At 30.2% G+C, this 71,657-nt stretch overlaps 6 protein-coding genes and 1 non-coding gene across 14 annotated transcripts in view; 4 read left to right on the forward strand and 3 right to left on the reverse strand.

The window, feature by feature from the left end:
* Window positions 1-7,339: 7,339 nt before the first annotated feature.
* On the reverse strand, window positions 7,340-11,963 carry LOC116775284 (facilitated trehalose transporter Tret1-2 homolog). 3 transcript variants are annotated; one of them, XM_061524604.1, is made up of 11 exons: window positions 10,912-11,052; window positions 9,957-10,186; window positions 9,550-9,870; window positions 9,361-9,472; window positions 9,196-9,273; window positions 9,034-9,102; window positions 8,885-8,934; window positions 8,615-8,797; window positions 8,426-8,519; window positions 7,726-8,195; window positions 7,340-7,551 (listed from the first exon to the last, which is right to left on the reverse strand). In XM_061524604.1, the coding sequence occupies exons 1-10, from the start codon at window positions 10,946-10,948 to the stop codon at window positions 8,065-8,067; spliced, it is 1,305 nt and encodes a 434-aa protein (XP_061380588.1). In that variant the 5' UTR covers window positions 10,949-11,052; the 3' UTR covers window positions 7,340-7,551; window positions 7,726-8,064. The 3 variants fall into 3 exon arrangements, with proteins under 3 accessions (XP_061380588.1, XP_061380587.1, XP_061380586.1); XM_061524603.1 differs by lacking the exon at window positions 10,912-11,052 and adding an exon at window positions 11,744-11,963 and having other exon boundaries at window positions 8,885-9,102; XM_061524602.1 differs by having other exon boundaries at window positions 8,885-9,102.
* Window positions 11,964-13,870: 1,907 nt separating this feature from the next.
* LOC116775175 (facilitated trehalose transporter Tret1-like) lies at window positions 13,871-21,483 on the forward strand. Of its 2 annotated transcripts, XM_061524732.1 has the most exons (9): window positions 13,871-13,995; window positions 16,838-17,067; window positions 17,155-17,475; window positions 17,579-17,687; window positions 18,257-18,331; window positions 19,666-19,883; window positions 19,995-20,177; window positions 21,020-21,113; window positions 21,190-21,483. In XM_061524732.1, the coding sequence occupies exons 1-9, from the start codon at window positions 13,959-13,961 to the stop codon at window positions 21,321-21,323; spliced, it is 1,401 nt and encodes a 466-aa protein (XP_061380716.1). In that variant the 5' UTR covers window positions 13,871-13,958; the 3' UTR covers window positions 21,324-21,483. The 2 variants fall into 2 exon arrangements, with proteins under 2 accessions (XP_061380716.1, XP_061380717.1); XM_061524733.1 differs by lacking the exon at window positions 19,995-20,177 and having other exon boundaries at window positions 21,025-21,113; window positions 21,190-21,408.
* A 2,628-nt stretch (window positions 21,484-24,111) lies between these two features.
* LOC116775368 (facilitated trehalose transporter Tret1-like) lies at window positions 24,112-32,348 on the reverse strand. Of its 2 annotated transcripts, none has more exons than XM_061524743.1 (9): window positions 32,173-32,348; window positions 29,423-29,652; window positions 28,872-29,192; window positions 28,405-28,513; window positions 28,256-28,333; window positions 27,966-28,183; window positions 27,710-27,892; window positions 26,174-26,267; window positions 24,112-24,735 (listed from the first exon to the last, which is right to left on the reverse strand). In XM_061524743.1, the coding sequence occupies exons 2-9, from the start codon at window positions 29,630-29,632 to the stop codon at window positions 24,605-24,607; spliced, it is 1,344 nt and encodes a 447-aa protein (XP_061380727.1). In that variant the 5' UTR covers window positions 29,633-29,652; window positions 32,173-32,348; the 3' UTR covers window positions 24,112-24,604. The 2 variants fall into 2 exon arrangements, with proteins under 2 accessions (XP_061380727.1, XP_032524152.2); XM_032668261.2 differs by lacking the exon at window positions 32,173-32,348 and adding an exon at window positions 31,150-31,240.
* A 5,077-nt stretch (window positions 32,349-37,425) lies between these two features.
* Window positions 37,426-44,158, reverse strand: LOC116775356 (facilitated trehalose transporter Tret1-like). 2 transcript variants are annotated; one of them, XM_061524665.1, is made up of 9 exons: window positions 44,053-44,158; window positions 42,489-42,718; window positions 41,789-42,109; window positions 41,551-41,659; window positions 41,200-41,277; window positions 40,385-40,602; window positions 40,132-40,314; window positions 39,842-39,935; window positions 37,426-39,611 (listed from the first exon to the last, which is right to left on the reverse strand). In XM_061524665.1, exons 1-9 carry the CDS (start codon window positions 44,087-44,089, stop codon window positions 39,481-39,483), a joined length of 1,401 nt encoding a protein of 466 aa, XP_061380649.1. In that variant the 5' UTR covers window positions 44,090-44,158; the 3' UTR covers window positions 37,426-39,480. The 2 variants fall into 2 exon arrangements, with proteins under 2 accessions (XP_061380649.1, XP_061380650.1); XM_061524666.1 differs by lacking the exon at window positions 44,053-44,158 and adding an exon at window positions 43,391-43,606.
* An 11,745-nt stretch (window positions 44,159-55,903) lies between these two features.
* Window positions 55,904-60,986, forward strand: LOC116775327 (facilitated trehalose transporter Tret1-like). Of its 2 annotated transcripts, XM_032668208.2 has the most exons (8): window positions 55,904-56,155; window positions 56,390-56,619; window positions 56,869-57,189; window positions 57,415-57,520; window positions 58,277-58,351; window positions 58,670-58,887; window positions 59,009-59,191; window positions 59,705-60,986. In XM_032668208.2, exons 1-8 carry the CDS (start codon window positions 56,119-56,121, stop codon window positions 59,924-59,926), a joined length of 1,392 nt encoding a protein of 463 aa, XP_032524099.2. In that variant the 5' UTR covers window positions 55,904-56,118; the 3' UTR covers window positions 59,927-60,986. The 2 variants fall into 2 exon arrangements, with proteins under 2 accessions (XP_032524099.2, XP_032524100.2); XM_032668209.2 differs by lacking the exon at window positions 55,904-56,155 and having other exon boundaries at window positions 56,444-56,624.
* A 641-nt stretch (window positions 60,987-61,627) lies between these two features.
* Trnak-cuu (transfer RNA lysine (anticodon CUU)) lies at window positions 61,628-61,700 on the forward strand. Its single transcript has one exon. It is a non-coding gene; the product is annotated as a tRNA-Lys (tRNA).
* Window positions 61,701-62,498: 798 nt separating this feature from the next.
* The window catches only part of LOC116775132 (long-chain fatty acid transport protein 1-like), a 9,369-nt gene continuing 210 nt past the window's right edge, over window positions 62,499-71,657 (forward strand). The window contains exons 1-12 of one of the 2 annotated variants that reach the window (XM_061524599.1): window positions 62,499-62,619; window positions 63,554-63,796; window positions 66,438-66,588; window positions 67,064-67,301; window positions 67,508-67,742; window positions 67,885-68,086; window positions 68,422-68,614; window positions 69,575-69,653; window positions 69,726-69,799; window positions 69,871-70,066; window positions 70,541-70,631; window positions 70,723-71,657. The exon at window positions 70,723-71,657 is cut by the window's right edge and continues 210 nt beyond it. In XM_061524599.1, the coding sequence (XP_061380583.1) occupies window positions 63,582-63,796; window positions 66,438-66,588; window positions 67,064-67,301; window positions 67,508-67,742; window positions 67,885-68,086; window positions 68,422-68,614; window positions 69,575-69,653; window positions 69,726-69,799; window positions 69,871-70,066; window positions 70,541-70,631; window positions 70,723-71,034 (1,986 nt within the window). In that variant the 5' untranslated portion in view covers window positions 62,499-62,619; window positions 63,554-63,581 and the 3' untranslated portion in view covers window positions 71,035-71,657. Of the gene's footprint in view, window positions 62,620-63,175; window positions 63,322-63,553; window positions 63,797-66,437; window positions 66,589-67,063; window positions 67,302-67,507; window positions 67,743-67,884; window positions 68,087-68,421; window positions 68,615-69,574; window positions 69,654-69,725; window positions 69,800-69,870; window positions 70,067-70,540; window positions 70,632-70,722 lie in introns of those variants that run through there. The other variant, XM_061524598.1, reaches the window with a different exon arrangement.

Genomic DNA, 71,657 nt, shown 5'->3' on the forward strand with positions numbered 1-71,657 from the left:
CATACATATACTACAAAGTCCTAAAGAAACTCAACGTCCATAACACAGAAATGGTACCTCGGCTATCGTCGGTGTATGATAGGCTACAGTGATCACTTATAATCTATCGACACCCATGCGTATAGAAAAAACCTAATTAGAATTCTTTCAACATTGTAAAAAACTCATTATTTATACACTTATATTTTAATATCAGAAAAAAAGTTACATTCTTCTTATTCCAGACTCAATTCTAAGGATTCTTTAGTCAAACCAATATAGACGGCTGGCTTTTCAGCTACTATTCTTGACCTTATTAATCTTTATTCACTGTTCACATTTGACTAAATTGCAATCTGATATTTTTATATAACAGAGACTTTATTTTGATATAGTTTGTTGACTTCACTGAATCATTAAGATGCGAAAATGTATTTTGGTGAAGTCTCAAGATCCAATCTTGATTGACAGTGGACAACCAAACTGAGAATTTGCTGACCAAATTTGACAAATCGTAGATTGTTAATTTAATTAGATAGTTGTTGTGTCACTACTATCTTAATAAATATCATCCTTTAAGGAAGACTTTGTTAGGTTAGTTATTTTTTCGGCAAAACTTCACTTTGTTTCTGAGCCGAGCTATCAGTATTGACCTATAAGTATACATTATGGCACCTTAGGTAAATGTACTCACAAAAGTCTATTAATTACTGCAAACACGAGGTTCTAGCTGACCCCAACCGTTGTCTCCATGAAACAATAATTTTGCGAACATCACAAAATTGGGTATATTTTCAAATATTTTTCTCACCTTTTCAAAGGTGAATTAGAAATAAACCAACGGGAAAAAAATAAGAAAAGATAGTTAGAATGAAATTTTAAACACAATTCAACCATGAAACCAAAGTTTTTCAGTGTTCTTTTAGTATTTTAAAACTTCGTTTAGTGCAACAATAAATTAAGGTTTAAATGTGTCAATGTAATATTTAAGGAAATGTTTCTTGTGGCTTAAGAGTAAGTTATAAAATAATTTATGTATATCCAGTAACAGTAAAATTATCAAAAAGATTTTTTGTTGTTGCAAGATTTGATTTCTGCAAATGTTTAACTGAATTTGATTCTCCAACATTTAACAACTCAACAATATATTTCAAGCCGTTTCCCCAAGCTATCTTAATATAAATTTTAAACAGCTGAATAACTTCGTAACTTGTCAACTGAAACGACGCTGTTGGTATTTGTTGTACTATTTGCAGTATAATTTATGTTTATGAATCGAAGATAAACATAGACTTGTGTCTTATAAAGAAGAACGTAATTTAAAACAAAATTATAGGTGCATTTCCAATATATATAGATTCTAACATACATATTATACAGGATGTATGATTGCAATCGCTTGTTTGATCAGATGACACAAATTAAACATAAAAATGACATTTTAACTTAAAATTAATAACATATCACACTTACAAACGATACCAGTGATACTAATAATATAATCATAAATAATTTAATTAATTCAAATTACAGGGAAATATTTAAGGGAAACCACATTTCTAACTGTTCATTTATCAGTTGAGTTTGAAATGTCCCTGATTTCATATTACAAACAACTTGTATGACAGACTGCTAGAGGTTATGTTTTTTCATTTCCTGGACATAGTAAGCCAGCTGAATCATATTATTTAAAGAGTTGAATAAATTTCTGAAGGATAGAAAGGGTGCTAAATATTTAAATGGTGATGGTACATTAGTACATTTTAGAAGCGATGATTTTTTCTTATTTATCGTATTTATTTTATAGATTTGCGAGTAAAACTATTTGGCTTCTTGCAGTAATGTTCGGGTGATTTAGAAAAGGTAATTCAAATAAAAGACCATTTAAGACTTAAAACATTTATAGTAATCAAATTATTATTATTTCACCAGAGCTACTATTTTTGTCATTGATTTTAGTATAATTACCATATAGGTAATTTTTCTCAGAAAATTTACCAAACATGTTGTATTGGATAGAAGTATGTGGCCTGAATAAAAATAACTACTTGATTTTAAGCTAACCACAGTATAGAAAATGGGTTAGTTATGTTGAAATGTGACTTAAGAAATTTATGTCGCCAAAAACAAATACATTGCTCAAGACAATCGATTTTTTTTAATAGTTGAAATGAATATTTTACGTTTCATGTTTCTTTCACATAACAATATTTTACCAGCTCCATGGGCAGTCATGAAACTCTGTACCATTATGGAGCTTGCATCGAGTTTGACGGTAAGGACCATACAAGGTTGTTTACTTCACTAATTCACCGCCCGACATTAGATGTACATATTTCACACCTGGTATTCAAATCATCTTCAAATTAATTAAAAACGTTTTAACATGATTTCAACGCATGAACTTTTTTTCAAATCATAATATAAAATAATTCTAGTTATTATTCAGCTGACCTCATCTCTTTAAACCAATATTTCACTGTCCAGTGTTTTTACTTGTGGTTTGAAATCTGCTCATTCGCGGTTGAGAAACCAGCTTCCTGCCATAAAACACTTGAAGCAAAGTTTTTTGTCACTATAGAATTGTAATTAGTTCAACAGACATATTTTGCGCTCTTGTGGAGATCACCCATTTAAACATCTGTCTTCTCATCTTCTTATTCGTTGGTTGCTTGTTCAGACTTGTTTTCATTGCTGCCTATCGCCCTCAATAATTTAAACCCACATTACACTGCACATTTCATACTTATACACACACCCAAAGTGCTGTAGTTTTTCCTGTTACAAAGTATATTAAAGGTAAAAATAATAATAAAGAAGAGGTAATTTCAGACAAAAGTTGCATTCCAAAATGGTACTATCTCTTAAACAGATTTTTAAAGGGGTTCTTCATTCCTTATCCATAACATAGAGTTTGTTACTCTTAGTTATATCAATCATAAAAAAGAATTAAGTTCAAGTAGATTTCGAAATATTTTTAGCTTTCCCCGTTCCCACCCTTTCCTGCCATTTCCTTATTCCCACCCCTCCCTTATCCTCAAAAATCAATGTTGGCAACTCATCCACAACATTTATGTTGCGATGTCCATGGGCGACGGTCACTACTGCCCATCAAGTAGGCCGTCTGCTCGTTTGCCACTTCTCACATAAAAAAGCTCCATTTGAATTATCGAATCTTATCAATAAAATAAAGATAAGTTTATTTTTTTTCTACCTGGTCAATAATTATTCACATGTATACTTTAAACATCGTTTTCCAAAATGTTATTTAGAGTAAATAATCTTTTAGAAAATTATCGTATCTAGAGATTAATTACGTTATATTTCAAAGTACTCCACCTGAAATTGAATATTCATAAAAGCGTTTGATGGCACTCTCTGAACCGCAGTTTGAAATCTAAATATCACCGCTCCAAAGGAAATCCGTTTATAGTTAGTTGGAACTAACAAAATTATGGTGCAAAATTATATTTAAATATCCGAAGAACGGTTTGACACTTGCTAGTGCATTATAAAAAACATATTATATCTATTATTAAATCACGATCGATTAAAAACAAGCATACAACAACTGTATTTGCAATTCTAGGGCTATATGCAAAAAAAACAAATGAAATTATTAATTTTCAATCATGGCAATCCTGTTAATGAACTTGAAAATTAATGAAAATATTAAACCTTCACTAGCAACTTGATCTATCCTCATATATCTACATGTAGATCATACATATAACTTGCTTTTAAGTTTCAACTTATGTTTTATCAAGTGTACTTGTTATAGAGAAATATATAAAAACATTGCCATAGATAATGAACAAATTCAAATTAAACTTCAGGAAAAGCAAGTATTTTAAAACCAGAAATGATATTATCACAAGATATTTAAATAAAAACAACATTGTTCTTTATTATTTGAAGATCTATTTACTACAAACATTGGGTGAAATCTACTTTGCATATTAAATTCTACATGAGTTTTTTTTAAATTCCAAATTCTAAACATAAAATTTTAAACTGGAAATTAGAAGAAGGAATTAAATAATAAAATGTCGTTCAGTCTATCCCGAATCAAAAAATGTTTTAAAATTAGAATTTTTCTTTAATCAAATGATCAAATGATATTGACTAATGAAGAACACAATTTAAGTAAATCGAAAGAAATATAATTTTAAGACACCGGGGTTCTTGCGCAACCCCTAAAATAAGCCCGAAGTTATCTTATTCAGGAGATAGGAACGTATATTTTTGGGCGTCCTACACTACGTTTTCTTAAATGCGGTCTCAAATATCTCAACCCAAATGATTGATTGAATATCTGGAGACATGACTGGTCCCTTTGCACTTCATCGCTTGCATACTCGGCTCTTTTGATGACTTTAGTTCTTTGGTAATGGCGCTGTACGGATTTCGATTTGCGAGAGAGACCTTAAATTTATGGACAAGGTCTCAACCTTTCGGTTCAGTAGATTAAGATGCGAACAAAACAAGTTGTATAGAACGTTCTGCAGAACGATTTGAGAAGGTTAGCGAATAGCGGCTGGCAGCCTGGACCGGGACAATTTCTTTTCTATACAACCGAGTGTCACCTCCTCTCCATTCTGAGCCTTATCAATCATATGTTTTTTTTATCCAATTATGTTAGGTTATTGATTATTCTCCAATATTTTGCTTACATATCCTTTGTATGCACTTCAATTTATTAATGGTTTAATTTCCCCTGTCTACCAGATTGTTAATATCTTAATTAATTAATGTAATGTCACGATATAATAAAATATTTTCAAATTGTAATCAAAAATAATAATGATAGCGAATATTCATCTGCATTTCAGAACATTAAATAGTTTCAAAACTATTAACTTTGGCTCAAGCCACCAATAGTACTTGAATTAAAATTTTTAACATATTTCCACCCTAACAATTCCTTTAATTCTTTGCTCTGTTCACATCACTATTTCTTTTAAAATGAAATAAAAGTGCCACCTAGTTAGATTTTAATGAAAATCTTAATGTTTGTTTCGTAGCCTAAAGAAGCATGCTATGTCTAGGAAAACGTTGATTAACTAGAAGTTGTATCATAAAATAGATGGCGTAAATAACAATTTATGCAACCTTCATATCATTACAAGTAATATTTTAGATGTCTTTAAATTCTCATTGCTTATTCGGAAAACTATTAAATTTTAATATTTATAAAGAGTCATAAAATTATAAGCAAAATTAATCAAAATTTGCCTTATCAACAACGTCTCGGTATAGTGATAATTTATATATATTTTAGTTTTGGTTTTAAAATATTTTATATATAAATGATTTTTCAAAATAATTGCTTACTATTTCAGATGATTTTAAAAGTCACGAATTGTGTTTTGAGATCTTCTTATCACAAACGTGGGACCTTATACTTTAATTTACATTTATAAACAATTTGATTTGAATGTTCTCAGGACACTTAATTTACATAATTTATTTCAAAGGAAATCCTAATAAATATTGAAGATCAAGTGATAACTATTACTATGAAAGATGTATTACATGTGTGCCAGGCTCTAAAAACCGGAGATGCTAGCAGTGATTTATTAAGAAAACTCGATTACTATGCTGCTTCTTTACAGGAACAACTGAGGCTGTCCCACGTCTTAACTCAGAACAAAGATTACTTTATGATATTGTTGTGCAAAAAAATTTAAATGACGAATGTAGTTTATTGTTTTTGAATGTGTCAGAAGGCACGTTAAAAACATTCCTATTTTCATTATAAAGTTAATTACTGAAGCTATAAGTATAAGTAATCAATTTGACGTCATAAGCACATACGGAATGAATACCATTACATAAGAATGACGTCTTATTTCTATGATTACATGTAATTAGAAAAGCTAAATTAAAAATATAACATTTTTACGTATAAAAGGTAGAAATAATAACTAAATTACTTGAAAATGATAAAATATCTGCGTAATAAGATTAAGAATAAAATGAAATATCAGTAATGAGATTAAAATTTCGTTCATTTATTTTTCTATTAGATCCAACACCATTTGGAAATAATCGAGGACAAAGCATGACCTTTTAAGCTATAAAATGGTTACAACAAACTAAAATTAGGTAATCCAAATATTCTAATAGGAAATTGTAGCAATAAAAGATATGTCCCGTATGTTTTGCCTAAATTATTTTGGAAACGAACGAGACATATTGTTTTCAGAAAATTATTGCTGAATTTTACAAGTAATCTAAAAATATTCAGTATATGAAAGAAAAATATAACATATAAGGGCAGCTTCATAAATAAAATGGTCTTTTTTTAAACAATCTTACTGATGTGCATACTATTATTAGCATTAAACTTGAGTATAAGACGTATTAGCATAAATTTTTAGTTTTTTTTAGAGAGTACTGTCACGCCGTTCAGAATAGACTTATCCTAAAGCTCTCTTGGGTAAGTGCGGTCGCCGATTATCCTAATCCACGTACTTTTTTCTAGTATTATCCTCTCACTTAGGAGGTTGGCTCCCTTTTTTTGTTTTACAATTTTTTGGCACTCTTTGGTTGCACCCTGTTGAGATAGTACGAAGTTACGTGAGTAGTGCCACTTGGCAGATAATACGTGAAACGATGAATTCGTTTAGTTGTCAACATGCGTTCGCCTGAATATCATTGTAATACCTTTGTCTTATTAAAATATAATAATATTCGCATAAGTATCGCCTAATTATACATCATCCTACACACCCTTATACCATTTATCATTTTTTGTACCCAATTTATAACCTGTAAATTGCTTTTAACTTTATTTTATTTCCTACTTTAACATTGAGCATGTTCCGTTACTCTTTTTAATATCTATATGTCTTAGCAGAAAAACATAAGTGTGAACTGTAATATTTTCTTTATAGTTTTTGATGGTACACGTCAATATTTCTCTACTCCCTAGAGAAATCAGAGTCTTTTTCAAGCCAAACTAAAATTTAATAATGTAAAGGGGTCATCTAATCAATAATTATTTATCTGACTGAAAAATATTGTTATATTTAATTATTTTTAATGTCTGAGCAAACGAGTAATTCACGTTAAGTTACAATAAAAATTTAAATTGCTTATAAGTAACGAAATCTCCGATGTTCGCAAGCACCCATTCGTACCCGAGTAAAACTATATTTTTCAGGTTTACTTTTCTACCTTCAATCCGACCCGGATAGTGAGATGAAAGTCAATAGTCAATTGTTTTATTATTCTTAAATATTCTTAATTTAAATATGTATTACGGGTCATATTTGTAAAAAAAATTATGTATAAATATTATAATAATAAATCTCAAGAACTTTTCTGTTGGGTAAAAAATTAAAATTCATAAAAGTTTTATTTCTTATTTATTTGTTCTCTTCGAATTCAACTTAAAACTATATTGACAAACTAAATTGACACTACTGTATTTGTTCATGGCACAATATCAGAGGAATCCTTTTTTTGTTCTACAAAGAGACCAACCATCTTATATGAGAAAAATTTTCCATCCTGGTTTAATTATTAAATTTGTACGTCGGGTTTTCCTTTTTGGGACAGGGTTTCCTGTAAACAGTTATACAAATTATTCAAAATTTAATTTAAGGCTTAAATTAGGTTTTGCTCATATGTTATATTATGTATTATATATAAATATATATATATATATATATATATATATATATATATTACACTTAAACTGAATTTCAAATGTTCAAATTCAATATAATGAATTCTTACCATAAAACATCGTCTATTGTGAATTACCCTAAGACCCAAAAATGATCATCTCTGTTTTAACGAAGTATCAATCTCAGTTAAAATCTCTTCTTCGTGCTGCTGTCCATACCAAACATCATAATTGCAGCTTTTGCACCAACAATTATTTCTTGGCGGCAATTTGACATCATCCTTGTTTTCTATTCTTAGAATTGTGATATTATGGTGAATGTGACTTGCAGGACATTGCATGTATTGTTTTGACTCTTTATATAATTTCAAACCATTCCTTGTGATCCTTAACTAATATTGACGAAGTATCTTCATCAAATATTTTAGTATAAGAGTTAACTATTGAAATTAATTTCTTTCTAAAAACTTTCTTTGAATAACATCTACTGGCAAGTTCTTTGTTTCTGGAAGATATATGAAAGCAAATAAGGCAGTGAAGAAACTGAAACCCCCGAAAAAATGGAAGATGGGACCCAAACCTGAAAAGAAAATTGAATTTTAGTGATATACTATACGATCTGTATATGTATGTATTAACTAGCAGATGATGATTAATGTAATATCTAAGACAAAAACTCATATTTTATGGCGAAAAATGTTGTAAAATAATAGAAAAATATAGTGTATAATATTTTTTGAGTTGTGTTTAAAAAAGTATTTTCAAAATTTCAATACGAACAGTTGATTATAATATTGTTGGACTAATTACCAAAAGCATTAAATAGTGGAGTGAAAATAAAAAGTAAGACGAAGTTACAGAAATATGCCCACTCTAAAGCAAGGGTGCTGGCAAAACTCCTAATCTGGAAAAACATAATTAACAAAGACTCAATATATATTGAATAAATTTAAGTAACACACCAATAATCAGAGAAGTAATGAGTGTTTATTCTTTTACCTGGGGTAGAAATATCTCTCCTATCAATATATACGGAACAGATCCAGCTCCAAAGGAATACGTGATGGTATAAACATATATTAAAACTGCTGTTAACCAGCCTGAACCCCATTGAAATTGTAATTGTGTGCCCAGAATTACACATAATACACCAGTAGCGATTGAAGATACTATTAATAATGTCTAGAAGAAAAAGAGAAAAGGTCTTTTTAATGGTTTTCTTTTGGTGTACTTAATTTTATGAAATGTTTTTTTGAATTTTCTACTTACTCGTCGACCAACTGCTTCAACCAAATATGTTCCAAAACAGCCAGAAAGCACTAAAATTAGGCCAAATATAACGGATGATAGATTTGAGGACATGCTTGGAATTGCAATTGCAAATAAAGATTTCGCAAATATTTGTACTATAAGCAGACCTTGGAATATACATGTGGTGTACAGAATGATGAGTACGACTAGTGCCCGGCGAGTTGAAGCTGATTCTCCTGAAAATTCATAAGAGAAAATCCCAACATTAAAAAATATTTTATTTTCTTTAAGCAATTTTTATATAAAGTGTATAGTTATCGTACACGTACTCAAAAATTTTAATGTTGATAACTTTTGGATAGGTTGTTTTATTTCTGACGTCAACCTCTCCATTTCTTCAATATCATCTGTAAAAGAAAATCACGTATTGATTATCATGAAAAATAAAGATCTTTTAACTAATAGTAAACATTATTGATGAGTCTATACTATACCATTCTTTGTAATATTATTTTCAAGAAGTTGTGACAAATATTGTATTTCGGCTATAACCTCTTTGCACTCAGGTTCCAGTCCCTTGTAAAAAGCGATAGACGACGTTGCTTCCTACAATGTATATTATAAGGTTAAGTTCATGTATATTATCTTTAACTGATCTTATATCGTGACAAACAAAATATTACCTTTTCAAAACCCTTTCCCATCAAATAAAACGGCGATTCTCGTAGAAAATAAAGTAAAATCAAGCTTATCACAGCCAAGCATAGTCCTGTATAGTTGTATATAGAATACTCCAATATACCTCCTAAGCCGTAAGATACTAACACTCCTACACCAAAGGAAATTGCAACACTAGAACTCAAAGCCCCCCTAATGGAAGAGTCACAAAACTCATTAATGTAGACGGGAACGATAAGAAATATACTGCCACTAAGTCCGCAAAGAAACATCGCACAAATAAACGCTTCAACACTATTTAACGAAACTAACAACATCCAGGCTAGCTGTAAACAAAAAGAAATATTTATAACTTCACCGTTACATTACTAATATAATTCATGTATTTAACAGTAGTAACAGTAGTAAGTACCAGTTGTGGCAAAAAGAAAAGAATCATCGATCGCTTTCTTCCAAACACGTCCAACAGACAACCACAAAAAGGTGTCATTATAAGAGTGCTAACACAGGATATACTTCCCATAAGGGAGACTTCAGTTTCAGTCATAACTCGGTTCAATGGAGTATTTTCTGAAATGAATAGTTTCATTGTAGAAGACGGAAGCGCGGATAGCAGTCCCAATACAGCACTCGTATAGCACACTGAAATTAATAAAAATATATATGTATATTTTATGCTACAATTTTCAAAGGAACCTTAGGTATTTAATTACTTAGGCCTATACATATATTATGTTTTTGACTATTTAAATCGAGGTTTTGATTGCTTTTGCTATAATCGTTTCACATGAAAACTACATATAAGTGTGTTTGTCTTACAGTTAATAATAGTAACATGGCAAACTAATGCTACGGGAAACTAAAAATATATTTCAATTGACATCTTTTTAGTCATAAGCATTTTCACATATAATACTTAACAATAAACAAGCCACGTTTATATTTACAAATAAAAACAGTTTCGGTATATTTTCCTTCCTTGGTTATTTATTACCACTCCATTAATTATGACATCTATGATTTATTTATCAGTATTCTTTTTTTGAAAATATCCTTTAATAGCAAGTATATTTTTATGCTTTAAGAAGCTCGTTAATTTTATTGTTACTAATAAATCATTGCAAAACTAAAAACCATTAAATAATTTTGATTATGATAACAAATAGAAGCACTATAAATAAAAGTAGATTTATCCTCCAGTTTGAAGATCAATAGGATATTAAGGTGTGTCAAATAAAAGAGGTAAAACAAAACAGATATCAGAAATATTAAGATAATAACTAGTTTTTATGAGCTTCTTTGATTATTTTGAAATAGTGCTATTACATGAGAAATTAATAAAATATTTCAAATAAATTTATACGTACTTATTGCTGTAGCCAGAAGTTGATTGATTATAGACATTATGGTAGTTATAATGAATACAACAACAGCTTTAGAGTTTGTACTCCAATGCACTTCACTTGTTAGACTGTTGTTTAAACTTTATGGTTTGTATTTAAAGAACCGGTAGGTTTTCACATGGTGCGTAAATCTTTTATAAAATCTACGTAATCATCGCATGTAAACTACGTCTTATACGTAGAATATTATATATTTTTTAAGTTTAACAATACAATGGTTTAAAAAATAAAAAATTATTACGTTTAAAACAGGTCCGAATTGGACACAGTTATAAAAATTTTACACCGTTTTAACTTCAATGTAAATATATATGATCAACGAATGTAATGGAGTTTTTTTGTTAAAATTCTACATAACCTTAATATGTATAAATAATATCTGAAACTTTTTTCTTCATCGGTTGGCGTGGTTTGCACCTGCTAGAAGACTTGTGTTGTACAAAATGTTTGTATTACATTACACATTCGCAACATTTGTAATCATATCAGCACAGGTATAAGATTAGAAATAGCCATGTAACACTTCATAACAACCAGTTTGAGAAATGTAGGACTACGGGTTACAGTCAATTAACGTCATATGAGTTAAAACACATCAAGATATTCGCAGGCATTTTCATTATGTACAAGTTTTCAGACTTTAGACTGGGTTCTGTGTGTTTTGCAAAAGAAATAAGAAGTGATCTTAGTGACATAAATATTTAGATCGTCCGTGACCATCATTATATCATTAACAACGCCAGGAAATGTCAGACATATGTTACACTTAAATACGTTGCCATTCAGAATAACTTACCAACAAGAGTCGATCTCCGAAATAGATACCATAGAGACAGGATGTTTGAAAAATCTCAACTATTTCAGTTATTTGGACGTGGATATGTGTTGTGGTTGCCAGCAGCGTTTGTTGATTAAGCATAATCACCATATAAATATGAGTTTAAGGAAAATATACAAGGTATGCCATCAAAAGAACACATCCATAACACTTGACAACTGGTATATCTTATTAGGAACCTTTAAGTCTTAATTGTTACTTATTATTTTCTCTGTTGGATACTATATTTAACACAATAATATTCTTATTTTTATCCAATTTTGCTGTTTTCATTTCTCAATTCAACTTTTTTTTTACGCCATTCTATATTTTGTATTCTATCCCTTATCTATTAATTGACTAATCTCCATATTATTTTTATGAGGCATGTTTAATTTTTTTTTACTTTTGATTGTTTCCTTGAATGTATCGATGCTGTCAGCCAGTTAACTATTTATCAATCAGGTATGGATCTCTTTTAAATAGCTTTTTTGACTTTTGAAAATTACTAAATAAGATCTTGCCATTGATCTGAACCTGAATTTCTTATTATTTAATTTTCTCTTTTGAAATGATAAAAATGCATTAGCAAAGTTTTCTACTGAACAATTATTTTTTTCTTGAAATGAAACTCCTTTTTATAAAGGATGTATCTCATTTATATGGTGGGTCGTTCAGGACATCTAAAAAAAATTTGATTGTTAATGTTTATAACGGTTACAGGTGCTTATTTCCAATAACTGGAGCCCTGTGGCTTCGCAACATGTTACAAACGAGTAAATCATTGCGTATTTTGCAATGTGATATTTTTTATTCAATATAGAATACTATATATTTATATATGACGTTGTCGCTATAGTAGTTTTTGCTAGTAAATATCAAATGGCACTATCATTAAAACCTATTGGTCTAATACAACTCAGTAAACATTTTAATTTTCTTTTTTAATTCGTTCCTTCAATTAGACATACACGGCTACTGCCATGAAATTCTAGACGAGGTATGTCTATTCTCTCCAAATACGTTTTTGGAGGTTGTAAATTTTCATCATCAACCAGAATTAATCACAGTTTGATGTTGGCTTTACACGTGAGCAGGCGAGTGAGAACTGGTAGCACTTCCTAGAGATCTCACCAGTGACGTTCTTAAATCTAAGGACAAGAAATAAGTTTTTTTTTTATGTTGAGAGATGTGCTTGGTAAGGTTTGATTCCTGTAATGCTGAGGTTTTCCTCAAGAACTTCGGACCAAGTTTTTCAGGGGCAAAAAAAGAAGATAATTTCCTTTTGATTATAATCCTATAATTGTCACTTTTTTGCTAAAGATTGCTTATAAAACCCTTCTTCACTAGTTGGTTGATACACTGGTTTTCGTCCTTTTCATCTTACGAATGACTGTTCGCAAGACCAAACCAAAAAATACTTCATATTTCCGCTAGTACTCATTAAAATAATTCTAAAGTTTTCGGAAAATACTTTTTTCATTATTTTATAACTACCCAGCTGTGCCGGCGACATCATCCACGTGGAAAAGTTGTTGTGGGCATCATATTTATTTTTGCAAATAACCTCCTCAGCTCTATAAATTATAGTCACGACTTACGGAGATGATCTCGGTAACCGAGTTCATCTCGAGTTGTCGATGCATGACCTGAGTCGCCAGTATAGCTTTCCGCTTGCTTCGCATTCGTCACTCCATTATTGCTTAAAGTCTAGTCAACATCTTATAACTTAAATAATGGTGTAACGGATACAAATAATTTAACAAAATGTTTATAAAATTGTAAAAAGCAACATTAAAATTCTTTAAATAATACTTTTCACATATTCGCCTATTCACGTCACAAACATTTTATGGTTCATGAATACTACTAGAACTAATATGTAGATAAATAAACAGGAAAAGATATATGTACATTCATAAAATTATAATTTTTTTTAAACAGTAGAAAATTATTACTAGTTTTATTAGTATTAAGAAAATTTTAAAGAACATATTTCGAACAAATATATAGATGCTTAATATTCCCAAGGAATTTTTATAAAATTTATTATAACTAGATTTGCACTGATACAATCAATAATATTTATTTTGCATAGTCAAATAGATCTCGGTAGTACGAGTCGCTACATGCGCCTGTGCGCAACTAAGTAGTAGTGGAATTGATTGTGGAATATAAAAAAAAAAAAAACATAATGGCAATAATAAATCAAGTAATAAGTACGGCTATGAGTAAGTGTTGTTTGTTTTGTTGTTGTGTAGGAAGAATACATAATGACAAAAAATATAAATATTACCGTAATTTATTTTTTAATTTAATCTTTTTTTTTAATTTTAAAGAACTAGTAGCTTCCGGCCTTGTATGGGATCTGTACTTTATTTACTTTTGCTTGTTTCGCACCGACTTTCATCATACAATTTTAATACAAAGAACTTTAAGGTTTTTTTATCATTATTTTATTTTACGTATGAAATTTTAAAATTAAATGTAATCACTTGTGTTTTTACATGAAGGAATTATTCCCATTTTTTATATAATAAGTATCTTTCATGACATACACATGTGGTACAAAATAAAGTGGCGTAAAATTTAAGTTCTTCTTTCTATGAGGGTAAATGTACATATAACTAGATATAGGCACAAATAAGTTTAATACAAATGTACTCAGAAGGAATTATTGCTAATTGAGTATCAATAGACTTATCAACAGCAAACTAAATAAGCATGTAGTTTGAGATTAGAAATGCCTTAAAAAATACATTCACCATTTTAAAATTTGTCGAGAAAACATCAAACAATAAATTGTAGGTTTTTTTTTTTGTTTACATACATTTGTAAACTCATCGTCTTTGAGTCAGGAAAAAAATTGCCTCCAAAGCGCTGATTTCTCTTAGATGTCAAAGTTCTCATGAAACAAAGTTTCTATTTAGTTAATTTTCTGTGCGTTTAAATGTAGCCAAATGTTTGTGATGGACGATATTGTCTGCCAATTCCACCGTCCCTTAATTTTCCGCTTTATCATAACAAAGAAAAATGATTATAAACCCCTTATTTCGTTTTACCGCGTAGTTATATAAATAATATAATTCTCTTTTAACGTTATCATGGCGCAAACGATAACAAAAAAATAATAATTTAATGTGAAATATCGTATATAATTAACGTGTATATTTTAAATACACAAGAAACACGTGTCTTGTGTTAAATAGGCACATGTTTATGATAAATATAAAAATCTGAAAAACTTCTTCGAAGATGTTCAGTGATTTCTGAATAAAAGATACCGAAATTAGTAAATTTTAGTGGCATTACTTAAATTTCAATTACAGTTTTATTTGAAACATATGTGAGACATTTAAAGTAAAATGCATCGAGCCCTACATATTTGTAAGGTAGAAAATGTTGTTATTTCATATAAAAATAAAGTAAATAACAGCAATTATAATTATTTCTCGTTTGTTAAATGTAGACTAGACCTTAATTAACAAAATATATAGTACATTTGTCATATAAATGGTAATATGCACGTGTTATATAGCATGGAAACTTTATACTAACTCGGTGGATAAAATTATTCAATATCTCATGAATATGGAAGTATCATATCAATGAACGCTGCGATTTTATTTGATTTATTAATATAAATTTATTTTCAATTAAAACAGTTATTATTAAAAAGACGATACTAAGTTTTTCATATACTTGCACACATTGATATATATCATATTGTATTTGCAAACTTAGGTAATTTAAGTAAAAAATATTTCACGTATACGTATCAGTACATTTTGGTAATTCTTTACTAAGACTTTATTATTTTCTAATATAATTTATTTATAAGGAATGGTAAATTTCATTAAATATTCTTGGAAATTTTCTAAATCCGATATTAAAAACTTCAAAACATTTTATTTTTTTAGGTTTTTTTAGTTTTTGTTAAATCACTCATTATTATTGAATAAATCTCTTATTTGTTGTTTAAAAAAGTTATAGTGCTTTGGGGCATATAGGATTTCTTTATTAAGTTTTAAAAACCCTATAAACAATAATCACCGAAACATATTTTTATTTATACGCTACTGTTTGTGTTGTGATGCCAAAAACGTAAAATATTTTATCACCCGAGTTCTACATCTCGTTGAATTTTAAGTTTGTTTATAAAAAAAATCCTAACGATTATATTTTTTCCATCGAAGTAAGGTAAAGTATTCTTTAATGGGTCCACTTTTGAATATACCACTTGTTGTGCCTCTAAATGTACAGATATATTAATTGACCCTTGGACTTTCCTACAGTGTAATATAAAGTTGGATACTTGCATATACGAGCAAATCAAGATTAATGTGTGATTACAATATGTATATATTAGTATAAACGATCATACATAAATTATAAATATACCTATAGACAATTTTAATACAACGCTATGCAGAAGTAAGCAATTTTATGCTAGTTATAAAGAACTCATTGAGTGGTGCATATAATTTACAAATAAGCACTTTGTAATGATTCATAATTTTGTCCTGTAAATTTATAATTATTTATTGTTATATTTAATTGAATCTATAATTTACTATTCCAAAACGTTCGTTCAAGTTAGTTTTAAGGATATTGTTCTCGGGAGCTCTCCGTCATATATACGGGGCGTGTATCAGAAGATCAAAAATGATCCGATTCGGTTGAATTCCGAAATGCTGTCTTTTTAGGAAATAATATCAATAATTCTGCGGTTTCGGGAATATGTCTAGAAAAGATACGTATCATATTTGTGTTTTTTTTTAATCTAACAACATTCGACTGTGATAAATGGTCTAGTTGTGCCACGGACGGATACATCAATGAAGGGAATAAATTCACAGTGGAGCGATCGATAGACACCAGCACAAACTATTTTGTCCATCATTATTTTATATATTATCTTTTATTATAGAAAAAAAATTACAATTTAATTAAGAACTCCCTCCTCTTGGTAAACCAACGGGATTAAAATGTTTTTATAAGAACATGTAACAATAAAACTTATCAGCACTACAACAACACACTGTACAAAATCAAATGTTTATTTTGTTACAGTAAGCTATGTATGCACGTCTCTAGGTCTACTTTATACTCTCCCGTCATCAACTGTGGAACTCTTCAGTTCAGTGAATACAACTCTAGATAGAGTCATGACCCAAACTGAAATATCATTTATGGGAAGTGCGTCAAGTGCAAGCTCATTTTTGATAACACCATTTGTTTGGTACTTTCTTAATAAGTTGGGTAGGAAACGGACTCTTATCCTTTTTCATTTACCGCAATTGGTAAATCCAAGTTTTATATAAAAAATTATATAATTTTATAAATATCCATATTAAAGATATGATTAATAACTGTTCTATAAATTTTAGATCGCTTGGATAATTCTCGTCACCATAAACAAAGTCGAAGCAGTTCTCTTAGCAATGTTTATTTCCGGCCTCAGTGGTTCTACGTTTCTCATCATTCCGGTGTTTGTTAGTGAATATTGCGAGGTATCCATTAGAGGGGCTATGATGTCTGGACATATAATCTTTTATGAACTAGGAATTATGATATCATACTTTTTTGGTGGTTTCCTTGAGTACAAAACCATCATGTACATATCCCTCATAATGTCTGCTGTTGCTCTTGGTATGATCTGTTGCATAAGGGAGTCTCCTTTGTATTTAATACAGAAGGAGCGTGACGAGGTCAGTATATAATTATAAATATTAAACCACGACTATGAAAAAATAAAATAAAAAAATTATGCTAGTTTTTGACTACCTACTAAATTGAAATTTAATTTCACAGGAAGCTGTTAAATCAATACAGTTTTATAGAGGTTTGAAGAAAAATTGTAGTGAAATATCAAGAGAGGTTGAATGCATCAGAAAAATACTTAACTTTGATTGCGGAAATAGTATGTACTCATGTCAATCACATCATATTTTTATTGTAAAAAAATAACTTTTAAAAAAACGGAAATTCAGGAATATTTATTGTCTATTACACTTATAACATACTGAATTATATTCCTTAAAAATAAAGAAACAAATTTTAATATAAAAAAAATTAAAATTATGAATAAAAATGTATATAAATGGAAAACCAACCGCTGCAAAAAAGAAATTATTAGGTGATATGTTAAAAGATTTTGCATTAAATTCTTGAAAGGACATCTACTTTTGAGAACTGCCACTTCTTTATTTTCGACCTATATGATTTTTATCAATTTTTTTTCGGGTTTCATTCCCAAAGTAATCCCTTTATAAATAAAAGAATATGTAACTCTACATTACATACTCGTATGTCGTTATATTACGTTTTACTTTTATAATAATTTCTTGTTAAATTTAAGTACATTACGACAAAATTATTAATGCCCAGACCGCAATAGTTTATTTAATTTTAAGATTAAAATAGTCAAATTTTATTTTAACAGATATTTTAACTAAAATTCATATTGATTTATTGTATTTTGGTTTTCAGATGATTCAGATGAAAAGCAGAGTTTAAAAAAAGATGACATCCCTTCAGAGAAATTATCGTTTATTCAGATATTAAGTATGTACATTGGACTAATTTAATATTTAGTTAATTTTTACAATACTGGTACAATAATTATATCTCGTTATATAAAATGAAAGAAAAATTGTCTTGTTTAACTCTAGGACTAATTTACTCCATCGTAGAGTTTATTGTACATAGTTACAGCTAGTTGTACATATGTAACAGCTACATAGTTTGCGCAATTACATGAACTGTACAATTTTAAACCTGACTCGTAGACGTTAAATAAGCAACTTGGAGGCAATACGTTAATATCATGCATAAGTATGCTTTCAAGAAGTTCAAAATAAGCTTTTATTTCTATTTTATTCATCGCATTGGCTAGAGCCAAGGACACCTCCTGATTGTTGTTGTGTCATATATGTATTTCATCTCAAAAACATTAGTATCCAGTCCTATACTACCATCCGAACTTCTTCGCTTAATCGATAGTTAATTGTAACTGTTTGGAAAATTAGCAAGAAATTTATCTAACATCCTTCATTGTCAACGGAAAGTCGTTGGCTTGCATTATTTGATAATTAACTAAATAATGTCTTCTCCAAATACAGTAGATGGTGCTATAGGCCCTTTTTGTCATTATTCTTCTTTAAACTTCTTTCTAAGGTTTTTCTTGGAATATTGTTTTGAATAGCTGCGACACGCACAGAAAAATTTATTATTTTGTGCAGCACTTACACCTTCGCTTGTATTTATTAGGCATCTAAAACCAATGGGAAAATCACTTATTAAAGAATAAGATGGCCATTCTGCCATCTTATACCAACTAACACTGGCTATCTCTCCTTTTCGTCTGGGAGAGATGGCTACTTCTAGAAAATAAATAAGTCGTAACGCAAACAAAGGTAAAATTTTTTCTCGTATATTTTGCAACCGAACCAACGATAACCATTATTCTTCCTATAACATGTAGCCAACATGTCAGGAATTATTTGGATGGGCCATCTCTCTCTTGTAACCATCTTCTAGGCCATCGCTCCCTTCTAACCATTCAAAACCCTGGAATTTTTCTTATTGTTTACGTTTTTTATATAAAACTCATTCTAAGCCTGCTAGCGGCAATTAATACGAATAGGATATTATTTTAATATACTATATATTACTCGTCGTTTCAACAATTTTATGTTTTGCGAGTAAATTAAAATTTTTGGCGTTAGATGGAAAAACCATAAGTTACACTTTCATTGCGTCTGCACGTGATGACAAAGTAGACAAATCCTGGGGTAAAATCTAGAGTAAAAAAATCGCGATTTAAATCCTAAAAACAAAGGTTTTCTGGATTTTAGGTTGTTTCATTATTATTTTATTAATGTCATTAAAATTTTCAGCCAAATCACGAACAACTAGACGTATAGTGTTTAAGCTCTTGTTTATTCAGACAGTATCAATATTTCAAGGATTGATAGTGGTTCAGGTATTTGCGAAGCCACTATTACAATTCGCAGTACCAAGTATGTCAGCAACTTTATCCACAGTTTTGTTCGCTTTAGTTGTAGCGATATCTAGTTTAATCGGTGCTTATTTACTGGATACAGTCGGAAGACGAGTAAGTAACTTTTAAGCAATAATTTGGTAATTTTACTTTATGTTCACATTTAGCTCTCATAATTTTTTGAGATGATTAAGATTACTTAATATGTATAAAAAAAAATTACAGCCATTATTTATAAACGCTGCAACTGCGACCGGTCTTTGTTGTGTGATACTTGGCACCCAGATGCATTTCAACTGGGGTCCGAGTTGGTTGACTGCTGTATTTATGAACTTTTACTTCTTTTTTTACATTCTTGGCGCTGGTACGATACCAACTGTACTGATTGGAGAACTCTTTTTACCTGAGGTAGGGATAAACTTCATATTAAATCTTTGAATGAGTTTTAAACAAAGAATAATTAAATGAGTGAATGTCAGTCGAAAGTTTTATTTTTTAAACTCAAATGGTTTCAATCCCTTTTCCTCCATGCCAAAAAAGTTTTTGAAGTGAAACCTCTGTATCGTTGTGATTTTAAACTCGATGAAACGAAAAAATAAATCCATAGAGAAACGATTACATTAATGTATAGTATTCAACCAGCGAGAGAATGAGATAGAACATATTAGACGTTCTCGGTCTCCTCCTTGCGGGACTCTTCGTAGCACCCCCCTATCGTCTACTAAACATTGTCCATATGTATGCTCCTATGTAGTGGAATAGTCAGTATATCTATATCTTGCCCCAGGTCCAAACTTTCTACGTGATATGTTAGTTTGTCTAACGCATGTGTTTGCGCCTGCATATCAGAAAGTTTTAGTATAAGTGTGTTGATTGTTGATGAATTTTTATTTGTGTCAATATTTTCATCTCCTTGATAAAAATTAATAAACCTTACATTTATCCTTATACTCCTGATTCTCTATTTTATTGATCGACTATATCTATCTCAATCTCTTATAGCCTACACTTGATTAAAAATATATTATTTATTGAAGAGTATTGAAAATGATAAAATTTGAATTGTTATCACTAAATCTAATCCTTTTTTATGTACTTATAAACACACAGTTTACATAAAGCAACTGTTAATTTTTTCAATACTTTCCAATAATTTTTTTAATCAGAGACTTACAAAAGTTTCACTTCTACCATGTGTGGCTTACACACACTTTGTTTACCTTTAAAATCAATATTTTTTTAATTTTCAGACTAGAATATTCGCAGCAGTTTTATGTGCAGAATGGTCTTTTTTATGCAACTTTATTTTGCTTTCCATCTTCATTCCTCTGGAAAAATCTTTTGGTAAGCATCCAAGAAAATCATTGTTTATTTGAGTGAAAATTGCTTGATATAACAATTTCTTTATTTCAAATTCCAGGTCTCGGTGCTATATTTTATCTCTTCGCCGTTTGCTCATTTATAACAGCTATAGCAACTTGTATTCTGATTCCTGAAACTATGGGCCTAAGAATTGATGAGATACAGTTAAAGCTTTTAAGGAATAGAAAATAATAAGAAATAAATGAATCAAATATGTAACATTATAATTATTAAATGTAACTTACTTTTATAACTAATTATTTTAAGCAAAAATAAATTAACTTTTTACAATAATTAAAAATAGTATTATATCCAAAGGCGACAAAACGAGTCTAGTTCTTAAATAGTTTATTTGTTATTATAGCAATAAGTTGTAAAGATGCTTAAATGTTGATCATTATTGTAATTTGGTAATATTTATACAAAAAAAAAATTTATACGTAAAAAATATAATAATGCGTAGATATATATTACATATAATATATATCTATAGTATATAATAGGTGTACATTGTGTATTTTAAGAATTTTTTTTTTTTACTTTTCAAAATTATACTGTAACAAAAAGCAAAAAACACGTCCTTCCGATATTTGTATAGAGTTCGAAACTTATTTGTATAAACGAGGTAAGTATTAATAATTGAATGTTATTGGAACTTTTGTTTTAATACATTTTAATTTGTTTAAATATTTTTTTTGAGACATTTATAGTCATTAAAAATATCTAACTTTGGCGAATATTAAATAAAATCAAGTTAATATTTTCGAATACATATACAATCGCCTTTTTTATTATTTCAAACCACATATTCCCGACATTTCGGTTTAGTTTAAAATAATAAAAACGCATTACATACATCCGAAAATATTTGTTTCGTTTAAATTTATAGTCAATGTTACTTAGAACTGTCACTATATAATTTCATTTAAATAAATTGTTATTTGATAAAATTGTGTATGCTGGACTTTTTACATTATCCACAACTCTTATTTATAGGAAACTGTAGTGTTTCAATTCTTCAGTATGGTGGAACAATTTTGTAATATCGTTCAGATAAAATAAATATTACCATCTCTTATTGGGAAAAAATATAGTCCGCGTGCTCATATCAAAGTGGTAAAATATAGCACATACCTTTACACATAGGTTTAGGTCTTGTAAGAATAAAATTTTATTTTAATCAACAAGATTATTTTTAAAGTTTTCACAGTAAAAACGAAAATTTTCTAGGAAATCTACGTCATACATCTTCCTGCAGTAAAGAAAAGGAAAAGAAATATGTGTCTTATTTATGTTACTATAGAGGCGAGAATTGAAGGACTTGGAGTATTACTCCTTTAAATTGTTAAAATTTAAACTATCCTTACAACTGTAGTTGCACTAAAAAACCATCAGGTTTATTTTATTTGCGTTTTTTGTCATCAGTTATCCTAATTTTTTTCGTATACCTTTTCGATTATCATTCAATATTAATTGCACATATGAACAGTACTAACGGAGAGGAAATTTTTACTGTCATTAATGATGCTCAGCGTCAACTCCGAATTGAAACGTTAGAGCTACTTAATACACGACGTGTAGCACATTAATCGTATTTATCAAAACCATTTATAGCATTGATTGAAGCTTAGCTTGTCTTAAAATATCATTTGCTAAATTTGCCATGAGTTGAACGGATTACTTGCTTTGATAAGATTCCTTGACGTATTTAATTTCACGTTATATATTTTCTTTACAATATCAGACAGAAGTCTTATTTATTATTGTTGCCACGTTATAATTCGTCTTTTTCATGAATGTTCTATTCCTACACATTTAATTAGGCTATTTCATATGCACATTTTTGAGGAACAATAACTTTTAGGCCTGCTTTTAGTCAGTCAATTTTATTGTATTGCTGCCAAAACTTGCAATCTAATAATTATTTATTTTATTATACTATTAACCAACTACAAAAAATGAGCATCAGTGATGGGGATCAGCGGCGCACTCATTTTTTAGACACATTATTACGACGAATAGCTACTAGTGAAAGATTTTTTTTTATATGACAAACGAGGAGATGGCCTACCTTATTGAGGTAGTTACAGTCGCGTATGGACATCCACAACATAGTTTTGCGGATGCGTTGCCACCCTTGATTGGGTAAAAGAGGAAAGGGCAACCGGCCCTCTCACTCAACCTACAAAACGCAGCCGTAAAAAACTACTTCACGCCGATCTTCTATGAGAGGTTGGTACTTTCCCGGTCGAGTCAGCCAATGTTCGAGCTGCAGTAATTTTACCACAGCAAGTCTCTACCACCTACAATAACTACAATCCTATAAGCTACAAACCTACAACCTCTGCCCATTTGACTAGTTAATTTGCCTTTGCTTTGGTACGTTGTTAAAATTAAGTTTGATTGTGTAATCATTTAGTTCCATAAGATAACTTTGTTTATTTATTGTGATAATGTAATTAATATTGTGTAGTGGTTTTGTTTATATTCTTTTTTAGGAATAAACCTCTGGCAGTTAAGAATACTGTATCAAGTTTTTTGTGTACGGTTGTTTAGTTTTCAACTTAATTTCTTATTAATTATATATTAACTGAACTATGTTTTAAGATGTACTTATTTACTTTGCAGTTGTCAACATATATTTCAGCTTTTAAACGTCATGTATAAACGGTATGACAATAATTTATTATAATTGTATTTTTATTATCTAGTGGATTCAGTGAACCAATAGTTTTATTCAATTTGAGTCATTAAATTTAATTATATAAAGTCCATGTTTACTGATCTAGGGTGAGTAATCAGTTCGTTGACTAGAAAATTCTGAAGTCGGATTGAGAAATAGGAAGAAAAATGTAGAAAATATTAAATGCATAAAATATTTAAGAAACATAAAGAAATTTAGTTGCATAGATAGAGTTTTCGGTTAATTTAATAGAAAAATTACGATTATTCTGTGGCAGTAGAGAAATGAAATAGCATATTTAAATAAAATATTTTTTATAACTACACAATTACATAGGAATATTCTTAATTTTCTTGGGTATGACAAAATTATATTTTTATGAATAATGCCGTGGAAGCTGGCGAAATTTATGAATTTAACTAACAATATGAAGGGTTATTGGTTACTTAGATTGACATCAACACACTCGTGTCTAAACTTGTTCGCTTTTCTTTTAAATTTGAATTAAATACTACATTTTTGATACATAATAATTACTTTACAAAACAAATTAAATCTTATCATCACATACTATCTTCTAGTTAATTATATTAAATTTCAAATCTGGGTAAATACGTTTGCGTATGACTCTCAGCTTATTAAAGCTAATAACAATAAATAATCAAACAAGAGATTTTATGTTAACCTATTTTTTTTTATATTAACTAGACATACAGACTGTAAGACAAGTTCAGTTCACTATTCATATATTATGCTATTCATATATTATGCTATTTAATACTCCGAATCGTCATTTTATCTTCAAGAATCTTCTTTGTATTTCATCGACTTCAATACCTTTCGTCTCGGGTACATATATGAAGCTAAATATAGTAGATGCGAAAGAAAATCCGGAAAATATAAAAAATATTAGTCCCAGTCCTGCGAACAAAATTAGTATATAAGAATATGCAATTTTATATGATTCATAATTGATATTTATATGACAGTTATGATATGTTATCTCTCCTAATTTACAATTTGATGTAAGATCTAGTTTTTCTAATTTTTTTTCCTCGTAAAAAAATCTACTGATTATGTATAACAGTCGATAACGAAATCAGTAAATTATCTTTAATTTATGAACAATCTAACCATATATGGTTTCAAAGCCGTACCTAACGAACTAACAATTCAGAGCTGTGGAAGGAGGATAAGTTAGAGATAAACAAAATTATATTTCTGTATACTGTTATACGCTCATATTCTTAAGTCTTAAGTCTTACATACGGTACTAGGAAGATTCAGTACACATAATTATACCGCTGACTTCACATACATACGGGTATATATTACGGGTCCCTGGCTGTAATGTTGATCTTTAAAACATTAAGTTGGAAACGAGTTTTCGGTCTATCTGGTATTCAGTAGCCTATGATCACTCTTGACTATCGGCAATTTAAGTACTTTGGATTTGCCTCTGAATTAGTAAAGCTATAAAGCCTCAATGTTTTGCCCTCTGAAACCTTTTGATTTTTCTCTGTCTTTGTATCAAAAATACTTACGCATTCTCTACATATGGAGCTTGCAAAGCAATTTTGAAACTCCTTAACAACTGAGCTCATTTATTTAGTAAAACCTGAAACGCATTACTCATAAGAACCGGAAGTATCAATTCTAGAGCTCTTAGTACCACCAGCCATGAATTTTTCGCCTCCTTATTCCTTTTACATCGTTATTTTAGATTTTACAATAAGAGCTATTTATAATCCTAACCGTGAGAGTTAATTGATATTTTGGAATTTTCTTGACGAAGAATTAGTTACTAAAAGTAATCAAAATTTAATGGAATATGAAAAATCTTCTTTGTGGGTGGTTTTGCTAGAGTCCTCTCAGGGTCAGCATTAATTTGTATGCTAATAGTTCTTTTTCTTTAATTTGTCTGCTCTGCTGAATATTTTTTGTCCATTTTAAAATCCAATTAATATCCCAACTTTCGTCTGACAGACATCATTTACTTTAAAAAAGTTAGTCTACAGCCTGTAAAAGCCCACACCAAATCTGATCTATATTTAAGTTGTCTCTACTATTAAAAAGTGTGGATGGTTCTCTATACAAGCCCAAAAAGTTGTTAAACAAAAAAAAAACTCATCGCTTCAATTTCAGTGACCAGATAATGTATTTCGACTCTATACCCACAACTTGGTAAGCGTAGTGGTTCGTGACGTGAAAACGATCTTCTTGCTTCAATTACCAGACAACCGAGTGCATTATAAAAATAAGCATAATTTTTTATATAAGGGACATAATTTTAATGAAGAATATAGTTCTTTAGAGTAATAACTGTAGTTCTTTTATACTTAAGTCTTAATCATCTTACCAATCTTATTCAACAGTAGTGGAAAAATATAAAGCAATATAAAGCTGACGAAAAATAGCCATTCCGTGCAAAACGTAGTCGCTAGACTTTTAATCTGAAAAGAATTTTGAAAATTATTAATCGAATTAGACTATCTAATATTTATATATATATATATATATATATTTGAGTATAGACTATATTTTTATTTATAAAGATAAAGGACAAAACATTTGTTTTTATTTATGAAATGCCACAAAAAGTAACTGGCGTACCTGGTTACTTTAAATTTTATCTGTTTGTTACGCATTAATTATTTTTTTCATAAATTTAAAGGTGTGTCCGTTTGTCATAAAATATATCTTAGGTTTTGATTCACTAATAAATTAAAGTATTTTTCTAAGAAACTAACGAACTGCTTATTTTAAAATCTTTTGTTTGATTTTTTTTTTGTATTGATTTTATATAAGTGAATATTATATTGTATAAATTATATATTGTAGTATAGTTTGTTGCTAAATTTCTTCATACTATTTATCAAATATATATACTTAAATAAAAATGTCAACTAAATCGAAGTATTTGAAGAACAATAGTCTGCATTTAAAATAATCTTATAGTAGAATAGAAAACAGAAATAAATATTTAGATTGGACCACAAATTTCAACTTTAGGGCCGGAAAACGGAACCCTTGTCCAAAAACAGTTCGGTACAGAAACGTTGAGGTTCCTGCACTGTTCTTGCACCGAGAGCTTTTTTTGGGAGCGAAAGCAGAATAAAATACAAAGGTGCATAGTGTATTCATTAATTGCACAACATGTCTAGGCGTTTTCTTTTCGAGCCTAGTTTTACAATCATATTTATAAAACCTTGGAAATCTTAACAAAACCATTGTCTATTCTTACGAAATCACTGATAAGAAAATCCCATACTAGGTCCTCCGCGGGATTTCATCCAAGTAACCTTGTTTATCTGGTTCAAATAAATACGAACAGTGTAGTAAACAAAAAAATAATAATATACTATACTATTATATATATATTTGTTTCTCCGGTTGCTGAGCGGGATTGTGTTATGAGTCATATCCTACATTTATTTTCATGTTAACGAATGGCACAGTATTTACAAATATTTTTTATTTGCAATTTTCTATCAGCCATACTTTAGAGGGATGTCTTGAAAGTTGTTTTCTTTTATGTTTTTGATTGTATCTTATTTTCCAGCGGCACAAATAAGATGTTTGCATAAAAATAAATACACATTAATGAGGTGGAATCATAAATATTAATGTGATACTCAACTCAATTGGCATGCATGTGTTTTACACTAGATCGATTTCTTACGGGTTATTTATCAACAATGTATTCTTTTTTTTTTGAATAGAGAAATATGTTTTTATAATATCAACAACACACAGAGCTAGTTAAATAACATTGAACGTAATAAATCACCGAAACATTTGTTTACTTACGACTAATTAAAATCAGGTTATAAAAATAATCATATTGGAAGAAACATGCTGGATTCGCTTGAAAATATAAATTTTGTTTTCTTACCTCAGGTAAAAATATTTCACCAACCAAAATGTTAGGTATAGTTCCAGCTCCAAGTGTATAATTCACAGCATATACGAGCATAAAAACTACTGTGAGCCATCCAGGACCCCAGAGAAAGTGGAGTTGTGTACCCAACACCGCGCAACAAAAACCGTTCAACAGTGATGCAACTATTACTAGCATCTGATGAAAATAGAATATATTAAACATAAAATGTTTTAATACATAAAGTATCCCTTTTAGTAAACTAATTTACCCTTCGTCCAACTCGTTCAACCAAATGCGCTGCATACAAACCAGCTGCGATTGATACAAGGGCAAATAAAACGCTTGCTAGTGTTGCTGAAATGTTTGGCACGGCCACTTTGAACAAAGGTTCAGCAAACATTTGAACTATCACACCTCCTTGGGACAAACATGTGACGAAAAGAAGCATGGAGATTACAAGCGCGCGGCGAGTCGATCGGGATACAACTGAAATTGGAAATCATATAATATTTATTAACTTTAGCTTTATATTCTTAAGGTGATTTTAAATTAACATACTCAAATACTTCCACACGGATAATTTGTCATTTTTATTCTCTTGTGGTCTCAATTTCTCCTCTTCGGGTATAGCTTCGACTAAAATAAAGTTTATTATTATTATTGATATGTTTTTCACTTTAATAAGTAAATAGTAAATGAATTTATACTTTTTTCGATGTCCAAGCTAATAATTCTTCTTATGTTTCCGATCTCTTCGATAACTTCTTTGGAATTCACATCACAACTTTTAAAAAAAGCAACAGCTTCTGCAGCCTCCTTCATTATCACCAAAACCAATTCAACAATTATATTAATTACTGTCAAATTATAAACGAGTGTAAAATAAAGAAATATTGAAATCAGTACTAACTGAAACCCACATGTTTTATTGCTAAGTAAATTCTTAATTTCTGAACTTCATCACAAGCTTAGAAAATAAATAAAAAGTTATAATCCAGGTAACAAATCAATAGGAAATTTACGATGGAAATTATAAAGTAATTTTTTTGTTCTTTTGCAAATCAGTCTTTTATTAATAATGATTTTTCTGCAGCACTTTTTTAAGTTTTGAAGTTTTTTTTGATATTATAACTGCTTTTGTTCTCATTTAAATATATTAAAAACACCATTTTACCTCTTCACGGCCTTTCATCATTAAATTTATAGGCGACTCCTTCATGAAACATTCTATGGCTAGTCCAAATATACTGATAGATAGGCCAGAGTAAGCTATGGCTCTGTACTCTAAAAATCCTCCCATAAGGTAGGAAACCATCGTCCCCACAATATAAGAAATCAATACATATGTTGTCATTGATCCCCTGATAGATTTTTCGCAATACTCGTTTATGTAAACTGGTGCAACTAGATATAGAGGACCACTCAGACCACACATAAACATTGAACATATGACAGCCTCCACTTTGTTAAAAATAACAAGTAACATCCAACCTAGCTAAAAAGGATCATGAAATCATAAGTATTAAAAGTAAATAATAATCACCATATAATCACTAATTGTGTGCGCGATAAATATGGTTTAAGTGAGTTGTCAGTTAATTTTGTCAGTAAAACTTCAAGGAAGAAATCGATCAAATAAATGACGATTTCGAATAGAAAGTAACAATTAATCAAATCTGATTGAAATAAAATATAATCTAAAATTTAACAGCGTTTTTAACTCACCACCTGCGGTAAAGTGAAAAGCATCAGACAGCGCTTTCTGCCAATTTTATCTAATACGTATCCGCAGAATGGCATGACTATCATCGGACTGGCAGAAGATAAACTGCCCATTATCGAAATCTCAGTTTCTGTCATTATTCTATCAAGAGTTGTGTTATCTGAACTGAAGAGCACGAATGTAGAAGACGGTAGAGTGAAGAGAATGCCCATTGAAACAAAATTGTAGCATACTGGAAAAATAAATTATATCATTGAATTATAATAAATATCTTCTTTTGATAGTTTGCTGCAGGTTAGGATTAGTTTATAGATTAATATTGTGTCAGAAACAATAATTCTTTCGTAACAAACACGTAAAATGACAGCTGCATACATGTCATAATTTGATAATTTATTAAACAGAATATAGATATTCATGTGTATTATTTTTTAATATTAAAATATTTTATGTGTCACGATTCAGAGTATGTTTATTATGTAACGTATGTTATAGGTAAGGACTAGTCGAATTCCTTTTATAATAATGAATATTTTAGTGAAGAGAATTGCACAAACTTCGTCAGTTTATATTTCTTTGATTTTTTGCTATGATGGAAGTCTGATTTGGATTGATTAGCGACTCTTGGTTGTTTCGCTGTAAGAGGATATTGATATGTTTACACAACCTTCGATAGTCACGATGTGATCAAAATTGTAAGGTGCTTCCGTTCGCTTAAGCCATCTATGACAGTTGGATTTTAGAAAAAAATTGCTCTATCAAAAATTTTAATGCAATGCTTTACACATAAAATAAATCGTATTGAATTTATTTAAAAAACGAAGCAAGTTGGTGTATTTATAGTACTATCTCAAATCTCGATTTTGCAAATTCGCAAGAATTAAATATCTAAATAAGAGTCTGAAATTGAGTGCTAGCATGATCCAGGATTGTATGTTTTCCATGTTGTATTGTGTCGTTATCGTATTATTGGAATTTAGCTTTAAGTATTAAAAGTAATGACAACTAAATCTAAGTTCTAATTCAAAAATTAATATATTTATTTCTTATAATGCTCTAAATGCTTTTAAAGGAGGCATGGTTTCTTAACATTTTTATTTGCTAATAAATTGACTTATTTGAAATTAAAAAAATTATATTTAAACAAGCTACATATTTAAAAATATTATGAAAAATAACATAAATAATCCTGTATATCTTTCGTGTCCAATGTTATCGGGAACCTAATCAGATTTAGTTCGGTTTCCCGCGAGGCTAATAGTCAATGGAGTTTTCATATACACTCACTGTTATGCGACGTCGAATTATTAGCGCATTTCTTTCTGTAATTGTATATCTACGGGCTCCGAAAAAAACTCAAAGCTAACGATGAATATTAACTAATTGAGATCAATGAATATTTTGTTTTAATAGAGAAAATCTGTAGAATTATTAGATATTATATTAAGAAAATTGTATACAATGTTTTATCGCAAACGTATCTATTTTAAGTTTTCTTCAAACGATTGTTTTTTTTTATAATATCTCTTTTTTACGTTTATTCATGAAACGAAAGCACACTGTGTATTAAAATAGCTTCAAACCACTTAATACCAATGTTCTTAAATTTTACCATGTCAGCTTTTTTTGTTAAATGTAAGAACCTAATAAATTCACAACTTTACAAACACATAACCACAATCTGCCATATTCGTTTATGATCATATAAATTTAGAGAAAAAAAACTCACTTATAGCTGTTGTTAACACCTGCTGAACAATAGCCATAATTTTTATAATAAAATATATATTACGACGCGACTGTTTCGCGCGTTAGTCAAGTTAAACTGCAGTAAGAAGAGTTAAAATACAAATATATGATAATAAAAATTTATCATATTTAAATAAGTAAAACTAATACGCGTTACAACGAACCAGAGAATTTTATTTCAATAGTAAATTTTTAAAGAACTTGTATTGATATGTTATAGTATTTCATTTAAAAAAAATGATGATCTGATAACAACTTGACAAGCTCAACGACAATTTATTTGAAACGTAAATTTATATTTATTTTGACTGTATTTTCCATTTATAACCAGTGATGGCCTGAAGGTTAAAAGGCCCGTCTCTCGTACGTGAGGACGTTGGTTCGAAACCTGGCAAGTACCAATGTGATATTTTCCGAATCATATGTACTTACTAAGAGTATTTAGACACCACTGGCTGGAACAGGCTACAGCAAATCTTGGGGTCTATATAACCCCAAAAAAGTACTGGTGCAGAAGGCAAGGGGAAATTACTGCAACTATATCTTCCCATGAAAATTATTATGTATCACGGAACACTGATACGTGATGACCACGACGAGTCTGCAAACGACGAGGCTTTTGCGAAAAAAAAAATTTTCCAATTTATAACAAATATTGTCCTTTTCTAAAAGCGGCATAGGCGGCATAAAAGCGGCATTTTCTAAAAGCGACTGAGAGGGGTATACAACAATGCATTTTTTCCAACATTGAAACGGTATTGCTGACAGCTGACATCATGTTCAAATTAATTATTGATCTAATTCATTTGTTTAGTTTTTTAAATGACAAATATATTAAAGATACACAATCCATGCATCTTGCCAAACATTAATATTATTTACGTTTTTAACTAAATGATAACAAATAAATAAATAAACCTTCATCGTTGAAATCGTTACATATTATATCTTTTTTTTATATTTTTTACAAAATAAAAGTAATTTTATGAATATAATGAATTACCATCTTTTCCTTTGTTCTTTTCTGTCTGCGATCGATCAAGTTACCAAACGTCATCCATGGCCCATTTGCTTTTTAAGCCTTCCCATTGTGTAAAATAATTGTTTCCACTCCAGTACAACATTATGTAGGTAATACGGTAAAATTAAATTCATCTTGTTTTAGTTACATATTTTAAATAATCCTCTTTATATTGAGCAGTTTTTTTTTTGGGTCCAACTGCTTTGTAATTTAAATATTTTTTTTAAGCGCTCTTTTTTCGATTTAAAACTATTTTATGATATTTTTACTCACATCCCTTCTCTTGTTTTAAACAAAAACATTTTTATTCATAATTCTTATTTAATATTTTATAAAGCTATAAGGAATATACTAAGTACCTTTATTCTCTTACCCAATATGTCCTTCACATACTGCTGGTCAACAAACAATAATGGCTGTATAATCATTTAAAGTGACATTACAAAATGCTGTCACCCCAGTGGCTGGCATCACCCTTACTGATACGAAAAAATGAGGTCTACAATCACCCAACCCGCATGCCCAAATTTTTCGAAATGCACATTCTTAGCCATGGGTAGCATGTGGTATAATGAGGCTGACTGCGAGAAATATGGTTTTTGGACACTCAGGTAACTACTAAGATCATCGATCATAACATCATGAAGAATCTCACTGAAACCTTTATAAAAAAATAAAAACAAAAAACCTTATATTTCATAAAAGAGAATACATCATTAACTTAATTATATTTTTTTCTGGGAATTTTTACTTAAATATCATTCTTATATTAATGGATATATGAATTTTGCACTTCATATAACATCCCCTCATTTTCGAAGGTGAAGGCTACCTTAACAGATTGCTAAGTATACTTGATCTTCGCTGTTCCCATCCACTTTTTTCCAGCCACTTGTATGATATTGTCAGTCCACTGGGCAACTGGTCTGTCTCTCTTTCTGGTGCCCGATAGGCCCTTCCAGGATGTTATTATGGCTGCCCATCTATTATCTGTTAGTCTGGTTACGTGACCAGCTTAACTCCACTTGGGCTTTTTGCATTGAATCAGATCGTCTGTAACTTTTCTCTTCTTGCGAATTATGCTGCGGAGATTTTTTGAATTGTTTTGATTTTCAATATATTCCATTCCATTCCTCTTAGACACGTCCTGATTTTTTTTAGAAGGTTTCGGTCTACTTCTCGAACGGGGGCAAGACTTGTTGAAAGAGATGGAAAGAGAGGGGCGTGGCTTAGTTTTTTGGAGTTCCTTCATAATCTTGACTTGTAAGAGCTTTAGACGCTTGAGTCAGCTTCGAATGACGTAAGCAGCTCGTGATATTTTGAGACATAATTCTCTTGGGTACTTGTTTTAATCTTTTACTGGACGTGGTTTCCCTGGGCACGACAGGGTGATGCTTATTATTTGATGGTTTATCGTTGATTATTACTTCGGGAGACTAAATTACTTACTTCGGTTTAAAGACATTTATTTCTCATAAAGAACACAAAATTTCACTTATAATAAGAAATTACAATAATTTTGCTTGAGGGTACATTTAAAACTCTGCCTTATGAATTATATACAGTAAAATGAAATGTTGCGGGTAGTTATATTACACATACATGTTTAGGTAGGAGTTACATTAACTTATAAATTATTTTGCACATATTCCATTACACGTTTTTTGAATATAGGAAAACTCTTGCTATTAATGATTAAGTCTGATAATTTATTATAAATTTGAACTCCTTCAAATTAAATGTTTTTGTTTCCATAGTTGGTTCTGGTTTTTGGAAGTTCTAGTTTATTACGTTTTCTAGTGTGGTATGTATGTGTTTTTTTATGAAAGTGTAATTGTGAATGTGTTTTATTAGTTATTATTTTTCCAATCAACATGCAGGTTTTTAAAGTGTATAATTTATTTATATTAAGAAATTTTGTTTTTTTGTATAATTCAATGGATGGCGTCATATAATCATATTTATAAAGAACTTTAATAATTTTATTTTGTAAAGTTTGTAATGACTTTATGTTAGACTTCGCAGTAGTTTCCCATATTTCAATAAGATATTCGATATGAGGTTTTACTAAAGAATTATAAATAATAGGACGAATTGTATTAGGTATACATAAGGAAGTTTTACGTAGTGCTCCTATCAAAGGAGATATTTTATTTTTAAAATGATCAATATGATATTGCCAGGTTAACTTGCTATCCATTATAAGACCTAAATATTTTTCATGATCAGTTTTATTTATGAAGTTTTCTTAGGTAAAGTATTTTGACGTGTATTAAATTTTGTCTTAACTGTTTTATAATAGCGAAGCACTTTTTTTAGATGAACATTTTTTTGGAGCTGGTCCTGCAGCTCTCTACGTTTTTGTAGGTCAGCTGGTAAAAATCATCTTTTATATAAATGCCATTGTGTTCTAAATATTTCTTCTTATTACAAATTCGTTGTTTTGTTCTTCCCAACGTAGTTGTGAATACAACAGGTCTTTATTTTTCCCTAGTCTGATTACTGCTTCAATTTCCCATTTTGTTCAAACTATATTCGTTTTCTTGTTTACTGTATCTATAATACAGCTAAGTAAGTTTTTGAATATTTTTTTTACTCGGAAACTCCAAAGAAAACTTTTTTTTTCTACTCTTTTGCTTATCCAGAAATTAAATGGATGTTGTTATTCGTCTGTTTTTTCTTCTAGCTGTTTTGTTGCTATCTCAATACGATCAAATTTGTCATCGATATTTGTAGCTTTCTTAATATTTCCTTCGATATCTTTCTTTCCATACTTCTGTTGTGCAAAAGCTTTTCGTATAATTTGTAGAACTGTGAAATGTAGAGCATTCAATATCTATCATATTTTAATTTACTGCTAACGCCCTCCAGCGGTTGATAGCTCTAACAGTAGTGAGAAAGTGTAGTCAAGTGATGTAAAGCTTGTTTAGGATCACGAAGTTCCACTATTCATTCACAGGTGGCGCTGGTATCAATTTGTGAGCTATTGTGATCTTGCAATTTAGGATTTGATTTAGGTTATGGTATTAACAAATTCACAAAAATACTGTTATCACATCAAATACTGGTATTTGCTGATACTTGCACTTGTTGCAAAACTTAGTATGAACGTGACTCTTTTGGTATGTGATTTAACTTCACAAGATCCGCTTTTTTATTGTACTAACCCTTATATGTTTTTACCCAAAATTACGTCTCATGTTTCATTTGAGAGTAAAATTTAAGCAATGACCTCTGAACATCAAAATGAAAATTGGAAGATAGCACAAAAAAACTGATTCCCTTGATCATGACCTACAAAGCACGCATAATCAGTGATCGCTCTACGTTCGTAAGGCTACACAGCTATACATTCAGCTCGGAATTTCTCTGAGACCGAATCAAAAAAAGGGTATTCCAAAAAAGAACGAAGGTTTTAGAAACTGAGGGTAAAAAGCCGTGTAGTTGGTTGTTGTGTTGATATCTGTAATGTGGCAGGAGACATTGTAGTAGAAGAGCTTGCTGGTTTACAGAGGGAGAGGTTAAGGAACAGCAGTGATTATAATTGTTAATTTTAGGGAGCCATAAACATACTTCTTTGGAATTGAATAGTAGTCCTATTAAGCTATAAAAAACTGATAAGTTAAAATTTTACCGACCATCGGGCAGCGACGTTAAGTATATCAAGAAAAGTTGATTTTATTCCCCAATCGACTTGATAGTTGAATTTTATTATAGATATAGTTGTAAATTCTTATTAAATATTTGGTGAGAAAAGATCCATAAATTGATATTATTGATTGATATGGCCTTCAATTTTAAGTTTAGTATTTTGGATAAGTAAAGTTGCACATGTAATGTATGTATAATGAGATAAGTTGTGACATTAATGTATGCCTTAGTGCTTATAGGATAAACTTAAAACTACGTCAAACTGTGCAAATCAATGTCAACTGTTTGTAGCTACAAAAACTGGGGCAAAATAAAGAGGCAATTGCTTTGAGTTGAATCTTTTTGTAATCTTAATGTATTCGTTTTTATCACTTCTATGAACATTTTGTTTGACATACAATTCCTATGAAAATAAAAACTATATATAAAACTGAATAAAATGTGTACATAATGGATGCAATAAATTCAATAACTAAATATTATATTAGTGATGTTTGTTTTTGAACATCACTAGTTATAAATAATTCAGAGGTATCTGAAAGGCGATCTCTGAGGTGATGGACTTTAGAAGTAAATGAATATGTTTCATTGTAATTGTTATTACAAAATACTGATTAATTACTGTCACAGCAAATAAAGTATACATGTAAAGGACAAGCTATGATATAGTTTGTGGACAAAGCAATAATTCTCTAACTAAATGAAATTAGACAAACTTCATTTTAACAAGAATTTTATACTTTATGATGGACGTGATATTACAGAACACATTTACAAAATATTTCTTTGAACATGTATACAAGCCTTTATGATACAGGATCTCATCTTAACTAATTTCTTTACGTGTGTTGGAATTAATGTATAAATGCAAATAATTGCTTACAGTGATATGTATAAAATGTGTTAAAAAAATAACATGGTGATCACTCAGCAGTCGCATCTGTAATTTGTGTCACATGACTTTTTACAGAATATACCTAAACCTAGTTATAACTTAATCCTGTCTTAATATATTACAAACTTTTATTAGTAGTGTACACAAAATTTTGGGATAAATTGTAACCTATGTCTTATTGAGGTTAAGTTATATTCCTGTAAAAATAAATTCTTCTAATCCTTCAAATTTTTTTTTTGTATGGAGGAGCAAAAAACATCTATACATCCATCCATCTAAACATACACTCTCACCAACTTTATAATATAATCAATTATGTTATTAACGAAAACAAAAACAAACAATTTCTAATAATGAAGCAAAGTTTAGAGGGAAATTTGTAGTTGCTGTATTTAATAGTGCATCCAAAGCCGTTTCGTAAGAATACCGATCTTGAAAGCCATGATAAAAAACTATTTTTAATGTAAATTTTATTTATTTTCCCAATTATTTTAACAACAAGTACAAGGTGAAGAATATTATTTTCAGAAACATTTTAGTATAATTCAAGACAGAATAAATTACCAGACGTTGTATTTATAAATAAAAATGAATTTTTATCAGATTTTGTCTGCCCGTGATCACGGTAGCTTCAAAGTAACCGAAACGTCGGGAGTATGTAGTTTTTTAAAATAATAAAATATGCGTAGTAATGCGAAAAATACTACTTTTATTTAAATGAATACTGGAGAAAGTCTTAGATCTCATTATCTTGGAATTGCTCTGGAAAATTTGTTAGTATTTATCTATTTCGTTCAAGTTTTCTGATCAGGAGACTTCCAAGTTTATTTTTGACTAAATTATTTCTTGAAAAAAGTGTTCATAATGGATAAGTTATACTCTTGGTCAATTTTTGTCCTTCTTGGGCTTCTTTGGCCAACCACAAACTTACCCAGGCATTTACTTTCTTCAGAGTTTTTCTTCCCTATTCTCCCATTGAATTCACCTATAACTAAAATATGTTTATCTGATGTTCAAGAGCTCTGTATACAGTGCAGTAGAATTTTTCTACGCCTGCGGAATCTTAGTTTGGTGCATGAACTTGTATAATAGTGATGAGCAGATTTACGAGTGATACTCAGTTACTAGGGCCGATAATCCTCTGAAGCTTTTCATGAATTTTTTGAGATCTTTTCTTATTAGAAATCTGACTCTGTCTTTAACTTTTATTTATCCGTTGTAGCATAATATAAAAGCATCATATTTGTCGATACTTTATCCAAATCTTCTCACTTCCGATATGCAATTATATCATATTTGATATTGTTGATTGGGCTTAAAGGTTCCATTCATTTTGCAGGGCTTATAGCATTCTTATATTGTAGGTTCCAAGGTATAGTAAGTTTTTATTTTTATTGGTGTACATGTTGTTTGCTTTGGGGAGAGTTGTACTCAAAAGAAGAGCCGTTTCCGATCTTCACACCCATGTTGACTAGCCGGGTTGGGTTTTGTGATGTAGAGGGGTCTTAGTTAGTTGCTATATGGATGGAGTACTGTTGTTTTGTCTACTAGTTTTATTTCAATTTGAAGGATGTTGATGTGCTTAGAAAGTATTAATTAAAAATCAAATTTTCCCTTATTTTCTGGAAACCTTTAAATGTTAAAATCTTATTTCGATTCCATATTAATTGTATTTCCTTATTGAGATACACAACTAAATCAGAATATCTTAACATAGTAAGTCAAGTTAATTCGCAACTTGTAAAGCCTCTGAATTGTCCCGCTTTATTTTAAATCGTACTATTTACACATACAGATCTATGTGTGACATTAATATAAATCAAAAGTATTATAATATTATAGTTTCAACAATTTTATTAACATTTAAAGTGGTTACATTTAAAAGTAACTTTTTAAGTTTCAATTTATATGAAGAAACATGTTTACCCATATACAAATTTAATATTTATAAATGATTATTGGTAAGATATAATATTTTCAGATTTTTCTTAAAACATTTACAAGTAGATTTTGCATTGACCGCAGTTGATTTGTTTGTTTGTATCTAAGGTATCATTAAAATCCTGTTTTAACTGATTGTTATCAGATTCCATAAGATAGTTTCAAATAAAAATAGATGAAATTACAACAGATGATGTGGTTAAAAAAACATCAAGACGAAAATAACTCAAATTGCTCTTATCCGTGGTATGTACTGGGACTCGTTTGAAGAATGTTTTATTGTATCTTTTAGCAAATTTTTTAGCTCAAAATTGCCTTAATAATTTAATCGTGGAAATCGATTAATATACAATTTTTACACTATACAGAAATGTTCTGTTATTTTAAGCACTGACTGAACTTATTTTATTTGAAGACTAAAATGTAAGTAAAAACATTTTAAATAAATTGTTACTCCTAATCTTGCTTATCTGATTTTTTATCTTCCGTATAACGATAGCTTTGGTTTGCTACTTGCCACAAAAATGTAATATGTACTTCCAAATGAATTATATTTCATGAAAATTTGTTAACTGACATTTTATGGTCACGAGACGTTATGCTAATAGTTCTTCATCAGTTAAAATATTGTAAGGTTTGATCTTTGATCGCAATACTTTGCAGTATTTTTGATATACGTTACGAATTCGATTTTAATCACGAAGAACGCTTTTTCAAGAAAATTGCTTAAACTCAGTTCGAGTGTAACTTTAATTTTATTTGTAAGATTATTTTAAATATATTTTTTTTTTACTGGAAAATTATTATTTTTTTCTCAAAAATTTTCTTTGAATTTCATCCACTTGTAGCCCCTTTGTTGTCGGTATAAATAAGTAACTAAATAGTGCGGTAATGATACCGAAACTGGCGAAGATATAGAACATTGCTCCAAGACCTGTAGAAAATAAAATAAATACAGAAAATTAGTTTGCAAAATAAAGTGACAAAAAACTTAGATAAGAAGTTTTGATGTGGAGAATAAAAAAATAATTTAAAAACATTTAAACTTTTGTATTATTATTATTTTTGTAACTAGCTGGTTATATAAGAATAAAAGCGTATTTGATGGTAATATTTATACTCAGAAATAATGTTTAAATCAATGTAATAATATCTTTGTTTTACCTAAAAAATTAACTAGAGGAATAAAGATGTAAAGTACGAGGAAGCTGCATAGAAAACTCCACTCTATACAAATCATTGATGCGATGCTCTTAATCTAAAAAAAAATATTTAAAATATTTATTGCTTTTTTTTTGGATTAAATATTTTTTTTAATTGTCAATTTAATGACCAGCACTCTGAACTTTATAAGTTACTCGTCGGATGTAAGTTGATAAGTTTACTGGTCAAAATTGTGTGTTTGACAAGTGTGTATTTATAAGTACATATATCTAAGAAGGAACTAGTCTTACCTCCGGCAAGAAAACCTCACCGATCAATACAAAAGGTACCGTCCCAGCTCCGACAAAATAACCAAAAGTATAAAGAAGTATCAGCACTAAATTCAACCAGATGGGCCCCCAATTATACTGCAACTGGGTACCAAGAATCACACAACAGACACTTGTGTCTATGGAGGCTAGGATGAGTAAAAGCTAAAATAATAATAATAATATTAGTGAAAGTGTTGTGTGAATTTAGTTTTTTTTTTTTAATTTTTCTTACTGTTCGGCCTATGGTGTCAACGAAATATGCTCCAAAACCTCCGGCTATCACAGATACAATTCCAAACAAAACGCTGGCTAGTGTTATCGATACATTTGGGAGTAGTATTTCAAATAATTGCTTGGTGTACATACGAAATACCAATAACCCTTGAAAGCAACATGTTGTACAAGTAATCATTACGATAACCAGTGCCCGACGAGAAGATCGTGATTTAGCTGAAATTAATTAAAAGGAATACATATTAACAGGTTTGAAGACCAAACTTAAACCTTGACCTAAAAAACAAACAACTTTTATTAGATTTAAAATAAAATAAAAGATACAGAAGTGAAGCACTTAATAGAGCTATCATAAGCCAAATATAACTTTAGATCGTTTTAGAAAAGAGTTAATACTATTACACTGCGGGACCGATAATAATCAAAATAGCTTAAAGACCCACCGAAAGAAAAAACTGGCTTTCAAATAAATAAAACCGTAACAAAATCGGACAATCCGTTTAAGTGCTACGATGCCTCAGACGCTCACACGCACACACACTGGTGACACCCCTCTTTTTTGGGTAGGACGCTAAAAATTCTATTTAAAAAAGAATCTTTCCTAAAATTACTTCACAAAAAATAATTCAAAAAAGACATGAAAACACTTTTATAGTTTCTAGATTATCATCTACATTTTTTTAATGCGAAAGTAAAAGTCCTTAGCAATATTTATATTTACGAATATTGACCAATAAAAATGATCACTGAATAATAAAAATACCAGAAATGGACAGCCGCGGTTGAAACCAACTTAAATATATCATTACGTACCCAAATATCTCCATTTGTCAATTTTCTCAGTTGGCCCATCCAATGTTTTCAATTTCATTTCTTCCGGCATTGCTTCAACTATAATATATTGACTATAATTTGTCTATAATAATATGTGTTTAGAGAGATAGCATAACCAAAATATCTCACAAATAACGGTTTAATAGTAAAAAAATATATTAAAAATTAAAATTAAAAAATCAGACATAACATCGATTTATAAAATGATAGGTTTCTGTTTTGGTTTTCAAGGTTGAATATTTTATTTCAAAATTTAATACAATATTAGTTCCCGCGCTTTTCAATCTTTATTTAAATTTTAAGAAGTATCTACATGATAAAAAATCTTACTTGTATCAATATCGATGTTTATAATTCTCCTAAGGTTTTCCATTTCCTCTAATACCTCTTTAGATTTCGGATTACAACTTCTATAAAGTCCAATTGCACTGGCCGCCTCCTTAATAAAAAAAAAATGTAAATTTTTACACTACCGTTAATACAACGATATCACGAATAAATATATTCAGAAACTTTGCAGATAGTTAAAATTCGAAATATTACGAGACAAATTCAAAAATAATCTTACCTCCTCCAGACCTTTCTTCATTAAATATAGGGGTGACTCCCTCATGAACGTCATAAGTAACAAAGCTATGGCGCTCGTTGTAAGTCCAAGGTAGTTAATAGTTACATAATCTAGGACTTCCCCACAGATATATGACATCGTCATTCCTATAGCATAAAATATCAAAGAGGAAGCCACCATAGACCCTCTTATAGATTCTTGGCAATATTCAGTTACGTAGACCGGAACGATGAGAAAAATAGCACCACTCAGACCACAAAGAAACATTGAAAATATCAACGCTGCCACGTTATGCACGCTTATGAGTAGGAGCCAACTGAACTGAAAATTAAAATATTAATAGCTAGAGTTACTTAAATATAATTTTAATAAACATTGTCAAGTCGGACATCCTGTTAAAAGTTAACTGTTATACTGTTATTGGGTATGTACATATATTGAAATTACGTTTTGTTTTTTTTTTTTTATAGAAAATGTTTTTGATTTAACTTGAAAAAATAATAATTTTAAAAACTGATAGCATTTTAATGGTAAGAAAAATTAATAACGCATTTCAAATAGATCATACCTGACAACTGAGAAGATTTTATTATAAAATGGACATTTATCCAATTGCAATCAGAAAATTCTTTATAGTCTTCTTTAAATTAAAATTACAAGAAAAAAGTACTAAAATCAATATGAATAAAACAAAACTTACCAATTGGGGCAAATAGAAAAGTATTAAACACTTTTTTCTGCCTAACTTATCCAAAAGGAATCCACAAAATGGTACAACAATAAGCGGACTTGCAGACGACATACTACCTATTAGTGATATTTCAGCTCTATGCAATACCTGATCAAATATCTTATTTTCAGAACTGAAAAGTTTAAGTGTAAACGATGGGAGAGAAAACAAAAAACCCAGAGTCAAGAAAATGTAGGATACTGAAACAAGAGAAAAAAATATTAAAAATAACCTTGAAAAACACTATTTTTTTTACTCAGAACACTATGTGACAATAACATTTGGTTTTTTTTTTCTATGGATCAATTTATAATTTTTAATACATATTTTTTTTTATAAAAGACAAATCTTAGGCCATATTAAGTGACTATTATTTATATTTTACTTAATAATTATGGGAACATTACTGTAATCTATTATTATAAAAAAAGATATAAATATTGTTTTTGAGATGCAAATTTTTCTATCTCCTGTCACTCTAATCAAATCAATTCCATTTTAATGAAACTATATTTGAAAAATTATTTCAGGGTCCAAATAGGGTTGGTATTCCTTACAAAATTTTTATATTACCTAATTTGTTTGTATTAGTTTACAAATGAATATTTTGCTTATCCAATAAAATGTAGTTCCGAAACTATTACAAATTGTACATAAAAATGCCTAGTTATGTAAATGATGTTTTAAAGTGTCATGCCATGATACATAGAATATTTACAAAATCCCTTCTGTAAAAAAATATTTCAAATATGGATTTTTAGACGCAAACCAATGTTTGCTACCTTTTTAGAGCAATGTAACTACTACTTGAAATGAATGAACCTTTCTCCCAACTACCCATGATCACGGTTGCTACGAAATAATTGCAATACCTGGTAACTAACCGGAGTACGTAAAACATTTTTTTTTCTCTTGACCTCTTATTAACTAATAAAAAAATGCTTGGTTCCACGTAGCTACTTAAAGCCAAACCAAATGTGACTCGTCGTGTGTAACAATTAGTAGCATAAAACTACACCACGAGCGATCTAATAACGTTTCCACTACACATTCTTTTCCTCATAATAGCGCACTATAAATAACTTATACATGCAAAATCATTTTTAGGTTTCAATTTTATAAAGAAATTACAATAATCTATTACAGTTACAATGATATATTTTTTGTAATTTCGTTATATCTACGGTTTAAAAAATAATATGTTCAGAGACAATTTCTAGAGTAGTCAGCCTCACAGAACAAGTTTACTTTTTAAATCAATTGATAGAGACAGATAAAAAAAACACACGTATTGATTCTAAGAAATTTATCTTGCCCATATACTACAATACCGTTATTTTATACAAAAAAAATATATAAAAATCTCTTTTACACGCTACGGTTAATATTTGTTTCCTTAGAAAAAATCTTTTAATTTTATTAAAAAAAACTAACAGATTTGTAGTATATAAAGAGAATTATCTTTAATATTATATTTGATTAATATCACTGTAAATTAAAATACACGATTGCAAAGTAAAAAAAAAAATCTTACTGATAGCCGTAGTCAGAACTTGACGTAGAATAGCCATTATTCTAAAAATCACAAACACATATAAGTTGTGCGCGGGCACACGTTAAGAATTGCACTGTAATAAAATGAGATAAATTACGCAAAGCAAACTATCCTAAGCTGATCATTGATGAATATTATATGTATGAATGAACTAAATGAATATAGTCAGGAAATAATATTTAGCGTTGCAGACAAAGAAATCAATACATGTATTTTTTAATATTTAATATATTTCCTATAAGATAAAACAAAAAAAAAAATTATGGAAAATAGTTCAACATGTTCGTGCAACATTTTAAAATTTCATTCATGTATTTCCATAGATGTAATTTATTATAGAGCCGGCGTACAGAAATATTTATCTCTACATTTATAACTTAACTCTCTCATCAGTGTGTATTATCGTTTAGATATGAAAAATAAAAATTCAATAATATCCTATGACATTTTATTATGCGTCATGTTTTGGTTGCTACTGACACTATATGATACTATAAGTATACTATAATAAATAGTGATAAATTATATGTCTTAAATATTATTAGGTATTTTAAATGTTATATTAACTTAAAAAAAAAAATTTCATATGGACATTTTGATCCCATAGTACATAAAAAACATTTTAATGATTTAGTGCTTGGGTCAACAGAAACGTAGTTTTTTGGTAAAATTTTATACTACTATATTTATACTAATATGCTATAATTATATATTATATACTACTATAATAAAAAGTGTATCAGATGACTATACGTTGAATCGTCATGAATTTTTATTTTTAATTAATTAGGTCAGCGTTTTCGTAGATAGTTTTATGCAACAAGCTACCAGTATTTTTGCACGTGATTGCTTTATATGCAGTGTTTTCTTAAAATTATATAGAGGTCAATTTTAAATTGTTTTGATTTGTGCTAATTTGTGTTTTGTTTACGAATATTAACTAGAAGCGACATAAAAACAAACATTATATTATTAAGCAATATTTATTTCTATGAATGATTGCTATTTATGATTTCACTTCTCACAAGTTTCATCGTCTAATGTTTAAGTTTAAATTAATGTAAATTATATCTGCATTTTTAATTCAATACTTTTTTAAACTAAAAGGATTTTTTTTTGTGATTAATGATAAACTTTATTGTATCAAAAATAAAAAGCGGTAAATATAATTTTTTTCTTGATAATTTGGGGTCAATATTTACGGTCTACTCTACGTTTATAATTAGACCAATCTGATGTAGAGTTTTATTTAAACGAATCATTGTCTTACATGAAATACCTATATGAACCCTTACCATTTATATCTTTTATTTTAGTAAAATAATTGCTTTTAGTCAATAGATAAAGCATACTGACTGTAAATCATTTGATGCGTGTCACGTTTATAAAGCCTTTTATATACGTGTTGCATCTATTAAATTAACCAGCCATTCCTATAATTAACGTCACGTATTTCATTTTATGTTACGTTTATTTCACGTGTGATCGATTAATAAATAATTGAACATTTTATTTGCGCATCAATGTTATGAACCGTGTAATCATGCAGGTAACGTGACGTTAATTTTTTACCAATACTTCAAATGTGACAGTATTGTATGTTGTACTTTTAATTTATTTAAAGTGGATGATGTCATCTTCATACTATATAACTATCAAATTTTTAAATTATTATTTTTGTTATGGAATGATATTTATTATTATCCACTTATTTTTATCCACACTATATTATATTACAATCGACCAATACTTGTACATAACTGCGGTTTTATAAAAAATAAAAAAAAGTGGGTGATCTCTTACATGCTCTCGCTGCGTGTAAAGATGGTATTAATATTCTTGAAAACCTTAAATAGTTTAAACATAGACGATAATATTAAAATATTATTTGTCATTACCGTTGATTTAATTTCTTCAAAATCTCGTCCTAATCAGAGACGACACCTTTCAGCATTCCATGGATTCACCGTGCGGGTGCCGGGTCCATCGCGTTGCAGGGAGAGGAACTTCAACGGTGCCTGGGACTTGCGACCCAGGTGTAGGTTTAAGAAGCCCTTATATACCTTATATAAATTTCTAATAAATGGAATTCCCATCCTAATTTATTTCGATAACTTTTTGTTTGGTTAGTTTAATGATGCATAAATCATTATATGGGGTTTTCCAATAGGGACGCTTGAACTTTGACAGCTGATTGCGGCCATGTTGTTTGAGTGACAGCTGTCAAATGCAGTGTGTTATATTCATTCCGTCCTCCCAAACCACCATGGCAGGTTACAGTGTCGAGCAGCACGTGCAAATCATAAAATTGTTTTATGAAAATGGGTCTTCAGTTCGAGCAACGTTCCGCGCACTTCGCCCGTTTTACGGTCGCGATGATCGTCCTGCCGAGTCGACTATCCGTCGATTGGTGGACAAATTCGAGTCAACCGGGTCAGTTAACAATCAGCCGGTTCCCGTGCGTCAACGTAACGCGAGATCTGCCGAGAATATCGCCACTGTGCGCGACAGTGTCCTCGAAAACCCGCGGCAGTCACATCCGCGTCGCGCACAGGAACTCGGCCTTTCGCAGACGACAACTTGGCGAATTTTGCGTTGTGACTTGAGCCTGCACCCGTACAAGATCCAGCTGACCCAAGAGCTCAAGGTTAATGACCATAGACAGCGCCGTGTGTTCGCTGACTGGGCATTAGAGCAGTTGGAAGTTGACGCCGATTTTGGCAAAAAAATCATCTTCAGCGACGAGGCGCATTTTTGGATGAATGGCTATGTCAACAAGCAAAATTGCCGTATTTGGGACGAGACCAATCCACACGAGGTTCACCAAGTGGCAATGCACCCGCAGAAAGTGACTGTTTGGTGCGGATTTTGGGCCGGAGGCGTGATTGGTCCGTATTTTTTCGAAAACGATAATGGTGTGGCCGTCACCGTCAATGGTGAGCGATACCGGTCGATGATAACCAACTTCTTTTGGCCTGAAATCGAGAATATGGATCTGGACAACATGTGGTTTCAACAGGACGGCGCTACGTGCCACACAGCACACGCTACGATGGAAGTTCTGCACGAGCAATTTCTGGACATGGTCATCTCGCGCGGAGGCGACGTGAACTGGCCACCGAGATCGTGCGATTTGACCCCGCTGGACTTTTTCTTGTGGGGTTTTCTTAAGTCGCAGGTCTATGCCAACAAGCCGCAAACCACCGATGCCCTCAAAGTCAACATACGCCACGCCATCGATCAAATACAGCCCGATTTGTGCGCCAGAGTCATCGAAAATTGGACCTTTCGTGTGCGCGCCACCAACCGAAGCCGTGGCGGTCATTTGAATGATGTCATATTCCATACATAATGGGGTCGATAGACCTTCCAATTAAAAAAATTTCGCAAATATCTTTCCTACATGTATTTTTTTTTGCATTTCAAAGATCAAGCGCCCTTAATGGAAAACCCTATAGTAAGGCCTTAATGTAGAAAATTAGCAAATGATGGAATCAACTGTGGAAGAATTGGAATGATATTTTGAAATGCCTCTTTTGTTGCTATATGGTCATTTACGAGTACGTGTCTTTAAATTTTTTTTACAAATTCAGTTGGCACAATTGCCGAATATCGTTTGGTTTTTTTATAAGCATAAGTTTTTATTTGTATAAGTCATCATATCAAATCAAATGATGCGTGTAAGAACATATATTTTTATATCCACATAATAAAGTTAAATGGAAGAGAAACACAAAAAAATATATGTATAGGAAATTTTTCGATTAATAAATATTATATTACATTACTCTAAAGTCTTAGCCTTACAATATTTTTATTTGATATTATTAAATTTTACAAGGACAATTTCAATATATTATACATGTAAATGAAGCTCTCTTACATTTAAGTTTGAATTTCCCGCGCATTGAATTCATACGTAATCTGTGTAAAGAAAACCTTTTTTTTTTTTTGTTAACGCGGTGAAAGGTTTTATACCTACCCCTCCGTCCAGGGGAGACGGAGGATCTTATGTGGGATTCACGGGCCAGAAGGGCCCATGCTACCCACTAAAACACCAGCGGTCACTCTCCTCACCGCCTGGTGGATCGACGCGGGAATTGCTCAAGGCATGCATCCGCGACGATCCGGTGGCAGGCCGCGAACGGCCACCTCCCCCCTAGGGCTCACTCCACGTAACAAGGAGCGTCCCCCCGCCTGGCGAGCTTGCTTAATCGCGAGAGGGTTAACCCCTTACCCCTCCCACCCAAGCCCACGCGGCCAGTCTCCAACCACCCACCGCCGAGCGCAAGCGTCCAACGGCAGACAGAGCGGAGACCAGCCATCAAGCGACCCGGACCTCCGAAGAGGCCTGAGTTTCCCTTCACCACATTCAGCGGCGAACCCCCCCTCGTAACTGATTGCACCGGTTACCCGGTGGGCGATGGGGTCGTCACGTCCCGACGCCAAACGCGGCAACTGCGGACGGCCGCCTCCTCCACGGGCTGAGGCCCAGCCCTGGACCAAGACCCCACACGGAGGTCAAGGTCCTCCCCCCCCGTGACTGATTGCACCGGTTACCCGGTGGGCGATGGGGTCGTCACGTCCCGACGCCAGAGTGAAAAGAAAACCTGCACTAATCTATGATTATGTGTGAAAATCTTAGGTGAAAACCTTTCACTAATTATTGTTAAAATAATAGAAAAATATTGAAGAAATAACTCCATTATAAAAATTATAACTAACGTATGTATTGTATCAGGAACATCCTGACAAAGTTGAAGAAAAATTAACTAAAGAGCATATCGTATTTGGACCTTCACCTCGTGAATGTTACCTTTTCCGGTGTGAGCTATCTATACAGTTTAGATACGTCAATATAGCTTTTAGTGAGAAATACTGATTAGTTTTAATCAGAGCTTTTAACAGAGAGTTATCTAAAAAAATTTACATTTTATGCGTGAGGTTAGAATCATATTTTATCAATATTTTAGTAGCTGACTTGTCCCACTAATAAAAAACAATCACAAAAAATTTCCTTTATAATATAGTTGTATAACAGAAAAACCACAAATCGAGATTTACTGATCTAAAAATCAACCATATGTACAAGTTACCTTCCAATATATCAGTTATAACCAACTAATTCAAACAAACGTCGTTATGAAAATCTAAATTGGACGATTTCTTTTCATCAAATTTATTTTATTTTATAAAAATCCGATATTCTTTCTTTCCGGATTTCTTCCAGTATTCTTTTGACGTCTGGTTTAAGTGTTCTTTTCTATTAATACATTTATTCTATAAAAGATTATTTTTACCTTTTGCTCTTTTAAATTCAATGGACGTATTACTTTAGAAGCAGATAAAGAAAAGGTTTTTGAGCCAGCATTAGATTCTAAATTAACTTGACATACATAAAACATCAATCGAGCATCTATAAAGTTATTCATCTTAATGGAATACGCCGTAGGTCCATTTAGGGATATGCCACTTTAAATCGCCATTTATAAGTCAATGTTTAATTCGCAAATAGACAATCTGATAGAAATATATGAAAATTCAATTTTCTTAAAACTCTACATAATCGTTTTAGCATATTTTGAAAGTCAATTATACAAATTTATAACAAACACATGCATGCTCTTCATGAAAATTAACACAAAATTGTTTATGGACAAATCACTTTTAAAATAAAACTCTTACTATACGTGACATATATATTACATACAGTCTGTGATACGTGGCTTCAAGTAAAATCATCAGTTCATAATGGTTTTTTTTTATAATTTTAGGGAGTTGGTATACAACATTTTATAACGACCCCTAAGCGTATATACAGTATTGCAAAAAAATAATTATTTATCATTATAAACGTAAATTATTATTATTTAAAAATTTTGTAAACAACATTTTAGAACTTATTGCTTGAAAAAGTAAGACATTCAAACACATATGTACATCCATACAAAATTTTATCATTTATAATAAGAGCACTCCCGAGTGTTCTTAAAACTTAAGCATGTTTTAAACCTTAAACCTTAGGCCTAAGCGTTTAGAAGATCCTATACAATTACTTTATAAAAAATGTGATAATATACAACTTGTAACAGAATCCCAAAGAGTATGGATGTAGTTATTGAATTCTTAATTTAAAAAAAAAAACGAAAATTTTTTTTTTTTATTTTTATTTTTAACAGTCAAACACCTTTAAATTTAATTACAAGTACAAATTATAGCTCTAATATTAAATTAATCTGAATAAAAAAAATCAAAATTCTCAAATGAATTATACATTAATGAATAAAGTAACTAAGCTCAGAGGAATGAAGTATTTACCTGTCGTATGACCAACGATTCTCTGACAGGTAATTATTCGTTAATAATTATATTATTTTTATCATTATTCATAAAATCAATGTAACAGAATAATTGAACTGCAATAACAAGAAGTAAACTAGTGATAAATAATATTTAAATTTCCTGTTATGTTTATCCGCAAGAAATCGGATAAGTGCATAAGCATAATTTTGGAGTTTCTTCCCTGTTTATTAACACTTGTTTGTATAAAATATTTATCTCGTAATTTTGTTACCTATTTATTAAACTGACATTTATACATAAAAATATAAAATTTGCAGGGATACAGTCACAGCGGCGACGCTCGTTGTCTTAATAGTGTCGCGGCAGCACTTTTCCCTTTGCTGTGTGTGTTTTTAATTATAGTACGCGGTTTTATCATTGTTTTTTACATTTGTTAGACGCGAATCTTGTTTTAATATCCGAGATGTGTTCTTGGACGCTTGTACTGATTTTCCTCTTACATAAGAAAAACGAAAATATGCTGTTGTTATAAGGAATTGCTGCTAAGATTTGATGTTACGGTAGCTGTTAAATACTGGAAACGTTGGTAAAATGTAAAATAAAATAATGAAATCATATACCGAGTGAAAAAATATAGTTTAATTTTTAAATTTATTGCATTTTTAGAGGTTCGAATATTGATTCTGGTCCAAAAGGACTATGATGGAAAACTAAAGAAATAACCTCAGTACTAAATGTGTGGTAAAAGTCTTTGTTAATATAATATAAGAGAATTAACAAACTTTCAGTGGAGACATAAAATAAAAACAACTTTCTTACTATCATTGCACAAGTATTGCGTTCGTGTTTTGTTAAGGTCAGCTTTAATATTTAAAATAATATTATTAAAAGTTTATTTTTGTATAAAAACATCTCTCATAAATTGGTTGAGTACATACTTTTTGAGTTAAATTAAGACAAACAAAAACATTCGTTAAACATATTTAAGTTTAAACGAAAAAATACAGTATTTTTATGTCAATAATAGTTTGTTAATATAAAAAATACAATTGTTAATGACGTGAGCATGTGTAAAAATTCACAAATTTTGTTTAGAAGTAACACATGATAGAGTGACATAATATAATTATCTGTGTAAAAATCACTGCATGCTTAAGACTACTCCAGCAACTTTTAATGTGGGACCCTGCACTGTATTAATTTAAAAAAAAGATACAAAGTATCTAATCAAATAAGTAAGAAAACAATAGAAATAAAAACAGTCATCAGTGGCTTATTAGCCAGAGAAACACTAGGCAAGACGATGCGGGGGAAGGTAAGCGACCGCGACTGAGGGGGATATCGCGCGGATTTTATTTTTTACATTGATTAAACTTACATTATGTTAATTTAATTTTTAACACCTTGTACACACATTGTACACGTTAAAAGCAGTTGACTTTATCAATAATGTTTATAGATTCCCGCGACAATCTTTTGTTATGATAATTATCGTCTTTTAATTGATAAAAACCAGCATCTTAAACGTCGTGTGGCAGAAATTGTTTTCATGATGTTTAGATATTGAAGTATAATATATGAAAAAATAATATATCTTATTTCCTTATACCTTTATGTATTTTCTAAAGGTTTTTAAGATTAGGAATAAATGACTTCTATCCTTCTAAATATATTTGTAACAAGTGACTTTCATTGTTCCGGTAACTATTTGAACATTATTCTATTCTATATTTAAAAATCATTTACGTTTTGTTTGATTAACATTTCTATTTTATGTTTTTTTCTTTTCTCTTACATTTGTTACGATTTTCGTAGTAATTTTGATATTTTATAGACTCGTCAGTGTCTTTATTATTATGAAAGAAGATTTATTATTTAACTGTTTTAGATCTACAGTGTGTTAGCGTTAATTCAAAACTGGATTAAAAACGTTTGTAATAGATCAAAGTAAATATATATTTCCATTCACATCTAGCAAAGTTTCATAACTTTTTATTCTGCTTCTGTTTAAATTTTATTATGTTATACTTTTATATTGCTTCATCTGGTTTGGGCTGTTTTTAATCCCGCAGCATGGACATTCTAAATGTAATAAGTAGGTATGTAATTAAATAAGTATATAATTAATATGTATGTTATATATAAACCTTATGTAACATTACACTTCGTACACAAGAAACATATATCCTATTGCTAACGTTAGCTTAATAAATTGTGTCTTATGCTAGCATGACGGTTAACAACTTGAGTCAGTCAATCGAGGAGTTATAGCTGAATTAATTCAAGAAACTTTTCTGAAGTATCAGGTTTGAAGTCTTTTGACCAAGAAATTTATAGTCTATATCTTTTTGGTTATTTATTTCATAATATCTGTCCTTTGACTCATTCTAAATACCGGAACTTATTTACAACTGCATCAATAACATATCAACAAATATGGGATTTTTTCAATCATATATAATTTCGTAGCTTTATATAATAAATATCAGTAACACGACTATAAGAGTTATTTGACTCACTTTGATCTTCTAAATCCAAAGCATAATATATTGTTGTTAACTTTTTCTCAATTACATCTTAGAGTCGATATAAATACAATCAATTACTTAAAGTATAACGTTATATACAATATTAATAGAGACAACCACGTTGGACTAGCTGTTTTGAAACCTTATTTTTATTTGGACGTCCCTGCCTTTGGTTAGCATTACAATGTAGCTACGTATACGTGTAAAAACTTATTGTTGACCCCGACTTGATAAAAAGTAATTTAAGAAAATAAAGTGGCCTGTCTCTCAGTATTCTTCACTTTGGAGCGTGCGCGTAGGATTACAGAAAATTATTTCTCTTTCCCTTTTCAATACCCTAAAATTTTCTCCTTCTTCATAAAAATAGCAAAGGTTTGGAAATGTTAGTTTGCTTCCATGTTTTGTTTCAACCACAGTTGAGTGTCTTTGAAGCTAGATGGAAAAATTAAAAATATTTATCAAATTACCCAGTTTCAGACACTTTAGAGCAACCTTAATCAAGGATAGACGAAATGAAAGTGTTTGTTAGTTTGTTTTTCTTTATTTGTGTAATGTTATGGATCCACTCAGAATGAGGTAACTATATCTTGAGGGATTGAGGATCTATGGTTTGACGAACCTAACGTAACGGCTTTACTTCTCCACAAAGTTATAGTTTAAAATAAATATGTACTTGTAAATATCTTAGCCAACGAAGTATGAAATGAAATAAAAAATGATCGATACGAGCGGTGGTGTAATATTTAATCTCTTAAACAATTGAAAGTATTATTTATGCTTATCAGCAATGCCTTCGCTTATAATTTTAGTCATTTTATAAATATATATTTACAAAGACGAATGACTGTGAAACTAGTAATGTTGTAAATATTATAAAATATGATATTGCCATCGTCAATAGCTGTGTGGGATTTGAGTTCAGTACTATTGAGTGCACAATTTTTGTCGTACCAGGTGCTAGGTTATGTGCTCCGCTAGCCTCCCACAGTCAGACAGCAGGCAGCGTATTAAGAGGACTACCAGCCACAAAAGGCTGCACTACCTATACTAATCTATAGATAATCCCAGAGTGGATTCATTGTAACAGTTCGCTATAAGATTGGTGGCGAAATAATATTAAATGATTCAGTCTATTCAATACTACTTCTACTGGGATGACGTGTTTCCTATATATTACTGGGATGACGTGTTTCCTATATACAAAGAATATTGAAGCGCTATCCAATTTGTCTATAAAAAAAAATAGAAAACATTTGTAATGATAAATAAAGAGTTAATTTTTAGAGCAACTATTTTAATGAATTATGAAATAAAAAGATGAAACATAATAGTATGTTAGTAATAAAATACAAATAAAAAATAAAATTTAATAAATTATTATTTATTAAATGGATCAAAATAGAAATCTTGTTGGAATCAATTTATTTAAGACTAACTTACACTCACGACCTACCAAAGTAGGGTTCTGTAATTCTTATGGAGTCTCTTTTAGGTGGCGTTAACATGAATTTATATATTTTATTACGAAATGTACCTTCTCATCATTCCAAAGATTCACCGTACAGAGGGAGGAGCTTTAACAGTGCCTAGGACTTGCGACTCAGGTGTATTTAAGAAGCCCCTATCTATCGAGCGTTAAACGCTCAACTCCACCGTCCGAGCACCTTTTTTTTGTTATCGTGGTGAAAGGTGATACCTACCCCTAGGGGACACGGAGGATCTTATGTGGGATTCACCAGCGGTCACTCTCCCTCACTGCCAAGTGGATCGACGCGGGAATGGCTCGAAGCATGAATCCGCGACGATCCGTCGGCTGGCCGCGCCGGGCCATATACCCCCGAGGGCTCACTCCACGTGACTAGGATCATCCCCTCTCCTGAGGGGCTTGCTTAATCGCGAGGGGGTTAACCCCTTACCCCTCCCATCCAAGCCCACGCGGCCAGTCTCCAACTACCCACCGCCGAGCGCAAACGTCCAACGCCAGACAGAGCGGAGACCGGCCAACAAGCGACCCGGACCTCCGAAGAGGCCCGAGTTTCCGTTCGCCGCATTCAGCGGCGAACCTCCCTCCCCCCTAGGCGGCCACGGCTGTTAATAATATTTATTATTATAACACTCATTGAGGCAATCGGGTAACAGTCATACCGTAAAACAATAATAATATAACCTAACCTAACCTAACCAATAATCACGAGAAGTCTTTCTAGCATATGTTTTTACCGTAGAAACTTCTTCAACTAACTCTTTATAACGTTCATCTTCAATAAAAGCAGTGCTTTAAGCGTTTGTTAATATTTTTAATGACGCCAAAGTCCTATAAAATCGCTGTTTGATAAGCGCGATGCATAATTCGGCAACCATTTTTGAAAAATAGCTACGTGACAGTTTACAAGGCACTGCGCGATCGCCGGATCAGGCGAAGCAATAGCCCTCGTCCCACTGTCCCCGCGTACCCACCAATATCCTAAATGTTTTACATTTCGGATTGCTACTTAGGAAATGTATATATTTCCTTGGAAATGTGTCATGTGTAAGTATAGTATAATTTATTTCACACATTTCCGTGTGATTTTAGGAATTACATACATATCCTAGGAATTGTATATAATGACGGATTTCATACATTTCCGTTAGCATATATTTGTATATATATATATATATATATATATATCTTTTAACACCACGACTCCCGTTATAATATTTTCTATTGTGATTACTCATCATTTTCAGACAAGAATCACGATTTTAATCTATGCAATTGACCTTTATGGGAAAACAACGAAGATTTCTTTCTATATGGCAACAATTTATTTATTCACAACATGTTATATTTACAAACACTTATTATATAAAATTTCAGTAAATAACTTTCTTTTTTTTTATTATCACGTTTCTAAAACCTGACTTAATTGTATTATACCTAACTATGTTTCTATGAATGATAAAAAAACCCATGAAATATTTTCATTTTTTAATGTGATATTATACCTTTCATTTGCTGTACAGTCTTATCGTTCGGAAAACAAAATGTGACGTAGCGTAATTATTTTTCAAAACTAATATATTTTAAATTCAAATCAAACGGTTTTAATTTCAAAGAATAATGTTATTTGAAATCTGTAAATAAAATAAATGATAACAACATCTACATGCCTGTGTGCCGCGTGCTCTAGTGTCGATTCAGTCACGAGACGATCCTCATCTTAAAAGGGAAATGTGTTACGTCCGCCAAATATATTCTGCGTTTATAGGTACGTTACATTTATTACAAATAAAGAAATAGGTTCTAGTTAATTTACACGTTAATTAATTTCTTAGCAAAATTATACGTAATAAACAGTATATTTTGCTATACTGGGACGTTAATTACATAAATAATATAAATGTTACACTAATTTCCTCCAACTTACGTAGCGTTTCAGTCATTGATATTGAATATGAATTTTCAAAATGTATCTTATGTATACTATATCTTTATATTACAGTGAGTTGTCTGTGCCTCAATATTGGTATTCTGTTCGCATGGCCTTCATCCACGCTCAAATTATTTTCTTCCACTAATACAACACTAAATCGAGCCATGACTGATACTGAAATATCCTTATTTGGCAGTCTACCATCCTTCACAGCACTATTCAGCACACCCTTGTCTGGTGTACTACTGGATGTCATAGGAAGAAAAAAATGCTGTATTTTGTTTGGGTTGCCATCAGTGGTATAGTTAGTTTTATAAATATTGTCACCATATATATATCAAATAGCTGTCATTAAAATAGCCGTTATAAATATTTGTCTTTGCTTAAATAAGAATAAATACATATAATTATTTGGATGGGAATTACTCACTTCTTCCTGAGTTTATGTTTAATATTTTTAAAAATGGAGTTGGTTGCAAGCCCTAACTTAAAAGAAATATTAAAGCTACGTATTTAACATTAAAATCAAATTGTTCATATTTTTTCAGATAGCATGGACTATCGTGTCCCTAGTATCTCGGGTAGAAGCCATCCTTGCGTCGGTTTGTGTTGGTGGATTGAGCGGATGCTTGCTCCTGGTCGCGCCAAACTTCATCAGCGAATTTTCCCATGAATCGATTAGAGGAACCCTCACTTCTTTTGGAATTATATTTTATGGTATAGGTCTGATGGTGTCGTACATTCTTGGAGGATGTCTAAATTATGAAATGATGAATTATGTTTGCCTGACAATATCAGTTTTTTCTTTGCTTATGATGAGCCTAGTGAAGGAGTCGCCCGTATATTTAATGTCTAAGGACTTAGAAAAGGTAAATTAATGAGTACGTAGTCATAAAAAATATTTTAAAACTCAAGTAGATTTAGACTCGCAAAACCCCTTTTTATTTGAAATATCCATGGAATCGAACACTGATTTCAATTGATTATGCTATAAAAAGTCTGAATTTTTTTGTCAATATTTGGATAAATGGAAATATACGAATAGGCTATCTATGAAGTTGTATTTTTTGAACGATTTAATGATATTTTTTTAGAAAGCAGCTGAATCTATAGCCTTCTATAGATCAACGAAACAAGGATCGGTAATAGTGCAACAAGAAATGGAATCTATAAGACGAACTCTCAATCAACAGGTGGACCGTAAGGATATTTATTTTATTTATATATTTATGAATTTACTCGAAATATACCTCACTATCTTATTAAAGCTAACCATGACAAGTAATTCGTAATTTAGAAATCAACTTAAAAATTAATACTACATTTTAATAAGAGTATTTACACAAAATTTGTATGTGCTAAAACGCAAGTAACGTAAGTAATATAAGTTTATGTTTCTCTCGCGCTAAAAACATTAAAATTGTTCATTGTTATAATAAAATTATATCTTATCAAATGAAGACCAGTCAAGAGACAAAATTATATTCCTAGCAATAAAAATGTATGATAATAAGATTATTTTAAAAGAGGTTGAATTTTTTTTCTGTAACTCACTGATATCTATTTCGGAAAAACTATCACACGTACGAGATAGAAATGTTCTGAATAAATTCGTTGTCCCCTAGTTATACAAAATTATAAATCTTATCATCTGATACTTTTTATGACAATTTTCTAGCGTTCAATATAAAATTAAGGAACCGATCTTACCCACAACTTATCCGTGTTTTTTTTATTAAAAACAATGAAACGATCCATTAAAACACTACTAAACTCAACATAAGACTGGACAGGCTGTACACAAGAAAAGTTATTATAAACAGAAGCAATCTATTATTAATTATATAATCACCCGTTTTAATGACATGGTTTCACTTCACCCTGACATATTATATGTATATAGTATACATTAAAATTATAAAATATATTTTTTTATTACAACAAAATTACCATTAGGTGCGCCCGCTGAAGAGCAAATGCTAAAATCAGGAAATAGGAATCCTAAAAAGCCTCTATGGTTACAATTTTTCAGTAAGTATTACAAAGAGAACCATAGTGCTAGTTATACATTATTAATATTTAAAAAAATAATATAATGATTCATGTAAATGAAACTGTTATTATTCGGATATACTACGCGTGCTTTATTTTTGTAAAAAAATGAAAAGCCGACATCTCGTCTGCCCGTGATCACGGTTGCTGAAAAGTTACCGAAATGTCAGGAGTATGTGGTTTTTTACAAACATAAAGCACGCTTAGTATATCCGAATAATATTTGTTTCATTTAAATGAATAAAACTCGCCAAAGTCTCAAACCTCATAATATAATGATCCTTTATTATTTTCCAGAAAAATCTAAATCAACTCGCCGGGGTTTAGCAATTGTTCTTATTCTATTTTCACTATCCATATTTCAAGGGTTGATTGTAGTTCAAGTATACTCTGAGCCGTTATTTAAAGAAGCACTACCTAATATGTCAGCTAATTTGACCAGCATTCTCTTTGCTTTGTTGAATACGATTTCAGGATTCGTAGCTGCTTATTTACTTGACGTCTTTGGAAGACGGGTATGTAAATTGAGTTTTATGTTTTGTTGATTAAAAATATACTTGTTTTTCATCTGTAATCAACAAGACCATAAATAAGATAATCTTTAGAGTAGCTTAAAATAAGAGGATATTTTTTTAGCCTGTTATGATCTACCCATCCCTCGGTACCTGTTTTTTCTGTATAGCTCTCGGAACTCAAATTCAATTCCATTGGGGCCCAGCTTGGTTGAAGGGGCTCTTTGTGTACGCGTTCTGTATAACAGCAACTTGTGGAGCTGGTACTGTGCCCTACGTTATGATACCGGAGATGTTTCTACCCGAAGTAAGGTTTTTCTTCGATCTTTTGTCATATTTATTTATTAATTTTATAACTTATCCCTTACAAGACATCACTGTCCTGCGAGAGACGTATTTTTTAAATTCAAGAGACAACCCTAGAACTTGCAGGTTATTCAATGAGAAGAATTCAATGAGAATGTTACATACTTATTATAATTTCATTTGATATTTAAAAAAGTATTATTTAAATATTAAATGAAATTATAATAATTATTTAAAAGGTTCTTGTCGAAATGAAGAATACGTCTAAATATATTTATTTGACGTTACTTGAATTTTGAATGGTCCCAAGTACTTTAATCGTATTTTCTACAGAAAATACTAGGACTAGGTTATAAAATTATTATTCTCTTGCAATAGGTTTTTATAACATACTTCACTTTTGTTCCCACTCTTTGCTTCCTATAATTATATGAGTACATCGCAATCCCAGAAACTTTCATGAATAAAAACCGTTAGTAAAAAAAATTTGAACTATCTATTCCTTTTCTTGCAGGTCCGTGGGGTAATCACAATGTTAGTAATCGAATGGGGATGGCTTTGCAACTTTTTCATACTTTTTATATTCAATCCTTTTATAGCAGTAGCTGGTTTGGGGCCAGTTTTTTATGTTTTTGCATTCATAGGTTTAGTATCAGCAATATTTTGTAAGCATTATTTACCTGAAACAAAAGGGCTGACTGTAGACGCCATTCAAGATATCTTGCTTGTCACATAGTTAATTTTGGATACATCGTAAATTTTATTCCAACAAATTTTCCTGTTTTTTTTTTTTAATTTATATAGTAATTGATGGAAAAAACCAAATTCAAACCAAATATCAATTGGTGTTCAATAAAATTTGGTGTAAGTTAGTATAATAATTTTTTTTTTTGCATTTGTGTCTGTTGCACTATTGATCATCAAGAAGGTTAGAACATATTTCGTAATGGTATTTTTTTCTTAGTAAATTGATGTCGTTTGAATTAATTTCATTTCAATAAAGCTTTATAGTTGTAACAAAGTGTCCTAATAAAAAATCAACATCATTTTAGCTCATTTAGTGCCCTGATGATAATAGCAAAATTTTTTCATTGAAATCTTGTAGCATTTTAGCTTATTTAATTTTAATAGCCGTAAAGCTTTAATATTTTTATTCTCATTTTTGAAAAATGATAACTGTCAGATTAAATTATTAAGACTTCTATTTAAATTCTTATTACTCATTGGCTATTTCTTCTCGAAAAATAGACACACTATCAGAAATAAATTAACTAAGAAGATAAAGTGGATCGTACTTACAAAGATTACGATTAAAAAATGTAATAGAATTTTATAATATTTTTTGGTGGCAGTAAAATTATCTATTGGTATAGTTTTAAGTTACTATTTATTGGAATATGAAGTAAGTTCCAGAATATGCTAAATGTCATCTACTCTTATTAATTAAAAACTCATAAACTAAGTTTTTAGCTGTATGTATCATTAAAGTTTTATAAAATCATTCTCACTAATGACTTTCCCACCCCCACCTCATGGGTAACATCAGGAAAAGCCCTGAGCACATTGTCTTTTAGTTTCATGCTTTCAATGTGGTACTGTACTATTCCTGACAACGGGTATTTTTGTACATATGTGAGGTTATTCGTTTAACTGTTTGTCCTAATTTGATGACCTTGTTCGTAGATCAAGTAAAGACCCACCTGAATTAAGTTTTTATTCATCTCATTTTATTTTTGCTTTCAAATTATACAGGTTCAGTTCCGATGAGTATTTCAAGATTTTAAGATTAATTATTATTGACTCCAATAGCAATATTACTCGTAAATATAACTCATTGAAATACTATATAAATGCTTGTATGCTTAAAACTTTTTTAATCAACATATTGTTCATTTTCTTTAGTAAATGTGATCTACAAAATCAATTTGGTCAATAAAGCCACTTTCGATTTTTGGTTTTTCAGTAGATTAATCTCATTTATTTTTTAAGCTTGTGATAAAAGTATATGATGTTTTTTCTTTTTAAATTATAAATAGATTTCTTTGCCTTCTATTTGTTATGACCAGTAAACATTGGTTAAGTTATATATTGAGAATACTTACATTTCACATATGTTGTTATGCTTGTGAGTGACTGGAGAGCTTGTGTGGGTATTTTGGTTTATATGTGTATTTGAATCATGCGATAAAGTATAAACACCAAACTCCTTTTGAATAAAGGATTATATATTTGGTCTAAAATAATTTAAAAACGACAGCAAAACGATAGAAAAATCTTAAGCTACTGTTACATAAATTAAATAAACATAGTTAATAATTCTAATATATATGCTAAAAAGAAGCCAATGTTTTTCCAACTATCGCCTGATAACCTAACCCCGAGTGAGTTAGTTGTCAAATGGATATTTTAGAGGCTAAAAAATCAGTCAGGCCTGACAGCCCGGCTAGCTCAGTCGGTAGAGCATGAGACTCTTAATCTCAGGGTCGTGGGTTCGAGCCCCACGTTGGGCGATGACTTTTTGCGCTTCGCTGTCAAAGCCATTAGGGCTAACAACTACAAGTTGAAAAAAAAAAGTCAGATTTAATTAAGATTAAATAGTTGATCAGACTGGTTTGTCTGACGAGTATTGTTGTACTGTATTATATTCAGTGAAATTATTGTGATAAGAAATGAAGTGATTGTTAGGAAGAAAAATTTTAGTTCTGCGTGATTATACTACATCGAAAATGTATATAATATGTAGAACTATTTGCTTGAATATTAAATAAAATACTTTATAAACACACAGTAAAAAACGAAGAAATATGAAATCCCACTCAATTAAACTCTAATTTCTATTTGCATGCATTAGTGTCTTAATTCTATTGCTTTGTTAAGATACCCATTTGAAATTAAGCTTTATGTCCTTATCTTAGAGCATAATTTTTAACAACCAATATTCAAATCACTTAATTGCTTAGCATCGTGTATGCTATTTTAGACATTCACTCTAATAGATAAGGTTGATATTAGCGTAATTGTATTCCATTTGCCGGCGCCGATAACTGGAATGGGAGAAGTTCTTTGATAAACGGCGTAGTGATGTACCTTTACATTTAAAAAGTTTGATTTTGTAATAAACCATTAAATCAAATTATAAGCTTCTATTTTTTTTTGTCAATCTGTACTTGAATGATAATAAAAAAATAAAACGGCTCACAAAAAACTTTATTCTGTAGTATCAAATTGGCAATAAAATGAGAAAATAAAATTGAATATGAAATATGGTTTCTTGTAATAAATGCATATAATAAATACCATCTATCGATAGTTGAGATCCCACCACTGCCTTCACTCAGTGACCGGTAACTCGCCTACAGCTCGCTAGTCAGTTAATATTCAACCGGCGAAGTGTCATATTTAATCTGCCTCTCCTTGATTACGACGGAGGTAAATATTTGTATTTTCAATAAACATTAATATCAAGTGTTTCTTTTGTTTACAATACAACAATGAAGTATAAGCAATCCTTCCGTATCAGAGGAAGATAAAAATTCATTGTTTTTATTGTTATCAATCTCTATGTGATCACAGTTTGTAACTTTGTACCGTCGACTTTGTATTTATTTTGTGACAAGTTTTGTTTTATTTTATTGGTTGTGTCTATATTTTTAATTGCTTATAAAATGAGCATTAAAACAATAAGATAACTGACAAATAAATTATTAAAAAAATATATAAATTTTATTACTTTAATGTTTTATGTTGAAATGTTAAGGTCCTATACAATCTAATCGATTATTTTAGAATAATATCACATAAACAAAATTTTATATTTCATAGCTGTATAGAGTTTTTTTACCTGTCTTCGAGTTGGCTTTTATTTAGAAATATTGGACATTTTTCATCTTAAAATAATAAGAATTAAGGCAGAATAATGAAATATACAGAATTATTCGTGTGATGACAGTGATGAGATTTTTTTTTTAACAAAATGGTTTAAATTTATTGTTTCCCCCACAAAATGTTCGTTTATAAAATTTCATATTTCACTTCAGCAATACATATTATACAATATATGCTGTAAAATTAATTTTATTTAAATAGAAGAGAAGAATTATTTAACTAAATACATGTATATACATTCTGTAGGTGATTAAAAATTACTTGTCTTATTGTTCAAGTTACAAAGTTTTAGGAAAACATTTTAAAAATATATCCGGGCCAAGTTCATGACGATATATATGTATACAAAATGTTTTTTCTTAAAAATATCTTTATTGTAAGATAACATAATCTTAGCTAATGTCTATTTTTTTTTTATTAAAACTAATAAGGAAAATTTGATACGAAATTATTCTTCGATATTTTTATTTTTTTGCAGATTTAAAAAATATGAAAACAACATAAAAATGACAGAAAAAGAAGCTGTTCGTTTTGAAGAAGCGGAAAGAAAAAGACTGGTCATTATAACAATCACAGCGATAATTTGTTTCATACTAGGATATATTGTACGGAATTATACGATTCTAGTGGGGTTAATATGTGTATTGAACGTTTATCTCATAACTGGGAACAGGTATCAATGGCTATACATATGGAAGAAAACATTCTACAGGGATATGCTGTAAGTAAAAACATAATAATAACATAATGAGATCTAAGACTTTCGCGAGTATTATTCATTTAAATGAAACTAATATATTTTCGGATATACTTTAAAACTACATAATCCCGACGTTTCGATATGTCGTCTGCCCGTGATCGCGGTTGCTGAAAAGTAACCGAAACGTCGGGATTATGTGGTTTTAAAATAATAAAATCCGCGTAGTATATCCGAAATATATTAGTTTCATTTAAATAAATAATAATAACACTTTGTTAATTTTTATTATAATGATTTCGAGCAGGCCGCTTTAAACTTAAATAGATGAGGACTGATAACTGGATAAATCATTAGCTTATGGTAGAATTTATGCAATTTTTTTTTTGTTTTGATAATCATTTAACTATTCTAAATATATGTTAAAAGAACACAGAATGTTTATGAACTATCTCTAAAAATTAATCCTTATAATAACATCACATAATCTGATTTAAATATCTATGTATGTAGTAATTCTGGTTGTATTTAATGAAGAATAGGTTTACCTTTGGGTTTTAGTTCCGGATAAAAATATATGATCACAGTTTGTAACTTTGTACCGTCGACTTTGTATTTATTTTGTGACAAGTTTTGTATTATTTTATTGGTTGTGTCTATATTTTTAATTGCTTATAAAATGAGCATTAAAACAATAAGATAACTGACAAATAAATTATAAAAAAAAATATATAAATTTTATTACTTTTAAGTTTTATGTTGAAATTTAAGGTGCTATACAATCTAATCGATTATTTTAGAATAATATCATATAAATTCATTAATTCATATTTCACTTCAGCAATACATTTTGTACAATATATTCTGTAAAATTAAATTTAATAAAATGGAAGAGAAGAATTATTTAACTAAACCTCTCTAAACATACATATGCTAAATAATATTATTTTAAGTTACCGTTCATGGATAAATTTAGGAATAAAAAGGTCGTATACCATTATGCGTGAGTTGAATGTATTAGAAATATCTAATATAAAATTCTGACTGTTTCTAATTAGCACGTAGCAACGAAGGACAATTCAACATTTGCATTCATAGCAGTACTTTAAAACTATTATTGAACCTTGTATAAAGATGTTATCAAACAAAAAAGTATATACAATTTGTAATAGTTACAATACAATTAAACTAATTAATATCTCATGTTAAAGACATCCTATAACATAACCGCAACAGAGGACAAAGGTGGAAAGGTGTTAGGTAACAGCCACTTAACCATTATACATCAGTACAGTGTGGGGCATAGTCCTCCATTGTTCTTACATGTACAGACATTATTTTGTTAAAGGTTTTTTTATCACCAGAAACAAAAATAGCTTTATAATATAGGTATATAAATAAAGACAGAATGTGTTTTTATAGAGGTCATTTCCTTGACTCATTGATATCTACACTAGCAGATATGAACGGTCTCTCTTCCCCAAATACTATGTTACATTACGCTATAAACACTTTAAATATTATTTGTGTTACCTGTTGAGGTAATTCAAATATTTTATTTAATACATATTGAACGTTACACCAATCAACCAATAAGAAATTGAATCCCTCTTGATTATCACTGCATTCCTAGTACAATGTATTTTATTATTATACGCTTTGAAAAAACTTAAATTGGAATACATATTACATATATATTTTTTTCTTTAATATTTTTAGCTTGCAAGGAAGATTATTTATTTATTCGAATATATTGTTTAACTATATTTAAATCTCGTTAATACTGCACATACAAAAAATAAAACTGTATTTTTATTTTGAATATCTATTCAACTTTGATTTGACCATCATGAAGGTATCGTAAAGAAATTCTAAATTTTTCCACCGCGTCGACGGACGTCGATGATTACTCTATTGAACGAGGTGTCCGGTTGGACCTTGGCCTCTTATGATCGCCTGGTAATTTGTTAAGGGGATACACATGTTTACTATCAAATCAGAGTTATCTCTGATCCTCTGATAGCCGGATGGTAAAAATTTACTTAATGTTAAAGGAAATCAGACTCTCATTAACATTTAGGCACAGTTATGAATGTACCTAAAAAACAAACGATCGAAACATTTGGATTGCACTTAATTGATTATTATTGACAAATGTCGAACTTGAATCAGTATTATAGGGGCTTGATTAAATAATTTTATTTTATTGCCCGCACGTTGACACAAAGAACAGTTATTTATTTATACAAATTATATTATTAGGAAACAAATAAAAAACAAAATATGTTTAAAATTTCACAAATTAGTTTCATAGCTCGTTTACCTAGAAATGTACAATGTCATTAAAATCCTAAGACGCATTTTGTTATCTTTTGTTTTTATTATTCCGATGTAAAAAGGATACTTTCCAAGGTTAAATTATTGAGTCAGGTTTCGCATAGATTTGTGTTAAGATTTTTAAAAATTCTACAAGCTATCTCACCTTGATGGAGATATTAGTTTAATGGCCTTTAAAGCACTAAAAACAGAATTATCTAATTCTATATAAATTATATAATAATAAAATTAACTTAATCTTTGGCCTTTTGCATATTCACAATTTGATTAAAATAATATTGAAAATAAAATAGAAAAAAATAATTTTCCGTATTTATTACTATTGCAGTGGTCTCCGGGTACTCCTAGTAACGATGTTTACAATATGGCTGTGGGAACGAAGAGGTGTCACTGTGGTTAGCAGATGGAATAAGATTTCACAAAAAAACCCCGACAAGAAAGCATTCGTTATGGGAAACCGATCTTTGACTTTTCGGGAGGTGAATCATTAGAAAGTTGTTAACTTTGTATAAAAGATAATAAGAAAAAATAAATACTTTCGAAAGTGTTCGTTGTAACAAAACCAATATTTTCGTATTACTACGCGTTTTTTATTATTTTAGAACTACATACTCACGACGTTTCGGTTACTTTGCAGCAACCGCGATCACGGTTGTATGTAGTATGTATTTAAGAAAAAAATAAATTAAAGGAGCGTAGTAAATCCGAAAATATTAGATTTATTTCATTGTTTAAAAGATTATCACGGATTATATTAATTTAGTGCGATTGGTTAACCCTCCTGTTGATTAATTATCCTAAATAATATTTTCTCTTTGTGTCTTACGAACAGTGGAAATATGTTTGAAAACAATTTTTTTTTAAATTTGAATTTGATTGAATTATTAAAAGACACAACACATTTAAATTAAATACAAGGAAGATGTATTACTAAAATAAGCAGTATTGTTTTAGGGGGACCAACTGAGTAATCGTATGGCTTGGTATTTCAAGAACCAGGGTTTCAAAACGGGAGAAGTTATAGCCCTGTTCATGGAGACGCAACCTGAATATGTGTTTCTGTGGCTGGGACTGGCCAAACTTAGGATAACCACAGCTCTAGTAAATACAAACTTACGCGGGGATCAATTGATACATTGTTTAAAAATTGCGAAATGTAAGGCCGTCATATTTGGGGACGAAATGATTGACGGTAAGTATGGTGTGAAAAATACGTTATTTACGTACAAATTGCTCCGATAATCGAAAAAATATACACAGCCTATCTGAACTCAAAATCTCAAAAAATTATACAAAATGTAAAAAATCTAAATATCTCTCCGACTTGTATCATCAGGATCCGTATGCACTATAGTGTCACATTAAATTGGTAAATAAAATATATTCTGCTATTTTCAGCAATAAAAGCGATACAAAGTCAAATACCAGATATTCCCCTTTTCCAATTCAATGCAGTTGACAGACAAACAGTGCCAGTAGTAAACGACGCAACCTTTTTGACGGCTGAGTTAAATGAGATGTCTTCTGAATCATTCACTGATATAGAACCTGCAAAGCCAAGGGATACTTTGTTATATATTTACACTAGTGGGACAACAGGTTTTCCCAAAGCCGCCATTATTACTAATATAAGGTACAGCATTAAAATTTAAAGTTTAATCATGGAATACTCTCCATAATTTTGGGGAAAATTTATTTATACAAATTCTCAGGCTACAATTTGAAAATATGAAATGATCATTACTATAAGAAATATATTTATAACTTATTTTCAGATACCTCCTTATTCCTCTCGGTGTGCATACATCTGGTCGACTAACATCTTCGGACGTAGTCTACGATCCTTTACCCTTGCATCATACAGCTGGTGGAGTACTAGGTGCTGGACAGTGCCTTATCCTGGGTTGTACTGTGGTACTGAGGAAGAAGTTCTCCGCCAGCAACTATTGGATCGACGCTGCAAAGCATGGCTGTACGGTGAGGATCTGTGTTGTGTCTTGTCAATATAATGTTATAATTAACATCATTATATTATTCGGCAGCAAAAATTCTTCATAGATGTTTAGATTTTTTTCGTGAAATAGAGTACTAAATAAAATAGAGCAATTAAGTAAAAATAAAATAATATACATATACGAAAATAATTTGTTATATATATAATATTGTGAGATAAACTAAATAAATAAATTAGGATAGTTTAAAAGTCAATTTATCACGTTATCTATGTCTATAAATGTATAGGGACATCCTTATGGATATAATTAAATATCAATTCACAACCCATACTTACTGATAACCACATCACATTGCAGGCTGCTCAATACATTGGTGAAATCTGTCGATACTTACTGACAGTGCCACCCAGCCCACATGACCGTGCTCACAGTGTGCGTGTCTTGATCGGAAACGGACTGAGGCCACAAATTTGGCAGGAATTCATTGACAGATTTGCCATCAAACAGGTCTTGGAATTTTATGGTGCTACTGAGGGCAACAGTAATTTAAGTAATTTCAAATATAACTTTGTTAATACGCCATATACTCCTTTAGAACTTACAAATTAATTCACAGTACCCATAAATTTGTAAAGAGTCTTAAATCTTTATTCTATTTCTATATGAGTCTAGACTCTAGACTAACCGCCTGTTCGTTATCACTGCTTACCCCATAGATATGAGTCCATACGGCAAAGGAGACAGCAACACTATTTTCTTTTCTTTTCGACCAAAATTAATGTCTTGATCCTTGAAAACACAGATCCATAATAGTAATAGATAAAGTTCAGATAACTCTACTGTATTGACTTGTACAAAACAAATGCCCGGGATAGTATTCCAGTCCGTATTAAAAACAAATCTATCCGAGTCATCTTCTGACCATACTGACGTGGTTGGATTTCCAGAAACTATTTTTTTATGCTTGTTGATATATTCGTATTGTTTATATATAAACACTTTTATTTTAAAATAATCCGATTGTTAAAAATAAATGTTCTTAGTCGTTATAAAGTGTCTAAACTTTTGTCTTATAATGTAATTAAGTTCGGATACATCGCCAATTCAATCACTAACTGCTGGAAACATAAATCCTTAAAGATCTAACTGCAATTGTATTTAGACGTACACGCGGCCATTATAATAAAAAAATCACTAAACATATACATTAAAAAATTTATGCAGTTAATAGGAATAAAGTTCATTCAAGACAAGTAAAGAAAAAGAGAAATTTATCAATGATAAAATATATATGTTAGCAGTTTAAAGTCAAATTATTTAAAATTTTAACATACAAAGTAATTGATGTGCCTCTACTTATTGCTTTTATACATCCTTAGTAAAGTTCACAAACTAAAAAAAATTTAATCCAAAGGTCTGTCTTAAATACGCCTAACTGTCTTGTATGTTAAAAAACAAAAAGACCTTTCGTTTTCTCTTCATTATAATATGCTTTCTTTTTTTTTTTCAGTAAACTTAGATTCCAAAATAGGTGCCATTGGATTTTTAAGCCGTCTTGTATCGTCTATATACCCCTTGAATTTGGTTAAGTAAGTTAATTTGAAATTATATATAACTTGTAAAGTTTTAATGGACATATAAATATAAAGTTATTTTAACAGATGCGACGAACTAACTGGTGATATTTTAAGGGACAAAAATGGGAGATGTATTAACTGTGGACCGTTTGAACCTGGTACAGAACATTTTTATCAAATTATCATTTAAAACATTAGAGACAATTCAAACTGTAATAATTTTTTTTAGGATTATTACTGGGCAAAATAGACCCTAAGAAAGCCATCTTAACGTTCGCCGGATACGCGGATAAGACGGCGTCAGAAAAAAAGATGGTCAGAAATGTAAGAGTTGAGGGTGATTGTTACTTTAATACGGGAGATATCCTTGTCATGGATCACTATGGCTATTTTTACTTTAAAGATCGAACTGGCGATACATTTAGGTGAGTTTACATTGATAAGTTTAAATAATGATCACAGTATATTATTACCATACAAAAATTTATATTAAAATTATTAGGCAAAAAGTACCCAGTTATTTGAAAACATATCTTGATTTTATTCTGCCTAGCTCATAGTAATATAAACATGTTTTCAAAAAAATAAAAAATTATATGTATAAATATTCATAACTCGAATGATTGTGACGTTTTGTATTTAAACAAACTTGATGGAAAGATAAGAAAATTTTAATGAGTTAAGAGCAAAAAGAATAAATAGGAGACGAGAATTAAGAAATGTTAAGTTATATAAAGTAATTTGTTTATACATTGAACCAAAATTCATCGTTTTAGTATATTTTATTTATTATATGTTCCTTCATTGTATGCGGGACATCATTATTATATTGGAAAGGTTAAAATTTGATATTTTTACGAATTTCAATAAATGTTAGTAATTTTTAAACAAACAAACAGATGGAGGGGTGAAAATGTTTCAACTTCAGAAGTGGAAGCTGTAATAAGTAATTTGATAGGATTGAAAGATGCAGTTGTTTACGGAGTTACTGTAAGTATGAGTTCAAGTTAATAAGAGATGAGATGGTAAATATGTAATTATATTTGTTGAAATTGAAGCATTTTTTTCCAAATTTCCTTAGATACCAAACGTTGAGGGCAAAGCTGGGATGGTGGCGATCGCTGATTCGGAGAAAAAGTTAGATCTTGCAGCGCTTGCTAAAGGTGTTAATTCCTCGCTCCCCGTCTACGCCAGGCCCTTATTTGTCAGGATCCTACCAGAAACTCCTCTTACAGCTACTTTCAAATTAAAAAAGAAAAGTTTAATGGATGAAGGTTTTAATATAAATTTATACAACGACCCAGTTTACTTTTTAGACCAAAAATTGGGTTCATATATTCCAGTATCTCAACAAATATATGATGATCTGATACAAGGTGTCATTAGGCTGTGATTTTACCCAAAAAAAATACAGTGATCTTCAGGGGATTTTTAATAATGTTTAATTATTTTTGATACTACCAAAAACTCGTTATAAGGCAAAATAATACAAAGAAAGGCTCGCGTCACAAGTAATAGAGAAATATAAACATGCAATTGCATTTGTTTTAAATATGTATACCCATATATATACATATGTACATATATACATGCTTATTGTGTAGATAAATTCTTGATACTGATGTTATTTTAAATATTATATGGTGGAATAGTAATTTTATCTTCCATGATTTGTGTTCCTTACAAAAAAAACTTTGTATTAACTATGAAAGAGAGAGAGGTATATTTAGGAACAGCGTCAGAAAAACAACTTTGTTCTCGTTTAAAAGCAAACAATAATTATTGCAACTTGATCTCAAAGGAATCTAAGAAATATGTGTTTTTATTTTAAAAAAATTAAAGTTCTACACAAGTTGATACCGTGACGTCGTTGTATAACAAATATAGTGTTAAACTAAAGAGTTGGAATTAATTTTAAATACTTTTTTTACTGTTACAATATAGGAATAAAATATATTCTATAAAAATATTAAAATTTATTTATAAAAATATTATTAATAATTTATTTTATGTATT

This window comes from Danaus plexippus, chromosome 25 (genome assembly GCF_018135715.1).
Source record: "Danaus plexippus chromosome 25, MEX_DaPlex, whole genome shotgun sequence".
Lineage (NCBI taxonomy): Eukaryota > Metazoa > Arthropoda > Insecta > Lepidoptera > Nymphalidae > Danaus > Danaus plexippus.

Coding starts and splice junctions, on each gene's coding strand:
- LOC116775356 (XM_061524665.1), bottom strand. CDS start 44,089: ATGGCTATTCTACGTCAAGTTCTGACTACGGCTATCA. Junction 40,315..40,384: donor TTGACACCATAGGCCGAACA/GTAAGAAAAATT, acceptor TTATTATTTTAG/CTTTTACTCATCCTAGCCTC. Junction 39,612..39,841: donor TCCTCTAGTTAATTTTTTAG/GTAAAACAAAGA, acceptor TATTTTCTACAG/GTCTTGGAGCAATGTTCTAT.
- LOC116775327 (XM_032668208.2), top strand. CDS start 56,119: ATGTGTTACGTCCGCCAAATATATTCTGCGTTTATAG. Junction 56,620..56,868: donor TGTTTGGGTTGCCATCAGTG/GTATAGTTAGTT, acceptor ATATTTTTTCAG/ATAGCATGGACTATCGTGTC. Junction 58,888..59,008: donor TTGACGTCTTTGGAAGACGG/GTATGTAAATTG, acceptor ATATTTTTTTAG/CCTGTTATGATCTACCCATC.
- LOC116775284 (XM_061524602.1), bottom strand. CDS start 10,948: ATGTCTATAATCAATCAACTTCTGGCTACAGCAATAA. Junction 9,871..9,956: donor TTTTCTTTTTGCCACAACTG/GTACTTACTACT, acceptor TTTTGTTTACAG/CTAGCCTGGATGTTGTTAGT. Junction 8,520..8,614: donor GAGAGATATTTCTACCCCAG/GTAAAAGAATAA, acceptor ATGTTTTTCCAG/ATTAGGAGTTTTGCCAGCAC.
- LOC116775368 (XM_032668261.2), bottom strand. CDS start 31,186: ATGGCTATTGTTCAGCAGGTGTTAACAACAGCTATAA. Junction 29,653..31,149: donor GGTGTTAACAACAGCTATAA/GTGAGTTTTTTT, acceptor TTATTTTTCCAG/TATGCTACAATTTTGTTTCA. Junction 28,184..28,255: donor ATCCGTGTGGAAGTATTTGA/GTATGTTAATTT, acceptor TTCCAATTTCAG/TTGTATCCCGATCGACTCGC.
- LOC116775175 (XM_061524732.1), top strand. CDS start 13,959: ATGGCAATAATAAATCAAGTAATAAGTACGGCTATGA. Junction 19,884..19,994: donor TGGATACAGTCGGAAGACGA/GTAAGTAACTTT, acceptor AAAAAATTACAG/CCATTATTTATAAACGCTGC. Junction 20,178..21,019: donor GAGAACTCTTTTTACCTGAG/GTAGGGATAAAC, acceptor TTTAATTTTCAG/ACTAGAATATTCGCAGCAGT.